Here is a 72,089-nt window from a genome sequence, read left to right as displayed (position 1 = left end):
TCAGGCTGTCATTGATTGGCCCGTTCTCAACTCTTGTGTCGCGCTTCAGCGATTTCTCAGTTTCGCTAATTTTTATCGCCGTTTTTATATGCAACTTTAGTCAGGTGGCCGCCCCTCTCACCGCCTTGACCTCAGTCAAGTCTAGATTTGTGTGGTCAGTTCCTGCTCTGCGCGCTTTCGATCTTCTTAAGTCACTTTTTACTACCGCCCCCATTCTGCTCACTCCTGAAGTCACGAGCAGTTTATCGTCGAGGTCGACGCTTCTGAAGTGGGGGTCGGGGCGATTCTTTCTAGGGCTGCAGCTATCGATTCTTTTTGTAATCGATTAATCTAGCACTGCATCGATCGATTAATCGAGTAATCGGATATTTTTTGTGTGTGTGTTTTATTAACAGAATAGTTATATTAAACTTGTGTCTATTTCAGTTAAAGCTGTTATAAGTTACATACTATAAGTTATATAGTATGCAAGTTATAAAGCTATCTCATATGTGAATTTTCCTTTAAGATGTTATAATATAACCACTCTAAGCATCTAAGCATATTTGTGTATTCTGGTAGTTTAACGCTGAAGAAGAGCTGTAACGTGACTTGTTGAACACGCAGTTAAAGCTCACGCACTTTTTGTTCCGTGCGTTTTAACTGAAAAATGAGTACTTTGTACTTTATGTAGTAATGAGGACTTTAATTTTTTGTTGTTGTCTGTATTTGGCAGACGTGAAATACAAACAAGGTCTCGCAAAGACTGCAATACAATATTTTTTCCTCCATCACGGTGTGTACAGTGAATGCATGCTGAAATTATTGTTGCGTGGCTACATAAAAGTTTAAGCATACGCTGCATTGCTGCAATTGGTCTGACTGGCGTGTGTGTATGTGTGTGTGTGTGTGTGTGAAGGGGTTCTTTTTTTAGGCTTTACTCTTGCAATTGAACGTGATAGTTACGTTTACTACTTAAAATTTGTCATCAAAGCTAAAAATCATATCTAGTCAAACCGCATCACGACAAATACAGTATGGGATTAAAATCAGCGAACATCAATAGGCTTAGACTACGTTACCTTGTTTCAGCGAGTTAAGTGTATTAAGTGAATTAAGTGTGTAATGATCCCACACTTTAGACAATTTCTGCCGTTTATTTAAATATTTATTCTCCGCCATCGCGCTAACTAAATTGAAAATATATGCTTCCTGAACAGGTCCGTGTGAATAAACGGTCCGTGTGAAACAATCAAATCCCTGCGCCGCGCGTATAGTGCGAGTCATAGGAATTTAACGAGGCTTCGAGGCAGAGTTTTTGCCTCGAGGAATTTTTGTAATCGAGTAACTCGAGTAACTCGAGGAATCGTTTCATGAGAAGGTGCACCCCTGTGCCTTCTTTCACATCGTCTCTCTCCCGCGGAACGCAAGTATGACGTCGGGAACCGTGAATTACTCGCCATACGTTTGGCATTGGGAGAGTGGCGTCAATGGTTAGAGGGAGCTCCGGTTCCTTTCATTGTTTGAACGGACCACAGAAAACTAGAGTATATTTGTTCCGCCAAGAAGTTAAATGCTCGCCAGGCCCGCCGGGATCTGTTTTTCACGTGTTTCGATTTCTCCATCTCTTATCGTCCCAGGTCAATGAACGTAAAACCAGATGCACTTTCCCGTCTCTTCGACTCCTCGACTTCCACCACTACACAGGAGGAGATTATTCCCCCCAACTGTGTAGTGGGCGCGGCAGTCTGGGGAGTCGAGAGGTTGGTAAAGCGCAATCGTTCTGCGTGGCTGTCCTAAGCACCTTCTGTTTGTTCCCGTCTCTGCGCGCTTGGCAACCCTTCAGTGGGGCCAGTCTTCTAAATTGTCTGCCCATCCCGGCGTGCAGGGCACTCTCGCCTCCATCCGTCAACGTTTTTGGTGGCCAAGGTTGGAACGTGACGCGCGTCATTTTGTGACCTCCTGTCCTGTTTGTGCCCAGACCAAAGCCGGTAATTCCCCCTCAGCCGGTCTGCTTCGCCCCTTACCGGTCCCTTCGCGCCCTTGGTCCCACATTGGACTCGATTTTATCACCGCTCTTCCCCCGTCTGCAGGGAACACGGTCATTTTAACAGTCGTAGACCGCCTCTCTAAATCCGCGCACTTCATTCGCTCGTCAAGCTTCCCTCTACCAAGGAGACGGCCCAGATCATGGTCGATCATGTTTTTAAGTTTCACGGTCTGCCCAGCGATGTGGTTTCAGATAGAGGACCACAGTTCGCCTCTCAATTTTGGAGAGAGTTCTGTCGTCTGATCGGAGCTTACGCTAGCCTTTCGTCCGGCTTTCATCCCCAAACTAACGTTCAGGCCGAACGAGCCAATCAGATTGTCGCCCGCATTATCCGCAGTCTTGCCCACCGTAATCCCTTGTCTTGGTCAGAGCAACTCGCCTTGGCAGAATACGCTCACAACTCGCTCCCCATTTCTGCCACGGGTCTCTCGCCGTTCCATCGCTGCCTGGGTTATCAGCCCCCATTGTTCTCCTCGCAGAATTCAGAATCTAACGTTCCGTCTGTAGAGGCTTTTATCGACCGCTGCAAGCACACTTGGAGAGGGGTGAGATCAGCACATTGTTGTTCGAGTGGACACATGAGCAACACTGCTAACAAGCGAGGAGCAAGCTTACGAGACTCCGACTGGAGCGGTAAATTGGACGTGGATAGCCATACCATTTGGCCACAAATATAGTGAGGAATCCTTCCGCCGGAAGTTGTTTTGAACGCTGTGTCGGAACGCTGTGCGCATCTAGCTGCCTCTCCACGCTTCGTTGTCTATTGTTTATGTTTGGTGTGCCCACTTCTTGGACAGTTGGTGTTTCCCTTTCTGCATCCTTCTACAAACTGGACTTAATTTTTGTTGCTGTTACCATTGGGAACTCTTTGCTATCAGCCTGCTACGAGCCCTCTCACCCCTCTCTCCTCCATCTGTTGAACTGACTGTGAGGTGAGTTAACACTCTTCTTACCAGTAGTTCGATTAGCTTGCTGTCAGGTTGGGTAGCTTTCCTCTCCGTAAGCTTTTACAGATGTTGTGATGGTTGTGGTCCTGGCTAACGTAACTTTGCTTATAGCTGACTTTCTCATGGCGATTACAAACACACCAAAGGCTTTAGCACTCGTGCTGTCTCTGGTCTCCCTTATTTTTTCTGGATTACCTTCCAACATGGATTTTGGATACCTGTCACGTGAACTCAGGGTGCTTAATCGGCACCCACGCCTCGACTCTGAAACGTACGAGCACTGCCGCTTGCTCGGGATCACCCGGCGCCCGCGCTACGTGCACCGTTCAGTCCGAAGCATCATTAACTGTCAGCAATCAAAACCGATTAAAAACTGTCAAAAACCTCTCGGTTACGTATGTAACCCTAGTTCCCTGATACACCTGATACACGGCTGTAATAGCCTGACTCCACACTGGGAGGAGGAACCCGTTCTATAGCCTCCTTTTGAAGGAGTGCTTTCACCTCTTGTTCCATAACCAGAGCCTGCTCGGGGCCCACCACTGTAGGCAGAACCCCTCTGAATCTTGGTGGACGACACCTAAATTGGATAGCATAATCCCTTTCTATTGTCTGCAGGACCCAATGAGATATTTTTGGAAGGCTTTTCCACTCTGCCAGAAATTCTACTAAGGGTACCAGTCTCTCGAGACTGGCTTCTGGTGTAACTTGAGCAGCAAACGCAGCGCCCTGTAAAAAGCACACCGGCAGGGAACAACTGGTCTAACCGCTCTGAAACCCTCCTCAGAGGGAGCGAGCGTCCCACGGGAAATCGCTCGCTGGGACCGTCTGCGCCCCGGCATAAAGGCGGGGTTGGCAGAACGGGCCCCTGAGGGCACCGAGGAAGAATGGGCACCGTAGAAAGAGGTGAACAATTTTCCGCCTCGGTGGGGACCACCCTCAGTGTCCTGCGCGCCGTGGCGCCAGGACTTCTTCATAGCCGAAGCCTTCTTAGCTAATATAACTGTCCTCAGATCAGTTCTATTACTGGGAGATTTCGGCTGAGAGTGCCGCGGCTGAGCCCACTGTCCAGCAGGGCGAGCACGAGACGCGACACTCTGCTTCAGCGCCCTATATGATGAGCTCGCAGACGGCCGGGGCTGCTCCCGCCCAGCAGCCCCAGGGACATGAATTTTTAAAGGGAGAAATTTCTTAAAAGCTGTTGTTTGCTTTTCCTTCTCCTGGAATTTATCGATGACAGAATTTACAGCATCGCCAAATAAACCCAGGGGGGAGAGAGGAGTGTCTAAAAGGAAAGCTTTTTCTTTTTCTTTTATATTTGTCTGATCTAACCACAGATGTCTTTCTGCGGCCAGCAGAGCTGCCATAGATCGACCCACTAGCTTGGCCGACTCTCTGGTTGCGCGCAGGGATAAATCAGCAGCCTGACGCAGTTCGCGAACCACGTCAGCACTGACCTCCTCACTCTCACTCACGTCCCTCAGCAGGTCAGCCTGGTATGCTTGCATAATAGATATAGTATGCAGACATGACGCAGCCTGACCCGCCGCCAAATACGCTTTACCCACAAAAAGCGAAATATTTCTAAGAGGCTTGGTGGGTAATGCCGGTGCCTTAACAGATTATGCAGCCTCGAGGGAGAGAAAACTCGCAAGCGTCTCTTCCACGCGAGGCATAGCCGAATAACCATATGATTTTGCCCCCACAATATTAGAATATGTTGAAGTCTGGGGACTAAACACTCTATATGACACCGTTTTTTTCCACGATTTCAACACCTCAGTGTGGAGATCGGGAAAAAACGGCAAGCACCGGCGTGGAGGTTGCACTCTGGACGTCAAAAATCTCTCATCTAATTTTGATTTAGAAACAGACTCCTGTCTAGTCACTGGCCATACAATGCTGAGTTTTTCTACAGCTCTTGTTAATACCTCCACTAGCTCATCACTTTCGGGAGTGTAAGGTGGCGAATCCTCCACATCTCCCTCATTTATAACTGGTGCCTCAGCCCGAGCGGAAGAAACCGCAGCGCGTGCTTCCGAACACGGGACTGAGGCACTGGATGTCGTTGAGGCAAGATGGCGCACGTGTACCTGTCGGCAAGCCGTCGCCTGGCGTTTGTGTTTGTCCTTTTTATACTCTTCTGTCTATCTGTACAAGGAATCGCCACAGTCCATATATATGATCGCAAATATTTGCTTAGCATTCGGAATATTTTCACGGATGTGCATGGTTGGAATTCATGTGGACAAAAGCCATTGGAGTCTGCACTCCTAGCCCGTTTACCGGCAAACATCTGTTGCATACCGGATTGCTCACTTCATCGGAAGAAACGACATAGGAAACAGGGGAGGCGAGGTGGTGTCCTGGTGAGATTAAAAAAATCTACCGGAGTCTTTGTCAGATGTTCCGAGTTGTCAGCAGTGGATGACATCAGTCGCTGTTTATCATCAAGCAGACGCTATACTTCGTCCTCCCTTGCAGCAAGGTACTCTTCTCTTCACTATGTTTCCCCGGAGCATCCAGAATCAACGCTCTATCACAGAACAGTGCGCACGAGATTTCGTGGAGGTGGAGTAAACTTCTATAATCTTAGAGCGCTGGAGTTTGTCTCAAATCAGAGATTGTCTATCAACAACCTCCCAATTGTATCTACAGCCAACAATCTGAAGATGGGTTTAATAAACGCCAGGTCCATCTCAAATAAGACCTTTATATTAAATGATTTTATTTCATCTCGGAAGCTTGACTTTATGTTTGTGACTGAGACTTGGCTAAATACTGGTGATCGTGACTATTTATCTGAAACCTCTCCAAGTGATTTTAACTTTTTAAGTACTCCACGGACATCTGGTAGGGGGGGGGGGGGGGGTTTCTACTATATTTAATAATAGTTTCAAATGTCGCTTGTTAACAGTATAGGATTATTCTAGTTTTGAGCTACAGCTGGTTAATGTAGATTCAAATTGTCCAGTAGTTTGTGCCCTTATATATAGACCTCCGAAATATAACAAATTGTTTATTCAAGAATTTTCTGAGTTTTTAACCACAGTTGTGCCAAGTTTTGAGAGGATCCTAATACTTGGTGATTTCAACTTGCATATCTGTTGCCCTAATCAGCCCATGGTAAAAGAGTTTCTAGATCTTATTGAGTCATTTAATTTGAATCAATTAGTCTCAAGCCCTACCCATAAACTTGGTCATACGTTGGATTTGATTTTAACTCTGGGTGTTCCTGTCTTGAATATAGATGTTGAGGATGCCTGTTTCTCTGATCATAATCCAGTTATTTTTAATATTTCAGTTTCTTCTTCCTCTTTAAATTGTAAGCTTCTAGGCCAGTACGTACGTCCTATAAAACCTTCAACAGCCAGTGAGTTTTCGAATGCCTATACATTATCTTCTGTACTGCGCACTACAGGGTCCCTATCTTTTGGTCTGGATTTAAATGATACAGTGCCAATGTTTAATTCCATCTGCAATGAAATTATGGACACGTGTGCTCCTTTTAAATTCATAAGTGCAAAACCCAAACCACAGCCATGGCTCAATAATGATACCCGTTGCCTCCGACAAGTGTGGAGGAAAGCAGAGAGGCAATGGAAGAAAGATAAGTTGCATGTGTCCTATGACATATTGAAGGATGCCATGATTAAATATCAGAAGGCCATTAAAACTACAAAGATAAAATATTTCTCTGATCTTATAAAGAAGATTCCTAATAATCCTAAAACATTATTTAAGACAATAGACTCAGTTTTAAATCCTGACATAAAAACAGGCCTTGAGATTAATCAGATAACATGTGAAAGCTTTTTAGACTATTTTATTAACAAAATTGATGCTCTTACAGCTAGTATTATACCTTCAAGCATCATCCTTGATTATGTCATTCCACCCTCATTAGTACAACATTTAAGTGAGTTTAAACAAATTTCATTCCCTGATCTGGTGGACATAGTCTGCAAAATGAAGCCCACTCAGTGTTCTTTAGATATTGTTCCCCCGCGCCTCCTTGTTCAGGTATTAGATGTGGTTGGTTTAGATCTTTTGTCGATTGTGAACTCCAGCTTATTGAGTGGTGTTGTGCCGTCCTGCTTCAAGCATGCAGTGGTGCAACCCCTTTTAAAAAAGCCCAACTTGGACCCATCTGATTTAAAGAACTATCGTCCAATCTCAAAGTTGTCTTTCCTCTCAAAAATTCTAGAGAAGGCTGTCTTTCAACAGCTTTCTATTTATTTAAATGAAAATGGTATTTTTGATAAGTTCCAATCGGGATTTAGGGTTAAACACAGTACAGAGTCAGCCCTTCTCAAAGTGTCAAACGACTTGTTTTTAGCAGTCGATTCAGGAAAGTGTGCAATCTTAGTTTTAATTGATCTGACTGCTGCATTTGATACTATAGTACATGCTATACTACTGGAGCGTCTAAGAGAGTGGGCAGGGATTCAGGGAAAAGCTCTTAATTGGTTTAACTCATATCTTTCTGGGAGAACGTTTTCTGTTGAATTAGGTAATTTTTCGTCTACGTCTGCTCTTATGAAGTGTGGGGTTCCACAAGGATCAATATTGGGTCCGGTCCTATTCTCTATTTACATACTTCCATTGGCGGATATTTGTAAAAAACATAATATATATTATCATCTTTATGCCGACGATACTCAGCTTTATCTACCTATAAAAATGGGGGATAATTCAGCCCTGCAGTCTCTTTTTGATTGTTTTAGTGATATTAAGGAGTGGATGTCTGCCAATTTCCTCCACTTAAACGATTCAAAAACTGAAGTGATAGTGTTTGGCCCTCCTAGTTCTACTAAACATATAATTAATCAATTAGGCCTTTTTAAACCGAAGGTTCATAATCAAGCTAGGAGTCTTGGAGTTATTTTTGATGCAGAGTTAAAATTTGATAAGCATATTAATTCTGTGGTTAGAGGTGGCTTCTTCCAATTAAGGAATATAGCGAAACTGAAACCTTTTCTGTCTTTTCATGATTTGGAAGTTGTTATGCATGCTTTTATTACGTCCAGACTGGACTATTGTAATTCATTGTACTATGGTATTTCTCATGCATCACTTTCACGTCTGCAGTTAGTGCAAAATGCTTGCGCAAGGCTTTTAACCGGGACAAGAAAGTATGAGAGTATAACACCTGTACTAGCATCCCTTCATTGGCTTCCAGTCAAATTTAGGATTAGGTATAAGATTTTATTATTTGCTTTTAAGGGCTTACATGGGATGGCACCAAGTTACATTAGTGAACTTCTTCAGCAACATACATCCTCTAGGCCTTTAAGATCTGTACATAGGTTTCAGTTAACCACTCCAAAGTCTCGACTTAAATCAAAAGGAGACAGGGCCTTCTCTGTTGCAGTTCCCTGTTTATGGAACAGTCTACCCCTCCATGTAAGATCTTGTGCCACCCTTGATGCATTTAAATCTCTTTTAAAGACTTATCTCTTCTCTCTTGCTTTTGACTGTAATTAAATTCTTGCAATTGTTTTATACTTTGTTTTATAATCTTAGATAATATGTGTTGGGCTACATGTAAAGCACTTTGGCCAACGTGTGTTGTTTTTAAACGTGCTATATAAATAAATGTGATTTGATTTGATTTGATTTGATCTGGATCTCACAGGTGAAGGGAGAGATAAGGCAGAGCCCGTCTCTAACCCCGCTGAGAGATCCATCTGCGATCCCCACGGTACGTGTCGTCGCTCTGCCTCGGCAAGAGCGGGACCCGAACCGCGGGGAGCGCGCACCGAACCGCTCTCCTCGAAGAGCGCCCGGCGGGAGCGGAGCGTCCTTAATGGCAGACGCTCGCAATGCTCACAATCAGCTCCCTCGAGAGCTGACTGGGCATGCTGCACTCCCAAACAAACAACACAAAGAACGTGTGTATCCCCACTCGTAAAATAACGCGAGCAGGGAGGGACACACTTCCTAAACTGCTGTTCGTTCGCCATATCTCTCTTAATATATATATATATATATATAAATTGTTTGTGTGGTGCAGAGTATGTAAAGACAGACAATATTCACACAGGGACAGATTCACATATAGCGCGACTGAAGGCACAAAAAGCTGTTGCGCTTGTGTTTATGGGGTGCTTTATAGTTTCCTGGTCGATGACGTCACCCGCCTATGACGTTCCATCTCTCCATTGGGCTGATTCCATACGTGCTTCATGACGCACAACGCAGGGGCGTTCCCACAGCGTTTGACGCAGAGTCTCGTTCCCTTGAAAGGGAACTATCAGCAATCAAAATCAAAAACTGTGATCCCGTGCATCTGGTCAAATAATAGAACTAATAGGTCAAACCGAAACGCCTAATAAGCGGCTGTCGTCCACCGCGATCGCTTGTCTGCGTAAAAAAGTCAGATTTCAATGTCAATTTAGCTGATAACTCAGATGTGCTGCAAAACCACCTTGCTCTGCTGAAATGTCGCTCGATCTCGGACAAAGGCCCCAGTCAAGTCAAGTCAAGTCATCCTCATTTGTTTAGCGCTTTTAACAATGTAGATTGTTTCAAAGCAGCTTTACAGAGATAAACATATAATTTAAGGTAACAGAGATTGGTTTAGTTTTATAGTGGTTCTTGAAAAATGTTTTTTCCAGCTAAAGTTAGTTTTGATTGATTCACTTCCGTCTAAATGATTGTTTGTTATTAAATTAGGGACCGCTAAGACGACACCGTTCTCTCTAAACAGACTTTAAACGCGAACCTGTGATAGACGCTGAACTACTAACGCTAGCCTGTGATTCATCATCCAAGGTCATCTTGCTTGGTGACTTTAACATTCACGTTGATACTCCCTGTTCAAATAGGACTCAATTAATGACTGTTCTGGACTGCTTTGAACTTTATCAAAATGTTAACTTCCCAACTCATACTCATGGCCACACACTTGACTTGATTTGTACATCTGGCTTGAATGATATCTCCATCAATGGCCTGGTTACTCCTATCTCTGATCACAAGCTTATTACCCTTGATCTTACATTAACTTGTGTAACTAAATGTACTGACAATATTAATATCGCTTATCGTAAGATCAATGTTATTAATGCTAGTATGTTTGCTGCATCTATTACTTCTGCTATTTCTGATGTTTTTGATTTCACCTGTCCATCCAAAATATTTGATTTGTACCATTCTGCCATTGCTGACGTTTTAGATGAGCATGCTCCAATTAGGACTAGGTCTGTTCCCTTGTCCCACTGTTCGCCGTGGTTTAATGCTGAGCTACGTGCTATGAAAGCAAGAGGCAGACAGCTGGAACATCTCTTTCGGAAAACCAATCTGACTGTACACTATCAAGAATTTTCGGACAATATTAAGCTTTACAAAACCGCCTTAAATACAGCTCACTCTTCCTATATCGCTAAAATCATCACTAACGCAAACAACAGGGAAAAAACACTATTTAGCATTGTAAATAAGCTTGTTCAGGCACCTGCGCACAATGCCTGTCTACAAGAATCTGACGACTTGTGCTGTTCTTTTCTGCAACACTTTTAGATAAAAGCTGGAGGCTTTACGTGGGACTTTTAGTGATGAGCCGACCACTTCTAGTTGTGAGCATGCTCAGATACAAACACTTAATAACTTTATGTTGACCAACCCCATCTTGATTAGTGAAATGAAACAGAAATCCAATTCTTCTACTTGCCGGCTGGATCCTGCACCTACAACCCTTCTGAAACACTGTACCTCTGTCATTTCTGCTCCTATCTCACATCTTGTAAACATGTCTCTTCTCTCTGCCTCTGTTCCAGTCTCACTAAAGACGGCTGCAGTTACTCCAATTCTTAAAAAAACATATCTGGACCCAACTGACTACAGTAACTATCACCCAATGTCCAATCTACCGTATGTCTCAAAAATCATGGAAAAGGTTGTCGCCACTCAATTGCAGTCATATCTGTCTCTCAACAATAGTTTCGATTTATTTCAGTCTGCTTTTCGCCAAAACCACAGTACTGAAACTGCATTAGCAAGGGTTATCAATGACCTTTTACTCTTTGGTGACTCGGGAAACCTTTCCTTACTTTTACTACTCGACCTCAGCTCAGCTTTCAATACTGTCTGCCATAAAGTCCTACTCATGCGCCTCTCAGAGATTGGTATCTCAGGAGCCGCGTTATCCTGGTTTTCCTCCTATCTGACGAATAGGAAATACTACATCACTATGCACAATCACAAATCTCCCACTCTCACTATCAAACAAGGTGTTCCACAGGGATCAGTTCTCGGCCCGTTACTATTTATTATTTACATTTTGCCTCTCGGACAAATTATTCGCCGCCACGGTTTTCAATACCACTGCTACGCTGACGATATCCAAATATATACTGCTTCCCAGATAGCAAAAAATTACGGCACGGCTTCTTTTTGCCGCCGGCCCCAAACTGTCGGCTATAGGTGCGCCCCGCTGGCGGAGATGAAACGTTTGCCGCCGAATACGTCACTCCCATTTCTTGCGAGATGCCGCCGGCGAACAGCCGCCGGGCCGCCGACTTCATTCTCTCTGGCGGTTGCCGCCGTCTAAATGAACCGCGGCCGGCTGGCGGCAAGCCGCTTTGAAATCGACCAGCCATGTCATTGGCATGAGTGGAACTGACAGCATTTTAACTTTCACATTTAAAGCGATTATAATTATTATGTGAATTATATCAAATGTTGTTGTTGTTGTTGCTCCAAAGTCATTAGGGTTTATAACATATTTGACTCAGTCTGATTCCATGATAAGGATTAGGAAAATACATTTAAATTACGTTGAAACTCTGAAGCGATTCAGTGATATGCCTATGTAAAATATATAGAATTATTTTAGTCACTTAAGGTGACAATTCTTTACATTTCTTTGATTTATGCACAATTGAGATGCACAAATAGTCCAAAAAGAATTCCTTTTGTAAAACTTACTTGGCAATAAATATCTTTCTGATTAGGTTTTAAAATAAATATTTCATTCATGGTATGAACAATTTAGCAGAATAAATGGATGAAGTTAGACTTTTCACCAATGCCTGAAATCAGTGAACAGTGAAAGACATCTGCAACTTGGCCAAAAGCTTGGGTATGCTTTAGATTTTTTTTATTAATTTGCAACCATGATGGTAATATATATAATAAACATGAAAATCCCTGTTTTGACCTGAAAGATAAAGTGAAATATTTAGAAATATTTTGTCTCTCTGTCACCCCAGGAAATTTCGTTTATGTCTTTCATTTTTTTACAAGCTCGATTTTTTTATTTATTTGACCTTTTACAGGTATAAGGGATTAATTTGCAATCTGTACAAATGTTTAAGAAAGTATTAAAGCACAAACAGAGAAGTACCTCCACCGGCCGAGAGGGGCAGTACCTAAAAAACGGAAGCAGATTTACCAACACAACAGTGGCCACTCGTCACACGATTTCAGTATTTGGAGAGGATATCCTATCTAGTCATTGACTACGATCTTTAAAGTAAGTACATTTTTCCTTTTTGTGTAACGCAATATTATGTTCATTTTTTACATTTTTAGTTCATCTTTTTCAAATATGTTCTTGCCTTACTAGTCAAGCTAGTAAGTTAGCCTTGTTTACAAAGTTTCCGTCATGTTTCTGACATAGCTAACGTTAGTTAGGCTAACGTTACTTAGTTTCTTCCTGGCGTTACTTTTTTCTTTTCTTCTTTTAACTATATTTACGTATGTTTATGCCAGTGTGAGTACTACAGTATGTGGTTTAAGATAGTATTGGTCAGTCGAATAATTAACTAACTTACGTAACCAAATCCTGAAGGACAATTCTCCCGCCCACGTGGGAATGGTAACGTTAGCAAAATCTTTACGACAAGAAAGACTGATCAGTATAACTTGTGTTGTTTTCTAACTAAACATAATGATGTTTTGTTTGATTCGACAACCATGCTGCTAGTCTAGTTTAACTTACAGTGTTAGCTAACACATGCTGCTTCGCCTTTTTTACTCACTGAATTCAAGCATGTTCGACATGTTGAAATGTATCTAGCTACAGTAAATCGCCAATGCTTTACATCTAGAAAGAAAGCTTTACATCTAGAAAGTTTAACTTTTGGTGTTTATATATATATATGTGTATATATATATATATGTATATGTATGTATATATATATATATATGTGTGTGTGTGTATGTATATATATATATATATATATATATATATATATATATATATATATATATATATAATGTGTATATATGTGTTTATATGTATATATGTGTGTGTATATGTATATGATTGTGTTTGTCTGAACATGGTTTTCTGTTGATCCACTTGTGAAAATGACTCGTTTTGTTGAAGGGGTGAGCATTTTAATGTTATTGATTTTGCCTGGAAATTAATCAAAAAGTATACTTTATGCAAAATGTTCTTCTATTTTAGATGGTTCACATTGTTCAGTTTATCAACGAGGAGGATCTGCCATTTGCAGTGGTTCCGCAAGAGTGGCTCAGCGAGAGCATGTGCCATTGGCCCCCATTTAACCTCAGCAAAAAGACGAAGGCAACAATTTAGCCATCCTCTGCACACCTCCACACAGCACCTGGGAGAAACATCATTTTAAGTTCATGAAGGGAGCAGGTAAATGGGTCTGACTTGTGTATTTGATTTTCCTGTATTTCATCTGTGTAATTGTTTTTTCTGTTTATTGTGGATAACTGACTCTTTCATTCATTATTCCCTACTCTAGAATCTTGGAAGTCTCAAGAAAAAAAAAACTCTAGAAAGATGCATCGATTCCAGAAAACCAGAAAAATGCTGAACTGGTATGTAAAATCTATTGCTGTGATGCTGGATTTGTGATCCTGCCACTAAACTATACCATTTGTTAGATTTTCAAATTTCTGTTTCCTCTTTCTCGCAACCAGGTTTCTCCCCAGTAATCCAGACTCCACTTCACAGAGCCAAGAGTTTGAGTACAAGTAAGTGATGTTATTTGTGAAGTTTTTTTGTCTTGGAAACTATTGCTTCTATTTGATGTCGGCATGAACCGGAAGTTACAAACGACTTTTCTCCAGTGTTGTGAGGTATTTAAAAGTGAAACGGTATATTGAACGGAGGGCAGGGTTTTACTCTAGCGCTCCTCTTCTCCATCTCTGCTCATAGCACGGTTTGAGGGGAGTTGCCACGCCCTCGCACCATAGCACATGACCGGAAGAGAAGATAAGTCGTTTTGAGGGGGGAGGGAAGGGTAACGTATTTGATTAAAGATTATAAGGCTACATGAATTTTAAAAGAATAATGAAGTGCACAGATAAATCATTTATAATAAACACTACAATATTACATATAAAAATACGAATTGTAAAATCTTACTTCAAGAGCAGGTGAAACAAGTTCAACAAACAATGTTGAAGACGTTTGCTTGCACTGAGCAATTAGGCACAACTTGCAAACAGCACCTGTGGTTGTCGGTTTAATTCCCACTGGGGCTACCTGTACATGTAGTAGACCTAGATATAAAGTAAAATTTAAGATTGTATACTGCATATATTACAGTCTGAATCCTTAGCCTTTCACATTTTTTATTTATTTATGAGAAGCTTCAGAGAAATGTAATTTGTAACACTTTTTTGGATTTTCAGCTTGGTGTAGGGGATAAAGCATGTTTTAGAGACATGTTCCTGAAGACCATTGTTCAAAGTAAGTTGGATATTTTTTTTAGATTTAAGTAGATGTTTATGTCCTATTGTCCTCATGCAATTCAAATTAAATGACAGATCTGTATTTTCTATATTAGCCATCCGGAAGGACCCGGCGACCCAGGATGCACTGATGAGGCGGTCCAGGTTAACGTTACGCGTTACCTGAAAGGAGCATCTGACCGTGAAGGCAGAAAAAGGCGCCGCACAGCTGAGAGGGACCCACAGCCGACCACTTAAAACTAGACTGACTACTGACACCCCAGAATCACTGACAACTGGAATCCTTTCTTTCTCTTGCAGTCAGTAGAATCAAGACCCCTAAAGAAGTCAGACTACACTCACTCACTGTGGATGTTACTTTCTTTTTTTCTTTTTCAAATAAAGCTTGTAAATCCTTGTGCCACAGGTCAGCATTGCCGTTATAATGGCCTATTCTACTCCAGAGCTTTACTATAAATTACTACCACTTATCATATTGTTAGAAATGGCTTGTAAATGTAGTTATACTTTTATTTATTTGGTATCTTGCACATTATTTGGTATCAAATATCCTCTTTACTTGTCATAATGTTTACTGGTAATTTTTTACCCTAGAGCTGTCCTTTTTATATGAACACTTATTGTAAGTGTTGTAATTTGCTTGTAAGGCTGTTTAACCAAAATTGAATTGGAAACCTGCATGTTAGTATATTGATTTATTTATTTTTCTTTTATGTTTCAGTGATCTGAAATATCTTGTTTAAATGACAGTTACTGTACTTTGAAATGTGGAATAAAAATGCCAATTGTAAATTTGTCTGGTTTGAGCAATCATTATTCTTGCTAAACTGCATGCTATAAATAAAAATATATATATATAGCCAGAATAAGCGGCGGCAGAGCGCTCGAAAATAGCGTTTGCCTCCGGCGGGCCGCGGAAGGACGGCCTTCAATATAAAGGCGGCGGAACGGCGGTTGGCCCGCGGGCCAGCCGCTTAACGAAGGCGGTATGAAGGCGGCTGCCGCTTTTAAAAAGCGGCTGCCGCCGGCGTTGCGCCGTCCAACGTGTTTGCGATGTCGCCATTCTGACGCTTCTACTGCCGCCGGAGAACCGACGGTGGTCCGCCGACTCATTGCTATCTGGGTTGTCAACCGGATTATATTCTCCAGACCACATTACTATCATCATGTATTAATGAATTAAAGACCTGGCTCAACTCCAATTTTCTCAGTCTGAATCTGGCTAAAACAGAAATATTAATCACTGGCCCTCCATCTCTAACAAAAAATTTAAGTAATATTCCCAGACTTGACCTTGAAGCTACATCAATAATTCCATCTGCCACTGTCAAAAACTTGGGTATCATTCTTGACCCTGCACTGATTACCAACACACTCTATCTCACGTTTACAATATATTCAAAACTCTGCCGCAAGACTATTCAATTCAATTCAATTCAATTCAAATTTATTTGTATAGCGCTTTTCACAATACACATTGTCTCAAAGCAGCTTTACAGAAATTGCATTTCGGAAATGTACATAGAAAAATACAGTTAGTTAATCAAGTATTAATTTATGGCATAACATATCGCCGGCTTTGAGTCGTCTCTTCACAGGCGTCGAGTCGTCTCTTCACAGGCGTTGGGGCATCTGAAGTCTCCGTGAGAGGCTGGATACAAACTGGAGCTGACGAACGCTATTTACCTCGGGACTAGCGTCCCGAGATAACAGCAGAAAGGCAGATGGGAAATAATTAGCATAGCTGATGTTCATAATGTTAATGAATTCGAACTGATTCAGCAGTAGTATCAAAGGTTAAGCATTAAGTGAATGCTTGGTTAAAGAGATGCGTCTTTAATCTAGTTTTAAACTGGGACAGCGAGTCTGAGTCTCGTACAATATCAGGAAGGCTATTCCAGAGTTTAGGAGCTAAATGCGAGAACGCCCTCCCTCCTTTAGTGGACTTAGATATCCTAGGAATGACCAGAAGCCTCGAATTTAGTGATCTTAAAGAGCGCGATGGATTGTATGGCGATAGAAGGTCTGTTAAATACACAGGAGCTAAACCATTTAGGGCTTTATAGGTCAGTAGGAATACTTTGTAATTGATACGTAACTTAATAGGTAACCAGTGTAGAGATGATAAAATAGGTGTTATATGATCATATTTCCTTGATCTAGTAAGAACTCTAGCAGCTGCATTTTGCACTAACTGTAGCTTGTTGATTGAGGATGAAGGACAGCCAGCTAATAAAGCATTACAGTAATCTAGTCTCGAGGTCATGAATGCATGAACTAACTTTTCTGCATCAGAAACAGATAGCATGTTGCGTAGCTTAGCAATGTTTCTAAGGTGGAAAAAGGCTGTTCTTGTAATATATGAAATATGATTTTCGAAAGTCAAGTTGCGGTCTAGTATAACACCCAGGTCTTTTACTGTAGTGGATAAAGTAACAGGACATCCTTCTAAATTAAAGTTGTATTGTAAGGGATTTTGTGGGTAGTTTTTTGGACCAATAAGTAATACCTCCGTTTTATCTGAATTTAATAGCAGGAAATTACACGTCATCCAGCATTTTATATCATTTAGACACTCTGTCAATTTAGATAAGTTAGTGTTTTCATCTGGTCGTGATGAGATATATAATTGAGTGTCATCAGCATAACAGTGGAAATTAATTCCATGTTTTCTTATAATATTACCAAGTGGCAGCATGTATATTGAGAATAGCAGAGGGCCTAACACCGATCCTTGCGGCACTCCATAGTCTACTGACGTTATCTTTGATTTTTCCCCATTTAAACAGACAAAATGGTAACGGTCTGATAAGTACGATCTAAACCAGCTTAATGCCTGTCCCTGAACACCAGTGTAGTTTTGTAGTCGATCCAGGAGTATTTTATGATCGATAGTATCGAACGCAGCACTAAGATCGAGTAGAACTAGTATTGAGATACAGCCTTGGTCAGAAGCTAAAAGTAAATCATTTGTAATTTTAACTAGCGCAGTTTCTGTGCTATGATGCGGTCTGAATCCCGACTGGAATTTTTCATAGATCTCATTTTCTTGTAAGAAAGAGCACAATTGAGCGGACACAATTTTTTCTAGTATTTTAGACATAAATGGAAGATTTGAGATGGGTCTGTAATTTGCTAAGTTATTTGGATCTAATTGCGGTTTCTTAATGAGAGGTTTTATTACTGCCAGCTTGAATATTTTTGGAACATGACCTAAAAATAAAGACGAGTTAATAATATTAAGAAGAGGCTCTTCGACTACAGGTAACACTTCTTTCAGTAGTTTAGTGGGTATTGGATCTAATAAACATGTTGTTGGTTTAGATGCAATGATAAGTTTATTTAGCTCTTCCTGTCCTATAGTTGTAAAACGGTGTAGTTGTTCTAGAGGGGCCATAATTGAGGCTGAATCATAAGACATCATAGAGGATTGTATATTTACAATTGTGTTTCGGATGCTTTCTATTTTCTCATTGAAGTAATTCATAAAATCATTACTACTATATTGTAATGGAATATTTTGCTCTGGTGATGTTTGTTTATTTGTTAGTCTAGCCACGGTGTTGAATAAAAACCTTGGATTATTTTGGTTATTTTCTATTAGTTTGCGGAGATGCTCAGCCCTGGCTGCTTTTAGAACCTTTTTATAACGTGACATACTGTCTTTCCACGCGATTCTAAAGACCTCTAAATTAGTTTGTTTCCATTTACGCTCTAAGTTACGAGTTTCTCTCTTGATTGCATGCGTAGCACTGTTGTACCATGGTGCTTTAGTTTTCTCTCTAACCTTTTTTAATCTAATTGGTGCAACAATATCTAATGTACTAGAGAACATGGTGCTCAAACTGCTAGTCATTTCCTCTAGTTCATCTGTTTGTTTGGGTGCACTGCGCAGCTGAGATAGATCAGGTAAGCTATTTGAGAATCTATCTATAGTGGTTGGAAGGATTGTTCTGCCTGGTCGATAACGTGGCGCAACATGACAAATTTCAGCAGTACGTATTATACAAGTTACCATGTAATGATCAGTGAGATCATCACTTTGCGGTATAATATTTATATCAGTTGGATTGGTTCCATATGATATAATTAAATCTAGTGTATGATTTAGACGATGAGTGGGACCACTGACGTTTTGCGTGACCCCAAAGGAGTTTAACAAATCTGTAAACGCAGTCCCTAACGCATCATTTGTATTATCTACGTGTATGTTAAAGTCTCCAACAATTATTGCTTTATCGACATTGACCAATAGATCTGAGAGAAAGTATGCAAACTCTTTTAGGAAGTCAGCATAGGGCCCTGGAGGTCTATATAGGGTAGCCAAGGCTAGAGATAATATGGATTTGTTTCTTGCATCTAAGAGCGTAACATTTAGCACAAGTACTTCAAACGAATTAAACCTGTGACCTGTTTTCTGAGTAACATTAAGAATATCTCTATAGATTGTTGCAACACCGCCGCCACGACCGATCAGACGGGGCTCATGCTTATAACAGTATCCTGGTGGAGTAGACTCATTTAGACCGAAATAATCATTTGGTTTAAGCCAGGTTTCAGTAAGGCAAAGTACATCGAAACTATTATCTGTGACCATTTCATTTACAATAACCGCCTTAGGTGTGAGCGATCTAATGTTTAGAAGACCTAGCTTTAGAAATTGTTTTTGTTCACTGATATTTAGATTTTCTGGTTTAATTACAATAAGATTTTTGCTAGATCCTACACTAGATTTATTGTTTGGCCTCACTAAGCGAGGAATAGACACAGTTTCTATATAATGTTCTACACTACTTATATCAATTAAGTTGGGACAGCAAAGACTGTGATTTGGACTTTGACTTACTAGTCATATGGTGTGTAACGTCTTGGAGATGTTGTCCGACAGAACAGCCGCTCCGGTTCTGCTGGGGTGCAGGCCATCAGCACGGTAGAGCCTAGGTCGCTCCCAGAACAGATTCCAATTATTTACAAAGAGCAGTTTCTGTTCATTACACCATGACATTAACCATTCATTTAGAGCAAATAATCTACTGAACCTTTCTTGTCCTAGTCGGTACGTGGGAAGCGGTCCAGACACGATGATCGTTGCTTCAGGCGATGTGCTGCGAACCGTCTCGATCAGGCTTCTGTAGTCCTTCTTCAGAACCTCCGTCTGCCGCAGCCTGATGTCGTTCGTCCCCGCGTGTAGGACCACAGCTCCGACGCGCTCGTCACCGTTCAGGATCTCGGGAATCTGTGCAGCGACATCAAGAACACGAGCACCAGGAAAGCAGTGAGTGCGCACCTTACGCTTACCTGAGGTAGCACGGACATGACGGACCATGGAAGTGCCGATGATCACGGCGGTGTCACGTTCCGGCTCGCGAAGAGGGGAGAAGCGGTTCCGGGTGGAGATCTCGAAGACCGGGAGGGGCGGGGAAGTCCTTGGTCTGGTCCTGCCTCGTGTCTTCCGCTGTGGGATCACCCAGGGTCCATGGTGTTGCCTCGGTGCCGGAGTGAATGAAGGCAGAGATGATCGCGTCCTTCTGGGCAGAGAAATGCACGGAGTAGACGAAGTCGGAGTCAAAAAGTTACTAACCACTGACTTGTGAGCATCGGCGCGTGATGTTTCAAGCGTTGATCGCCGATCTCGCAGCTCGGCTTGCTTCACCAGCAGAACGCGGATCTGTTTCTCCACCGACTCCAGCTCCAATCGTACCGAAACCAGCTCGAATGTGTCCTCACCTGCACTCAGAGGTAACGTTAGACACACATCCGATATGTTCGCCATTATAACAGATGAACAATAAATTAGTAGTGATACTACCAATATCACTACTAATTTAGGACTGAAATGATGGATATAACCCGTATCCTTTCAGTCAAACGGGTGTAAAATGAGAGGGTCGATAGGCGCGAGGCCACGCGTGAAATGCTAGCGGGCTAAAGGCTAGTAGCCGAGATTCGGAAAGGCGGATCTAAGTAGCGATATCAAAGCAATCCGATTGTTTTTTATAAGGAATAGTGTCGAGGATAAGTTCACATGATATAAAAATAGAAAGTGCTTGTTTATAAATGAGTGGTAAAGAAGAAAATCAGGGATTAATGAATCAATTCGACGGAGCTCCAAACACAAACACAGATCGCAAGACTACTAACTTACACTAAAAAAACTGCCCATATCACTCCAATTCTGTTTAAACTGCACTGGCTACCCGTGTCATCCCGTATCACTTACAAAATTCTTCTGCTTACTTTTAAGTCACTCAGTGGTCTTGCTCCAGCCTATCTCTCTGACTTACTTTCTCCTTATATTCCCCTTCGAACTCTCCGATCTTCTGGCTGTGATCTCCTATGTGAGCGGAGATTTCGTCTATCGTCTATGGGTGGCAGGTCTTTCTCTGTTATAGCCCCTAAGCTATGGAACTCTCTTCCGTTGGCTCTCAGGACAACAACCACGTTGCACGAATTTAAGTATAAACTCAAAACACATTTGTTTAACCAGTATTTCAGTCATGAAAATGTTAATTTGACATAACATAGTCACAATGTTAACTTAGGCTCCAATAATTTTGCATCTTTACTCTAACTGCTGTAGTGTTACAAATGTATTAAATGTTTTTAGGTTCCAATACAATAGTTTATACACTGAGAAAGTTTAGTAGACTGAATTTAGCATTTGAAGTATAAATGATGATATCAGAATTATCAGTAAGAGATTCATTGCCAGTCCTGATCTCTCTATTGTAAGTCAAGCAATTCAGGTGTCGGACATTAGCTTTTGTCTGTATGCACTTCCTGGCCATTAAGATGGGTGATACAGTCGGGCAGATTACTGAAACTCTCACCTTTTGTTCTAATGGCTCTCGAGCCACTGTCCCAGTCGGTGAAGAGTCTGGCTGATTGGATTAGGATATTTACATTTGAATCACCCTGTTATGCTGACGAGATCAGAGCTGTGGAACTTCCGGTAAAGTGCTGATTCCTGTACTTCACATTTACATGCGTTATTCAGATTGCCTCCCCCCTTTTATGTAAATCCCTCCCACTTTGGAAGGATAAAACAATGTGTTTTTAGATATTGAGTTAGACTTGATTGAGATAACTACAGCGACGCAATAAAGAACTTCTGCTCGAAAGATACCTCTTAAAGTCTCCTGGTCTGCACTTCTAAGTTTTCTACACTTAAGAAGAACAAGGTCTACAACAGATGGTCCCGTGACCCGGATGGAGAAACTGAAACTCAACAAAGAATGAACTTTTCCAGACTGATTTGAAACTTCAAAACTCAAAGATCTCAACAAAGCTAACTGAGTTCCAGAACTGAAGCTCAACAAAGATCTCAACAAAGATCTCAACATCTGACTTTCCAGTTCCAGACTGAATCTTTTGAATCCAGATTGAGCTCAACAAAGATCTGACTTTCCAGTTCAAGACTGAATCTTGAAACTTCAAGCTCAACAAAGAAAGAACTTCCTGACTGAGTTTCCAGACGGAACCTTTCCGTACAGCGAACGATTTGGTGAGTTTCAATCTATTCAAAGAACCACTGAAGACCAGTACAAATTTGTCATTCCTCTGCGCCGCCAGAGAAGAAGTTATCAGACAGCTGTAGGGTTTGTTAACTAAAGTTATCCTCTAAAGTTGCTTTTAGAGATGAAATGTATCCTCTGTTTTTCAGGCAGGGAAGATTAACGTACATGTTAATATTGCTTATCCTCTAAAGTTTCTGTTAGAGATGAAAGTGATCCTCTGTTGTCAGGCAGAATTTAGCATTACGTGTTAATATTTGGTGATCCTCTGTCCACAGAGTAGGATTAGCATTACGTGCCAGTTATTTGTTTTTTTTTGTTGTTCATCCTCTTTCACAGAGAAGGTTAGCATTACTTGCTAATATTTGCTATCCTCTCTTTTCAGCAGAGAAGAATTGTTTTTATCCTCTGTAAGGTTAGGGAAGACTTATCCTTTGCTTTACCAGGGAAGGTGATACATCCTCTGTGTAGTCATAGAAGATTAATCCTCTGTTCAACAAGGGACGTTTAACAACAGTTAACCGTTTAAACTGTTAACAGTAGTTTGTCCTCTACTTTGCTTAAAGGTGCCATCTGGAATGTCTGCCAAAAAATAAATTCATACTCCACATTCCATACCAGATGGGGGCAGTATACCTCCAGAAAGTGAGTTGGTCTACTCTAACGTAACAAACGAGAAACGGCATAGTCTCTATGCTCCGCCCTTACAGTCTATGGCTCCGCCCCTACCTTCACGCCGTAGCAGAACCCGAGCCTACTCGAGGACGATTTGACTCCAGACTCCAGAGGAACGTTGATGTCAAGTGATTTTTAAATGACATCTTCAAGCTTCTCCCCTTCACCTTTACCAGTGAATATGTTCATATTAGTTTTGTTTATATTACATATTTATTGTTAGTTTGAATTACATTTATTTGACAGACAGCATTCGCTGATTTAGACCAAGCTTGCGCCATTCAGATCTACTAACTCGCAATTGACACTTTTCACACGCTCTCACGCCACACATAAATTTTCTGACGGACAGAAAAATCGCAAAGCAAAGAGGACACGTAGACCGACAGATTAGACAGAGCAGGTTAGTTATGATATATAAAAAACTAAGCTCTCGGATTCTGTCAATTTTATTACGCAATTCAAACAATATGTTTTTTGGCGCTTGAAGAAGTTAAATGAGAGATCCCTAGCGCACGTGAACCGATCATCTCTACTAACGTTAGCTAATAGTAAAAAAACACGAAGACCGTTAAAAATACAGTAGCCTATGCTACAACTTACCAAAATGTATTCCTCATACATAATATCTATCCAATCCTTTTTGTAATCAGTGTACAGAAGGCAACAACATAGCTGGAGAACAAATATGTCAGATTTACCTCAGGAAATACATTTAATAAAGATAATATAAGCCACGTAGTTAGCAAGAAAAAAAGAGTTATAGTGTATTTTGCTATATATGTGTAGGCCTACTACATATTTATTATAATTTTACTTATATCATTAAATAAAGTTGTTATAATAAAAATAATGCATTAGATTTAATTTCAACAGCTGATAGGGCTCTCTGTATGTTTACAGCATTAGGTCAGTTGTTTTTTTTGTTTTTTTAGAAAAAATAAGGCCTACCTCGATTACCAAATATTTATCCAAATGAGTCAATATTAAATAAAATCACAATAATTGAAATTATTTTAAATAATAAAAAATCATAGCTTACCAGAAATTGTACCATGTAAACATTGTAACATTGTCACTAAACCTAATAAAATTCAGTTTAGTTAATAAAATGTTAGTGAAAATCACAATACAATTATTGTGATTACAATTTTTTTTTAAATAGTTTTTGTCTGTTATGGCAGAGTGATGATGATGATTACACCCCAGTGTCCAGCCATACACAGCCTAGTCAGAGCAGACTGACCAGAAAGAAAAGGGGAGATTCTGTACAAAGAGGTAGAGGTAGAGGCAGAGGCACACGAGCAAATAGGGCAGTAGAAGCCAGGGCTGAAGAGGACAGAAGAGTCGAGGAACGTCGCCGTGAGAGAATGTCCGCAACTCAGGTTAGGCTACTTGGACGTGGTGTCTCTGAAACTAAACTTTATTTATGTCCACCCAGTTTATAGTATTTCAAGTGGATTTCACTGGCCACACATGACATCCTGGACAGTTAGCTTATTTGAGGAGATAACCATTGAATGTTATGAGTAGTAAATGTTCCACATTATGCGGTGATGATTTGCACATAATTAACCTACACCTTATGGCCTTGCAGAACCTCCTGCAAGATTTGAGCTTTGAGGATCTGAGGTCCTTCACAATTGATATTCTACAGTGGCAACCAGGCTTGGTGTTTGACGTCCTAGCATTACGGCAGAATAATGCCCCCCCTCCATCAGCTGGTTTACCAGGGGTGCCATGGTGCACCTGTCAGAACTGCAGGGACATGCCCACCGACAGGGAGAGAAAATGCTGCCGCCAGACACCAAACAACTGCATTAGCAACCTACCACTCTTTAGGGATTACTGCCTGGATGGAGGCTTCCTGCGTATTCACCGCCAGTATAGGGAAGACGTTACAGCGCTCGCCCGTGCCAGAGAACCAGGGTCAGAGAGCCGAGAGTTTCGTTATGCCGCCTATAGACATTACATTTACTGGCAGCATGGGTCCCAGGGAGCTGGGAAAAGACTGGTAATCCCGAGTTGTTGTGTCTGTAAAATCAGGGACACATTTCCAGATCCTCAGGGCCAATACACAGGTTTTATTCCTGGCTTTTAGTTTACCTTTTTGTTCATAATTTTTAGTCTACATAACTATTTAAATTTCACTTTCATAACTTTTAGTTTACATAACTATTTAAATTACATTTTCATAAGGTTTACTGTAAATTGTGTTGTTACATTACTTTCCTTTGAGTTAACCAATTTGTTCAAACTGGAAAAACTGACTAAATTCAGTGTGTAAAATGTTCTTTTTACCACATGTTAGTATAACCGTAACACGTACAACTGCAAAATTTGGTGACAGCATTTAATTTTTTTTGTGGAGTTTATAATGTATACGTAATAAACCTTTATGTCCGTCGTTGACAATCAAACTGAGGCCACCTCTTACCATTTGTGTACAAGAAAGAAAGAAGTAGAATAATTGTTGCCAGTCTGGAACAAATTACTCTATAACGATCAGGACAAACAATATGTTGCAGGGTTTCAGTCTGTGTTATAGACTGAAACAACTGTGGTAAATCATGAAACGATAGTGATAATAGGTTGGTTCCGATGTTTTATTTACAAAACATGCAAACAATCACACATTTTTAGTCACCCTGTAAAAAACATTACAGGAATTCAAATTAAATCGTAGACAAAGTAATAAGGTGAACTACAAATTCAAATGAACTCATATTTGAATGGACAGTGTGAATGTTGGCAGGTGTGCCATTGGTCCCAATCCTTCTCTCTGCCGGAGGCTTGTCCTGCGAAATGAACAGTTGTAAGAAGTTGCAAAAGGCAATGACAATATGATTGAAATACATTTTACATGTCAGACAAAAATGTAGCAAACTGACAGAGTGCATTTCACTAACCTATGCGTACACTGGATGCTGCAATTCTGGCTCCACTGGGGAGAACTCGACTGCAAATCAGTTCCTAAAACATACAAAACATTTCCTTGAAATTATGCTTTATTGATTGGTCAAACAGGAAAACCTGACACTACTTATCTTCCTCAGACCAAAATCAGGTTATACTCAGTGTCAGGATCCACAAGATCCGACAATTTTGCATTCATTTACTACACATGTCATTGAGGTACATATGTTATGTCAGTTTTAACATTGCTATCTTAAAGAGAAGGACATTCATTCACCAAAGCCATTAACCAGTGGTATGTTTGCTTGTACACACCCAAACACTAAACAGGAGCTAATTTTTGCATACCTAGTCCTCTCCTGACTTGTCTTTGTACAAGCTCTGCCGTTGGTGGGGGTGGTACAGGTGGAAGTAAACCAAGCCTTCGTGGGTCATCTGGCCTTAAGGTTCTTGTCCTTGGGATTCCAGAGACACTCTCCAGCCTACATCTCACCACCAGCGTCTGTAGTTTCCCAATGTAGCTGTAGCTTTTGGGAGTCTTGCGCGCATAGACACTGTACTGTTTGGCATTCTTCTTGTACACTCGTCTGTACCTGAAAATAGGGGGACAATATTGTTGATAAAGGAAAAAATGGAGACAAGTAAAAAGAAAGATTTCAGTAGTTCGCGTGATAATTACATCTCTGTACCATCTGCCCTCTTCTGAGTTGGTCGATTCAGATGGTAGTTGTAGTCCAGGGCTGCCAGGAGGACTCGGGCTTCGTACACCGGTGGACTGAAGGCAAAGCGCTTGCTGGCATACATTAATATTTGGTTTTGAAAGGATTCGAGGTCTGCCGTTGATCTGCATTGAAATTAAAACATAACAAATTGTGACAGCTAAGCAGAACTGAGCAGTTGTAGGTCAAATTAACAGTTTCACCAAAATTCCCACACATACCTAAAGCGCAGGTATTTGTGCACATCCTTCAACCATCGTTTCTTGAGGATTATCTCCACAAGAGCCTTGTGTGCTTTAGAGTCTCTTTGAATCCATTGTTTCTCCGAGTCTGCCAGCTGCCCATGTTTACAGCTGCCCATAGCCCACTGATGCTCATTGCAGACATGATGTAAAAGGCCGGCCCACAGTGTCTACAATTTTAATACACAACATAAAAAGAAACAACAGTGGGTACCACTTGGAATTGTCCGGTTTCACGCATGATTCTCACGGGACCTCACACGTCTTTTATTTAGCTTTCCCCAGTGAAGCTGCATTGACCCAAACAACCACAAATAATATGTTGTAAGTAGTATCTTATACGTTGTAATACGTTATTAATTTTAATAAATTTGCCACACCTGCGTAAATCACGGAAAGCGTGAATGAAGTGGGCACTTCACAATGGAACCCACTGTATCAGTGGGCAGTTCACAAGCGCAATTGCTTATTTATAAGGTTAAATTAAAATAAGATTTGGGAAATTAAAAGGGAGAAATAACAAAACTTACCAGGAACTCATCATAGGAGTCGGACGTTTTGCAACACCACCAGAAGTGATTTACGATATCTTTCAGCCAAAGTAGTAAGACAGACAGTTCTTTTACCTGGGCTGCCTGGGTATAAGGATTTAAACCATTATTAATAGCATTGCACAACAATGACAACATTATAATGGACAGGAGTGCAATTAAACTACTACTATGGACACTCACAGCCGCAATCTTCTTTGCCAAATTCTTTGCACCATGCCACATATCTAAACTATGATGAATCCTATGGTCCTTGTACCTCCCCTTTACAGGATCTAAAAAACATGTACATGCAGAGATGGAAATAAGTCAAATGTTGATTACATGTCAAGTAACAGCTAGGATGTGCGGATATGAACTCACCCATCAGGGCACCAATCTGTGAGTGGGCATCTGTGCAGATCTCGACAAGTTTAAGTTCAGTGACTAGTTGATCCATAGTCAAGATGAAGGCCTCCTTCTCCATCATTGCAGACCGTCTGTCAGTTTTTCTTTTGTCTACTGTGACTACACTGATGATCTCCAATGTGTCATTTTCCATTGTAGTGTAACTACAGTACTGCGCACAGTGACCCGGAGTATCGTTTCTGCCATCAGCTAGATGTGTAGGACAAGAGATTTTGTGTTAGATAAAAATACTGCAACATAATTTTTTTTTAAATAAACTGTATATGTATCACTAACCAAGGACAACAACATCTTTGTCCTGAAGTCTTGCAATCACATCTGCCCTTTTTTCCATCCAGTACTTTTTAATTGAGTCAACACAGTACGTGTCTTGGATGGAGAAAAAAGTGTTTGGGTCAACAATGCCCATGTTCATAAATCTAAATAGCAGTGCAATTTTAGCGGAGTTGTTTCCTGATAGCAAGATGTTGGTGCTCAGCATAAAGTCTCCAGACTGGAGTCCGTACTTCATCAAAGGCTGTGAAACCCATCGCCACACAATGTGTCCATCAGCCAGCTCTAATGATAAGAAAACATAGACTTATATAACAGCTCTAACGTTTTTTGTGCCAGTTAACTTTTTTTTCTCTCAAAAACATTTATAGGTAAGGGTACATGTTTGTGATCATTTGAAGTGTACATTCACATAGTTATTGTCATAACAAAAGTGTCACATACCCATTCTAACACGCTTGCAGTGCCTTTCCCTTTGATTTTCACAAGGAATGGTGGATGGCGTTGACATGTTGCACCGGTCACATTTTTTGCTGTGCAATGTTTCACCGGTGGTGTAACAAAGGCCGCAAGGTACTTCAAGCAATCATCATACACAATCGATGCCTTGCCACCAACAATGTCCTCTGCCTTCTGTACAGGTGGCATATTTGAATCAGCTGGTGAGGCAGTGGAGCTGTCAGGATCTGTAGAAGGTTCAGACTCAAAATCTTCAGTGAGGTCGTGTACTGTCTCTTCCAAACCAATGATAGGCAGCGCATCAAAATTTGGAACATTAGGTAAAGCTCCACCAAACCTGTTTCAGTCAAAAAGTACAAACATAGATATGAAACAAAAAACATGTGAACAAACATTTTCATTGCAAGGCAGTGTCTGAAGGAGCTACTCTGTCTAGCAAAGTTGTGCAGAGAAAAACTGGCATGTGAGTCCTTGTGTTAACAGCATAGCTAACGCATGAAAAATTTCACCAAATCACCTTATTCCACATGCAAACATGGGGGCTGACATGACACTTGTCTCGGAATATCAAATTGGGTAATGCACTGGAATGAATTAGTGATGGTAGTCGCTTCAACTGTCTAATTTAAATTGTCTTTTAATAAAGTTGTGCCTCCATTATCAAACAGGTTTGTAGAGTAGGTCGCCAGAACAACCATGCTGTTTTCAGCAGTAAAACCATTGTTTCAATGATTAGTGTGAAGAGTTTTGCCATCACATTTCATTAAAATAGAATGGATGTGTATGAGAGCAAATGTCAGAACGGAAGTTTATACACATTCACTGAAGAAAAAAAAAAATGCTTGTCAGAATACGGTGAACAGAATATCAGAGTGTAGCTGAGATGGAGAGCCAAGATTTGTGGAGTTATACATTTGTGACTTGATGGTAGTATTAAGTTGCAGTAAAAGAGACATTAGGAAACTTACCTAGGAGAAAGTGGAGGGATGTATTCTTCATCAGAGCTGTCCTGATCCTCATCATCTCTATCTGTTGCCTTTACTGGTGGAGGGTTAACTGCCCAGTCAATACTGATGAGACAAAACAGTCAATAACATAATATACACTGAGATAACATTCTTGAGTGACAACATCACCTCCGCTGATCAAAATACACACGTGCTTTTCCTCAAGTCATTGATGGCTTGTTCATCCAGATGTTCCTCCTCATCAATGCTCATTTCACCAAGGCTTAGGAAAAGCATTAGATAAGATAGATTATTAAAATAACACAATTTCAGAAAGAAGTAACACTGAAAAACTCTTAGAAGAACCTGCAATCACAGTGCACATTATGACCTACCTGCACTCAAGCCTGGCCAATTCTTCCACACCTGCTGAGCCCTTGCTGGCTTTTTCTGAGGTATGCTTGTCTCTGTAACAGGTTGAACACAAAAAACAATGAGTGGAACTAAGAATAAAAATGTAATGTGACATTACAGTCTGTGGCAGAAATGTGAATTTTACAATTAGTCATGATAATTACTTCTAGTTCACAGTAAAACATGCTTGTGAGGAAACATGAGCAAAGTAGGACCTGAAACAAGACAGGCACACTCACTTATCAGAGTCACTTGACCCGATGTTCGTTTCAGTGAGATCTGTCAGTACTGGCCGTTTTTTCATGGGAGTGGATGACAGTGGTCCTTCATATAAAAAAAAAATTACACAGTTCAACACAGCAGGTAAATGTTATGCCTTTCAGATCCCAAAATCAGTCAAATTATGAATTAATCTTAGCTGCACATATACAAGCGAAACTAGGGACAACATCTATTTAACGTTAGAGTGTTACATATGCTGCCCGCGGTTGATGCTAATTTAGCAGCATATATCAAGTTTGATTTCATTATCAACACCTCTTCTTCTAGTGTTATTATTAGTCCCCAGAAAACATTTGGTCTCATTAAGTTACGTTTCGTTGCGTCCATTTGGGGTTCATTATCACCGAAGACATTTCAAGCTTCTTAGCTAATGGTACATTTTATCATCAGTTTGGTAGAGACGGCTGGTAGATAACAGGTGAAAACCGGATCGGATCTGTGGATAACGTTAGAGCTAACTATCAAACGCTAATAGATAACAGTTAACGTTACGGTTAAGTTAGCCATAACATTAGCACTTTAATCAAACATCCTTCGATACAATTCTATAACTTCCCGAAAAAATTACACAAACATATAAAACAAACTTCTAGTGAAATACTAACAGCATCTTACTTACCGATCCAAAAGAAATGTTGCAAGTTCAGAGTCGAACTTCATTTCTTTCTTGTCCATTAAAAGTCTCCAGCGATGGAAAGCAGTGCCTATATTGACTCTGGTTCTGCTCCTTTTTTTGTCCGATTTTTTTTGAGCATCTGTGCGAGGTTTTTTCCCTGCTAAGGCTCTCTTGCCAAGGGCTTCAGCCATTTTCCCGCTCTCGTCTCTTCCCTGAACTGAAAGTAATGGGCTTTACTTTTCACATGATTGACAACAGGTTCAAGTACGCCCACAAACCGTGCGAGTTATTCGTGTGTTACAGTTTGAATGGTGGTTATGTTCCCCGCATACCACCTCCCATGGCCGAAACTGGTATTACGACACCAGTCGGGCCGGCGCTAGTAATTTAGCATGCTAATTTAGGTTTATATCTCGGCAGCACTATAACTTGTCAATTTTTTAATGACATCATTGCACTTATTTCTTCTCATTCTTTTGATGCGTTTAGCTAATTTTTTGGATAATGTTACCTCAATTTCTACATAGGGCACCTTTAAGAAGGTTCGTCCTCTGTTTAATCAGGAAAATTTAACAACTGTTAAAAGTGTGTTAGCAAAGTGGTTTCTCCTCTGTGTGCCAGGTAAGGTTGAATACATTATGATGAGTATTCATAACTAGTTATTCGTTGCTTTGTCAGAGAAGTAATGGGTTTATCCTCTGTTTTCAGCAGAGAAGCATTGTTTTATCTTCTGTTCTTGTAAGCAGGAAAGATTAGCATAAAGTGCTAGTAATTTGAAGGAATGTTAACGATAGTTGATCTGTGTTAACAAGTGTACCCTCTGTTGATCAGAGAAGTTTTAGTGTTTGTTTGTGTTGGCAACAAAGAAAACTCACAACCATGTTTAGAAGGAATGCTAGACTAATTCCCACAACAGAAAAAGGTGGTCTTGGTACTCCTTTATGGACAGACAGTGAGTTCATGTCATTGTTAGGGGAGCAGATGGACTCCATAGTGACTGAGTCAGTCAGATTGGATTTGAGAAAGAAATTTGGTATTCACCCAGAAAAAGTATGGTCTATTGAAGAATGCAAGAAGGTGTTGGGTGCATGTATCAGGAAGAGAAACATAAAAGGCATTATTTTCTGTCACATGGAATTTAGCTTATCCATTGCACAAGAACAATCTAGGTGTATAGCTAAATTAAAAGAACAGAACAAACAATTGCACACTAAGGTGGGCCATAACAAGGCCTTGTAAGGGGTGTACAGTTAAAGACCCAGAACCAGATATGAAGAATGAAGACCCAGAGTCAGAATTATACAAAATTAAAGAAAATATTTACTGAAGATAGTTTGCAGTTTCATCAGCAGAAGTCAGCTTCAATACTTGCACAGGAGTTCGTAGGCCGCCCCGCTTACAGTTACAAAGATCACAGCAGTTATACGATTTCCAAGGTCTAAGCTACGTCATTGCTTACAGGATGAATGATTCTCATTGGCTATGAAATAGATAAACACAGTAATTTTCCACACATATACAGATAGACTGAAGCATATCTCCATCGATTATGCAGCTGAAGTTAGGCACGTCATGACCTTCCAGGTCGCAGATTTGGGTTGCTGGGCGCCAGCATGTCCAGAACAACAACTCAGTCAATCTCCAATAATGCCAGTGGTTTCTTTATCTGTAACCAAGAAGACTAACACACACACACACCGACACACAGCTTTTCCAAGGTTGGATTTGGCCAGGCTCTCACTATAAACAGGAGAGTCCTCTCAAAACATCAAGATAATGCGTTCTTTCTCTCAAGGATAGCTAAACTTTAGTCTAACTGGAAAGAAAGGCTTTAACAAAGAAATGGCCCCTTAAACGATTGGCTTCAATGACCCCTATATGTTTAAACACATTGAAGACCTTTCTCAAACACAAAACAAGTCCCTATTTCATTTCTGGAAGCTGTGTTAAATAAGCAAGCACTGCATTCAGATATCAAATACAGACATTAAAGAATACATGAAAAGAACATTTCAGTAATCACACTGGTAACTTATATAAATAAAGTAAAATCTCCAGAGAAGTCATTCAATTCATTTGATATTTAGAAGGAAAAATATTGATTAATACCTTAATTATAATCAATCATTACATATACATTGAAGCAGCAGTGGATTCCAATCCACCCCCTTCAGTCCCCCGTTTTAGACCAATGTGGAGTCCTAAACACCACATCAGGTCTATCCATAAAGAGGCTGCTTCAAAATGTTAGGTTTCTGACCCATGCTCCTCTGTCAGGTTAATTTTTATAAAACAAACAATATCTTTTTCCATCAATGACTTAATATCAATTAAATATCCCACATACTACAATATTGATCTCCAGAACCTTTGGACATAGCTGTCTTTACATGTCTTACACAGCTATTATTCATCTTGGCTAATTTGGTTTCCTCATCAAATTAACTGATACAATACAAGTACATATTTAATCATAAATACCAGGATATATGCACTAGTTTTTATAATTTCCAATTCATTTTATAATAAACTAAGAAGAAGAGTTAATCCATTCTTTTCACTACTCCCCTTTATAGACCCAAAAGGTTCAAAACACTGGTTGAAAACACAATGGTTGTCTAACTAAAAATAAACAACAAACAAATAAAATATTAATAATTAAGGCCCATAATAATCGATGTAAGCACTTTAAGTCTTTACTGAAATCATCCTTCAGTTTACAGTCACATAGCATGTACCATTTTAATTGTATAACATCTTATACCCTTTTTTGTTTGTTTCAAAAATAGAAATAAAATAAAACAAATTCACATCATCATTTCAGTCATTATTTTACCACTAAAATATAGGATCGTTCCCCATTCTGCTTAATAAAGCTTTTGTTCATTCCTTATCCTTATATCACTTGAATCCCTGTCAATCATACAATGTCTTATTATTTTTATTTTGAAACTCACTTTTCCATATCATTTAAACTTAATTTGACTTCCATAAATTCTATCAGAAATTGTATTTTCATAACATACATTTTTTTTTCTACTATATTTCTTCCATCTTGCCCTACATGCCAGTTCCTTCTGCATCCGAGTCTCTCACCACTGTCAGCCTAGTGACACTTAAAGTTCCCTCGTTAGGGAAATCATGGTATTTTATTAATTCTTCAATACTCTTGTTTTCTTATCATTAACTTCAACTTTATTTTTCATTATAACTACTTCTCACAGTATTTGTCTCAGTTCCACTTATCTTTACAGTTTTACAGAAACCAAAATATTATGTTACTCAGATCCCAGCCCACAGCCATATAGCTCCTTTCTCTTTTTACCTTTATTAAATTGTAGTTTTCTTAGACATCTAATGTCATACATACATTTAATGGATTGAGAAATAAAACCTTTTCTTTTTAGAAGTTATATTCACTCCTCCTTTGTTCGCCCTCCGGCCTTTCAATAAAAATGAGGGAGCTCACTCTGGATAATTTGGATTGTGACTTAGCCAATGTGTCACTTTGTCTCTCTGCCGTCAAGTCTATATATATATATATATATATTTTTTTTTTTTTTCCTACGTTTATCCTTATGATCCCAACTAGTTGTCTATTTAAATTTAGACCCTCAGTTGAATTTAGACAAGAGTTTTACCCCAGAATGGACGGCAATCTTCTTTACAATTCCAATTTATATAAAATACTAATCCAGAGAGTAATTCAGTTCAATATCATAAATGACAAAAGCATTCATAATTACCAAAATAGCAGACAGAGCTGGAGAACCACTCCAATTAAAGCTCGTCCCATGTTCTGCATTGTCTTTTCATCAGATTGACTTAGAATTATCAACTTTTTTAAAGTTGGTCATTTCACTTAACCCATCTGTAATGATAAAACACTAATTCCAGAGGTTAATGACACAATATCCTCAAAATCAGGAAATAATAGTACCCCAAACTAATACATACAAGACATAAAGTGCTGTCACCATCACACGCACTCATACTAGACACACATATGTTAACTGTTCATTTTCAATGTTCATTTTTCTTTATATTATTGCTAAAAGATTTAAATTTTAAATAAGATTTTAAACTTCCCATTTTCCTGTAGCTTCTACCTAATTTTACATGGTCTCTTAACCAGTTTCAAAGCATGCCTGTTCATTATTCATTAGAATTTAACGAGGTCAGCTGGGTTGTTTTGTTTCATTATCATTATTTTGCTTCAGCTTGCTCTAGCAGGCCGATAACAGAAAGACAGACACAGTTACCATCCCTTCCTCCACTCAAGCAGTCTCTCTCACTATAAACAAATAATCTTTTCAACAGCCTCCTAAGACTGTAATTTAGACAAAATGTAATATTAAAGTCATTACATTAACCTTTTACCATTCAGCTTTATTATCCAGACTTTTCTCAAATCTACAAAGCTGTCTTCATCTTTAGCCACCACCATGCCTAACGACCTTCAGGAGTTAAAACTATGTTATAGACATATTAGCTCAACATTAACTCTTCTATACATTTTACTTGCCCATATGGCAACCAACATCATGTCCCTCATATAATTCAGTTTTGTTACTGTCTCCGCAGCAAATAATGGCAATCACCTCATGGAATCAGCTGGCTCCTGAAAGCCCTCTCCCGTTATCTCTTTATCTCTAATTTTCTTCTCTTCAGGGTGTCGTCCCCTGGCATAGTTGCAGACACTTGTCACAATGAAAAACAAGCCATACAATCAATGCGGTTTCTGGTGAGTGGTATAGAGGAACTCACATTTCTCGGTCAGACTGCCGTAACATTAATTTTCACCTCACAGCCCATCTCACCTCTCAATGCTCTGCTGACCCCGGTGGCCTCCAGTAATCAGCGCTCAACTCTCATACCTTTCTCATAAATAACACCTCCATCCGGAGTTGCCCAATGTTCGTGACCCCCTGCGTTGGGCTGTCCCCTGGCCAGGAAGATCATCCCGTCATTGAGTAGCCACTCGTACACACGTACACACTGGTGACCGCTCTTTCCCAATACAATCAGTTTTCTTCAACAGAACTCAGCTGTTTTCTGGAGCTTAGGAAAGGCACGTTCAAGAGTCACCAGAGCCATTCCGATTGCCTAATAGTGTTCACAGGGAGACAGGTTAATAACAACAGTATTTAATCACTTAAATCCATTAACTATCTTAAAAGCAGCAACTTAGCTACTTAGACTATACTCAGTGAATTTAGATCACAACCGTACATTCAGTGTACTTCATCTGTAGCCGGAGCCATCGGTCCTGAATGGTGGAGACTAAAATGAGACAAAGTTGTTACTGGTCCTAAAATACGCTAATCAAAATGTCACCTCTATCGTTTAAGGTCTGTATTATTATTTTAAAGACTTCTTTAAAGTCATTCAGTTTTACATTTAAAACATTTTTAACATTTAAATACAAATTGCCCTCTGAATGGTAATTATTTCTTTTAACATCTCTGTGTCTATGGTTTTCAACTGAAACACTGTGCTTTACTATCAATAACTTATTTTCACTTATGACACAGGCTCAGATAACAGCTTTTAGCTGACATTGAATGAGAGAGAGACTCTGAGGCATTCAGGACTGGTACACTGCATTGTCATAAAACTTTTAACATTAGACTTTATCTACCATCTTTTAACTCTAGCCCAGCTTAAGGCATCTTTGCCAGAAATTACATGTGTTTTCAAATAAACATAGTTTTACAGTTGTCTTTTGCCCACGTCAGGGAATCTAGACATTACAAATTTCCACTCAGATTGAGTCTCTGTCGCACTGGCTGTTTCAGCCACAGCACACATCAGATTTAGATAAGCGAACTGTTTCATTACAGCCAATAGCAGACTTATCTTTTGAAAGCAAAACATCAGCTTCTAGCTCTTTCATGGTCAACTTTTCAAGCTGTTTGTTTAATCAAATGCCTTTCAACACATTTTACATTTAGCAACTGTTAATTCAGTAGCCTACTACTTCTGCTTATTTGTTCTTACATAAAAATAATTATTCTAGTTCTCAATAACATTTCATATTTCTCAATCTCAATTTTAATTGTCAAGTTCTCAACCATAGTTTAATATTTGACTTTAGTTTTCTCTTGGAGTTTATCAATCTCCAATTAGGATTCACACTATAAGTTTGACGAGGCAAGCACTCTCTGCTTGTGATACTTTTGCAGTTATTGTAAATCATCTGTGAGATTAGTCTCTCTATATCATCTAAAACCTTTTTAAAATGTTTAATTACAACACAATCATCCTTTTAGTTACTTTGATATATTTTGCAACTCACATCTGTTGGAGTCATTAATTTTACATCAACCTGTATTCATCAATTCACTTATAAAAATTACTATTATAGAAATTACTATTATAGATATTTTCTTCAAAAGGATTCACTTTAAGACTTCAATCTTTTGACCTTTTTATCTCTTATTTCTCAGACGAAAAATGTCACTGTCGTCATTTAAACACTGATCTACTTTCAAACCAATATTATTACCAAAAATGTGTTGTCATTTTATCACATTTTAAACACCTTCTCGGTGGGCATTTACAGTTACGTATTAAATGGTCCTGATGATCACCATTAAAACACTCTCGGCTCCAACTTACTGCACATCCTTGAAGCAGTGTGTCCCAAACAGGAATGCAAACCGAGCTGATAAGCAGTTCTCTGTATTCTTTTACAGTCCACCAGTGGCGGGTTCAATCACAATAGCCGAATCATAATCTTCATCATTATTATTGGTAGAACATTAATTTTCATAAGCTGCAAAATATTCTAAGTTGTTTTCACAAAGTGTCTGTTTAACTTTAGTCACACTTGTCCAAGGAAATGATCTTCGACCCATAATTTAATATACTTGCTTTTTGTAATCATCGTAAGCAATACAAGGCTAAAATCTTTAATTTGTCAGTTTCTTTGTCTGTTTGTAGCCAGTCAAGTTGTTGTTTAAATTTACAAACAGAAGCAAAACTTATCAAGACAACCATTTACTTAATAATTTCTGCAAATTTCTCTGAAGTGAGGGCTTCAGAGCACAGCTGCTTACAGTGTTCGCTCTTTTCTGTCTCACTATTAGTTTCAGGACTGTTCAGGTTACTGATCAAGTTACTCAGTTTGTCTGCCATATCTTAATAACAGTTCAAACTCACCTGAAGTCATTGCAGAAATGGAGGCGGCGATCTTTGAACAACACAGCTTGGCTTCTCCGTGATGAAACTGCAGAGTATACTCCAAAATCACAGTTACATATACTGGTCCATGCCAATTTGGGTCACAACTTTTTTTTTCTTTTTTTTTTCTCTCTCGGGATCGTTCCTGATGCATCCCTGGCAAACAACCCTATTTTTGTTAGTATCCCTAACTGCCTGATTCACTAAATTCGGGGATCCCCTATCTGAGATGGAAGAGATTGAGCAGGTTTACGGTGCCACTGGACCTCCCGTCCAGGGACGTACTCTGCTGGGGTGGTGCTACACCATTAATGCCCAGCGGGGCCCACACAGAGCACGCTTCGCTTGCGCTGTCTGCTGCCGTTACCCTTAACGACGCTCTCAGCGACTTCTTATCCTCTCAGCAGTAGGCCTACAACTTACTCCTTCACTCGCCTCATCGGAGTGAAGGCTACTTACTCCTTCACTCGCCTCATCGGAGTGAAGGCTCTCCCGCTCTCCTTCAAAATCTCTTCCAGTCAGACAGCCCTAACAATTAATAAAAGCTTACTACCTTGTGTGTTGATTTGCCAGAGATGTCACCACGGAATGATTGCCCGCATCCTCCACCAAACTGTAAGGGGTGTACAGTTAAAGACCCAGAACCAGATATGAAGAATGAAGACCCAGAGTCAGAATTATAAAAAATTAAAGAAAATATTTACTGAAGATAGTTTGCAGTTTCATCAGCAGAAGTCAGCTTCAATACTCGCACAGGAGTTCGTAGGCCGCCCCCCTTACAGTTACAAAGATCACAGCAGTTATACGATTTCCAAGGTCTAAGCTACGTCATTGCTTACAGGATGAATGATTCTCATTGGCTATGAAATAGATAAACACAGTAATTTTCCACACATATACAGATAGACTGAAGCATATCTCCATCGATTATGCAGCTGAAGTTAGGCACGTCATGACCTTCCAGGTCGCAGATTTGGGTTGCTGGGCGCCAGCATGTCCAGAACAACAACTCAGTCAATCTCCAATAATGCCAGTGGTTCCTTAATCTGTAACCAAGAAGACTAACACACACACACCGACACACAGCTTTTCCAGGGTTGGATTTGGCCAGGCTCTCACTATAAACAGGAGAGTCCTCTCAAAACATCAAGATAATGCGTTCTTTCTCTCAAGGATAGCTAAACTTTAGTCTAACTGGAAAGAAAGGCTTTAACAAAGAAATGGCCCCTTAAACGATTGGCTTCAATGACCCCTATATGTTTAAACACATTGAAGACCTGTCCGATTTTTTTTGAGCATCTGTGCGAGGTTTTTTCCCTGCTAAGGCTCTCTTGCCAAGGGCTTCAGCCATTTTTCCGCTCTCGTCTCTTCCCTGAACTGAAAGTAATGGGCTATACTTTTCACATGATTGACATCAGGTTCAAGTACGCCCACAAACCGTGCGAGTTATTCGTGTGTTACAGTTTGAATGGTGGTTATGTTCCCCGCATACCGCCTCCCATGGCCGAAACTGGTATTACGACACCAGTCGGGCCGGCGCTAGTAATTTAGCATGCTAATTTAGGTTTATATCTCGGCAGCACTATAACTTGTCAATTTTTTAATGACATCATTGCACTTATTTCTTCTCATTCTTTTGATGCGTTTAGCTAATTTTTTGGATAATGTTACCTCAATTTCTACATAGGGCACCTTTAAGAAGGTTCGTCCTCTGTTTAATCAGGAAAATTTAACAACTGTTAAAGGTGTGTTAGCAAAGTGGTTTCTCCTCTGTTTGCCAGGTAAGGTTGAATACATTATGATGAGTATTCATAACTAGTTATTCGTTGCTTTGTCAGAGAAGTAATGGGTTTATCCTCTGTTTTCAGCAGAGAAGAATTGTTTTATCTTCTGTTCTTGTAAGCAGGAAAGATTAGCATAAAGTGCTAGTAATTTGAAGGAATGTTAACGATAGTTGATCTGTGTTAACAAGTGTACCCTCTGTTGATCAGAGAAGTTTTAGTGTTTGTTTGTGTTGGCAACAAAGAAAACTCACAACCATGTTTAGAAGGAATGCTAGACTAATCCCCACAACAGAAAAAGGTGGTCTTGGTACTCCTTTATGGACAGACAGTGAGTTCATGTCATTGTTAGGGGAGCAGATGGACTCCATAGTGACTGAGTCAGTCAGATTGGATTTGAGAAAGAAATTTGGTATTCACCCAGAAAAAGTATGGTCTATTGAAGAATGCAAGAAGGTGTTGGGTGCATGTATCAGGAAGAGAAACATAAAAGGCATTATTTTCTGTCACATGGAATTTAGCTTATCCATTGCACAAGAACAATCTAGGTGTATAGATAAATTAAAAGAACAGAACAAACAATTGCACCCTAAGGTGGGCCATAACAAGGCCTTGTAAGGGGTGTACAGTTAAAGACCCAGAACCAGATATGAAGAATGAAGACCCAGAGTCAGAATTATAAAAAATTAAAGAAAATATTTACTGAAGATAGTTTGCAGTTTCATCAGCAGAAGTCAGCTTCAATACTCGCACAGGAGTTCGTAGGCCGCCCCGCTTACAGTTACAAAGATCACAGCAGTTATACGATTTCCAAGGTCTAAGCTACGTCATTGCTTACAGGATGAATGATTCTCATTGGCTATGAAATAGATAAACACAGTAATTTTCCACACATATACAGATAGACTGAAGCATATCTCCATCGATTATGCAGCTGAAGTTAGGCACGTCATGACCTTCCAGGTCGCAGATTTGGGTTGCTGGGCGCCAGCATGTCCAGAACAACAACTCAGTCAATCTCCAATAATGCCAGTGGTTTCTTAATCTGTAACCAAGAAGACTAACACACACACACCGACACACAGCTTTTCCAAGGTTGGATTTGGCCAGGCTCTCACTATAAACAGGAGAGTCCTCTCAAAACATCAAGATAATACGTTCTTTCTCTCAAGGATAGCTAAACTTTAGTCTAACTGGAAAGAAAGGCTTTAACAAAGAAATGGCCCCTTAAACGATTGGCTTCAATGACCCCTATATGTTTAAACACATTGAAGACCTTTCTCAAACACAAAACAAGTCCCTATTTCATTTCTGGAAGCTGTGTTAAATAAGCAAGCACTGCATTCAGATATCAAATACAGACATTAAAGAATACATGAAAAGAACATTTCAGTAATCACACTGGTAACTTATATAAATAAAGTAAAATCTCCAGAGAAGTCATTCAATTCATTTGATATTTAGAAGGAAAAATATTGATTAATACCTTAATTATAATCAATCATTACATATACATTGAAGCAGCAGTGGATTCCAATCCACCCCCTTCAGCCTCAACCAAATGTGACTCAGAAGACCAACAATCAGATGAGATTTATCCTGACTTACAAGCATTCTTTGAAACAGATGTAGACATCCCATGAGTAACTGATAAGCCTGTAGATTCAGTAAAGGTATGTGTCACAAGAAGATCTCAGGGAATTGAGGGAACTGAAAGTGTTCCTAACAACTCTTCTGTTGTCCAAAACCAAACTGTTGCCAAAGCACTCGGACCTAGAGACATAGAAAGACTATCCCAAAGCTCTACAATTGTAACATTTAGTGTTACAATTGTAACACTAAATGTAGTGTTACAAATTTATTCAATGTTTTTAGGTTCCAATACAATAGTATATACACTGAGAAAGTTTAGTAGACTGAATTTAGCATTTGAAGTATAAATGATGATATCAGAATTATCGGTAAGAGATTCATTGCCAGTCCTGATCTCTCTATTGTAAGTCAAGCAATTCAGGTGCCGGACATTAGCTTGTGTCTGTATGCACTTCCTGGCCATTAAGATGGGTGATACAGTCGGGCAGATTACTGAAACTCTCACCTTTTGTTCTAATGGCTCTCGAGCCACTGTCCCAGTCGGTGAAGAGTCTGGCTGATTGGATTAGGATATTTAGATTTGAATCACCCTGTTATACTGACGAGATCAGAGCTGTGGCACTTCCGGTAAAGTGCTGATTCCTGTACCTCACATTTACATGCGTTGTTCAGATTGCCTCCCCCCTTTTATGTAAATCCCTCCCACTTTGGAAGGATAAAACAATGTGTTTTTAGATATTGAGTTAGACTTGATTGAGATAACTACAGCGACGCAATAAAGAACTTCTGCTCGAAAGATACCTCTTAAAGTCTCCTGGTCTGCACTTCTAAGTTTTCTACACTTAAGAAGAACATGGTTTACAACACTGCCCACTAGGCTGTCTGTAATTAATGTTTGTTGTCTCTGTTTTTATGTTTGTATTGCAAATGTAATGCGACTTGCAACTGCAATCGCTCATTACTTGGACTGGGCAAATGTCCATTGTCCGTTTATTTGTAAACTGTGAAGCGCCCTTGAGCTTGGGAAAGGCGCTATATAAATTAAACGTATTATTAACCTCTCGTTCCTGTCTTATCTTGTGCTGTCCTGTGCTTCTCTGGAGATTATTTAACCTCTCTGCATTTGTGACTAGGCTGTGCTTGTTACAAAGTACCTATCCAGTACCTGCCCATCACCATCTGCTGAGATCTGACCTCCTGTGAGTTCTTGGGATGTCTGTCACCGCATCAGTGTTTGCTATCACCGAGATCGCTCTGCTGTCTGAACGGAGGATCTTTATTACATTCTGTCAAGCCTTTTCCTCTGGAGAACATTTGTTTACATTTATACTGAAGATTTCTGTTCGTATCCTCTGGACAGTATTTTTCTGTTAATTAAAGATTGTATTGCTGCATCTCGCTCTTGTGTCATCCTTCTCTCCACATCACAGTCTGCTCATGAACATTGCTCCAGTGATTGTTAGCAACAGTGCAAGTGTCCATGAAGTAGGGCTGGGCGATATGGCCTAAAAAAAAATCTGATTTACGATTTAAATAGATTTTTTTCTCTCCCTACTTAAAATCAATCTGCAGATGACAAAGAAATTGTTCAAAACAAGTTTTAACTTTATTTTGTTTTAATATTCCCTTCTGGGATTTGATCTCCATTAAAGTGCAATCAGAAACAACAAGCCAAAAAGACAAGAGGACAGGCCCTGTCTTTGAAAACAATGAAAATGTAACAAAATAAAATGGGTGGATTGGGATTGGGGGGATTCAAATTATTTGGTAACTAAACATAATTAAGTTTACTGGTATCCTACTGTTTTTCTTATTGCTTAACACAAATTTCACAATTTCAACTTCAATTTGATTCTGATCTTGATTCAATATAATATGATTCAATGATGGAGGGGATTCAATATAATACGATTCAATATATTCCTTTGGATAAATAGGTACAGTAGATATGTTAATGTGTTAATTGTTCTCCAAATTTTTTTTTTTTAAAAATCACCTAATGCTGTAAACATACAGAGTTGAGATGCGCGGTTGGCGGTTATAGCCGCGGACTCCACGGATAAACCGCGGATCGGGCGGATGACGTGACGCAAAAAAATATTTTAGTTAAATTCGGGCGGGTGGCGGGCGGTATCTAGTCTGGTGGCTGTCATCAGCAGTGCCTTGTATCAGCGGATGGCGGGCGGGTGCGGTTTTGAAAATTGGTCAAAAACGTTGGTGCAGATGGATGGTGGACGGATGATGAGTTTTGTGATGCGGTTGCAGATGAAATAATAGCCCATCCGCGCATCTCTAATACAGAGAGCCCTGTCAGTTGGTATTATTAAAGGTTAAAACTAACTCAAATTAAATATAATGCATTTTTTATATTTATTATCATATTTAGCAAAATACTCCTCTCTATAGCAATCATTTTAAGTCCAACTAACATGCGTGCTATGGGTCATTAAAAGCCATCCTGAGGTAAATGTAACGTTACGTGACGTTGTTCTCCAACTGTTTTATCCGCCAGGCGCGGATTTATGGGTGGGCCAGATTGACAGGTGGCCCACCCAATCAGATTTAAAATTTTAGATTTCAGATTCAATTTTTTTTTTAAATTTTTAATAATAATTAATTAATTACTTATTTATTTAATTATAATAGTTTCTTGAGGACATTTAAATTTTAAAATATGTACAGTTGCTATGAAAAATAGCTACAAAAGTTGATATGTCGGCATATCATGTGTCAGTCCAGTTACGCTATCATGCAACGTTAGCACCGACAGTTGGCAGTTACGTGCACCTTTAGAAAGTAGCGGGAACCTACCTAAGCTATGGCTAACAGCTATCATTGACACTCTTTTAAAAAAAAAACACGTCTAGATGATGACATACTTTTGGACCATGTCATACCTGTAGAGGAGGATTGTCGTGAGACACTTAATGGCTCTGGGAATGCCGGTGAAACTGACGCATTTTTATAAAGTCATGTTAGCGTTAATGTTAACATGAAGGCTGACGCTGCACTCCACCGACACAGACCGCCACCAGCGTCCAAAGAGACAGCCGCGATGCCATCGGATCTATCTGCATTGGAGGAACCTGCGACTCAGCCAAAGCTGTCAACATTTCCAGCTACTGTTATAAGTGGAAAACCACACTCATTCAACAGCAACTGGTATGAGAAATTCTAATGGATTGAATACAGCAAAGAACGGGATGCAGTGTTTTGCAAGGCTTGTAAACATTTTCCGGAGATGCACACAGAGTTTACTTTTATTAAAGATGACTACAAGAACTAGAAACGTCTCAGAGAAGCCTGCGACAAACATGAAGCAAGCAAGCCCCATGCTATGGCGCTAACTAAGAAAAAATCGTACATGGTCAGTCATGCACCGCAAAGCCGCGGGACAGTTTTGAACCAGCTGCACGGTGACGCCCCGACATTTGTGGAGCGAAACAGGGAGCATGTTAAAGTTCTGTTGGACATTGCCATGTTATGTGCCAAGCTGGAAATCCCACTCCGAGGCCACAGAGAAACCGAGGATGCACTTAATAAAGGTAACTTCTTAGAGCTCTTCAAGTTCATGTCAAAATATGCTCCAGAAATTGAAAATAGACTGAACAAGCGGCCCAGAAATGCCACCTTCATGAGCCACCACATCCAGGATGAGTTGCTTGAAGCTGCAGCATCGATCCTACTCCGTAAAATAAAGACTGAACTGCATGGGCAATATTTTGCCATACTTGCGGATGAGTGTAAGGATTAAGCTAAACGTGAGCTGGTTGCAGTGTGTGTGCGATTCATACATGGGGGGATCATCAAAGAGCGGGCGGTGGGCTTTGTTGAGGCCGCAGATCTGTCAGCGCAAGGGATATCAAAGAAAATCCTGGAGGTCCTTCAACCACTCCAACTGGACCCTGCTCTCTGCGTCGGGTTCTGTTTCGATGGAGCATCGGTCATGTCGGGGCACAAGGGAGGGGTACAGTTTATTTTGAAAGAAACATTTCCTAAAGCCATCTATGTGCATTGCAACTCTCATCGGCTAAACTTGGTGCTTTGCACCGCCGCTAAAGCGTCCAGACATGTAAGTACTTTCTTTGACACTGTGAATCAAATACACAGCTACAGCAACCGCCAGGTTCATAGAGCTGGAGCGTTTGTGTGATACCAGATGGAGCTCAAAATCAGGGTCAGTGCATAAGATTTTGCAGTTGCTCGATGTACTACTGGAGACTCTGGCTGGATTTTCCGAAACTAGTGGACAAAGTAAAATCGAAGCAGACCAGCTGTTCCAGCAGGTGCAAACGAAAAAGTTTGTTTTCATGCTTTTAACGTTTTGCAAATTGTTTGAAAACAGCGATTTTGCCACCAAGGGGCTGCAGAGCTCAACGCTATGTGTGACGGACTGTATTTCACTTATTGAAACACTTAAAGCTACATATGCAACTTTCCGAGAGTATTCGAAGGGTGACTTTGTTGAGGTGCTCAGGCTGACAGAGCAGCTGATGGAAAAGCACGAGATAGTTAACTGGGACGCGGTTGCTTCTCGTGAACACAAGCTGCCCTCAAAGTTTCATGACTCTGTTGTTACCACAACACTGGGAAAGACCTCGGCTGTCAGAAGCAATGAGGATTTAAGGGCCCTGTGGAACTGCATCATTGACCGACAGATAACAGAGTTAAACTGCAGGTTTAAAGACGACACCTACGGTGTAATGAGAGCCTCGGCCTCTTTCACACCTGGATCTGCCACTTTTGGAGTGAAAAACATTTTAAATGATCCGTGTGCTTTGTATGGCATTGACATTGCTGAGGCTGAACATGCGGTATTCATATAACACATCAGACGGAAAATGGATAAGGAGAACTTCCCCACATTAATGGAAGTAGCTGCCCTGCCGACATTTTCCCCAACATCAATCGTTTGTTGAGTGCCATCATAACACTGCCTTTAACATCCTGCAGCGTAGAGAGACTTTTCTCCCGACAACAGGATCCAAACGCGCCTGAGATCATCAATGCTGACAGGACGCCAGAACAACTTGGCACTTCTGTCGTTTGAAAGAGAACTTATTGACAGTTCGGATTATGATGACAATCAACGTTCAACTCAAAGCCCAGGAGACTCCGCCTGGTTTAGAGCTCAGGTAGGCTGCTGTACAGCACTGTGTTTTTTTTACGCTGGCCCGCCGTGGCATTACTGCTTTTTCTGAAAGGATGATCTGATTCTGATACTAGGCTATTAAAACAAAGCCTATTCACGTTTAGTTTGGGTGTAGCAACTCTTTTAACGAGTTTTATGCAATGTTAGATCTGTTGCTGTTTATTATTTTATGTGGGGCATCATCTGCCATGCAGTTATCTGTGTTATTTTGCGGGGGCGGCCCACTTTTTGTGTTGTAATGTTCACCGTCGTCTCCTGCTTTGGCATTTGTTACGTTTGGTGAATGCACTTCTGGCTCTGTTTCTCGAAATAAAGCTGAGTATATTTCCATAGCATACCTGTTTTTTCTGTCATGATTCCTTTTAAATACTGAGTCAGTTCGTTCTCCTGTGAATTTTTTCCTGCACGAGTGAGCCACAGCACGCTCTCCGTGCGCGCACTGACTATCACCGTTGTGATAGTCTAAATGCGCCATGCGAGTTGCGTGTAATGACAGATAGATGACCTTATGGTTTAAAGCAGGCGGGAGGGCTGACAGACATGAGTACAAGGAATAGGCCCATTTAAATTCACTACCGATCTGCTATAGCTGACATATTTATCAGGCGTGAATAAGCTTAAAAAACGAGGCCCCTCCATATATTCACCAAGCCCACCTATTAATGACAGTCTGTATCCGCCACTGCTTCACATTTACGTCACACTTCACGTCACATTTACAAGTGCCAAAACGGTGTTTATTGTTTGAATTTCGTAATAAAATTGACAGAATCTGAGAGTTGAGAATCGATAGTAACCTGCTCTGTCTTGTCTGTCGGTGTCAGTATCCTCTTTGCTTCGCGATTTTCTCTGCGTGAGAAAATGGATGTGTGGCGTGAGAGCGTGTAAAAAGTGAGTCTATCACAGTGAACTCGTGAGAGTTGGGAGCCCTGCAGATTCAGCTTGTAAATGTTTTCGGCGGGTGTGCTTCTGCTGCCGCGATCTTGCTCATTTGCCATGTTGTTTGTGCATCTCTATCATGGCAAGCGTTGAGCCCGGTCGGAACTACGGGAGCCCAGATGGGTGCGTCTGCGGTTGTTAAAGAGAAAACCGATTTTCATTTAAAAAAATCGGCGTAAACTACAAATTCGAGTTAATCGATAAAATCGATGTATCGCCTAGCCCTACCATGAATCACCAATTATAACAAGCATTGATCTATGGCTCACAATCATATTGTCACGGTTTGGGTTTTGTTTCTTGTCCCTGGTTCTTGTCTGTCATGTGATCCCCTGTTCTAGTCATGTGATCTTGCCTTGTGTTCCCCTGTCTGTTGTGTCATTGGTTGATTGTTTAAGTCTTCCCAGGTGTTTCCCGTTAACCACGCCCCCTTGTTATCCTGTTTAGATCGTTTGCCCCTGTATTTAGCCCTGTGTTTCAGTCCAGTCTTTGTGAGTTCTTGTATTGTTGTAATGCTGTATGCACGCTGTCCTGTTCCTGAGTCTGGTTACCAAGTCTGTTTAGTTTTGAGTTTATTTAAATAAAACACTGCTGCACGTGGATCCTGCTTTTGCCTCTGCTTCAGCTGCATGTAACAGAAGAACTCACCTCACCGAGATCCAGCAGCAGCCATGCCAACCCTGAGCCCAGTTCCGTCCAGCCCAGCGCCCTCTCGCTCTCGGAGACGGAGGAGGAAGAGGACTTCCCGCGTCCCACAATGCCTGGAAGTCCTCCCTGTACTTTCTGTCAGCCCAGAGTCCTCGCCGCTGGTCCCGTCCGATCCAGAGACTGTTCAAGTCACGTCTGCCGATCCAGAGACTGTTCAAGTCACGTCTGCCGATCCAGAAACTGTTCAAGTCACGTCTGCCGATCCAGAGACTGTTCAAGTCACGTCTGCCGATCCAGAGACTGTTCAAGTCACGTCTGCCGATCCAGAGACTGTTCAAGTCACGCCTGAACCTGATCGCTCTATGTTTGTTTCTGTGTTTACGTCTGTCCTTGTGGCTGTTTCTGTTCTGGTGTCTGTTCCAGAACCGGAGCCAGTGTCTGTCCCCGAGCCAGTGTGTGTGTGGTCTGTTCCCGAGCACAAGTGTGTGTTGTCTGTTCCCGAGCCCGAGCCAGTGTGTGTGTTGTCTGTTCCCGAGCCAGTGTGTGTGTTGTCTGTTCCCGAGCCAGTGCGTGTGTTGTCTGTTCCCGAGCCAGTGCGTGTGTTGTCTGTTCCCGAGCCAGTGCGTGTGTTGTCTGTTCCTGAGCCCGAGCCAGTGCGTGTGTTGTCTGTTCCTGAGCCCGAGCCAGTGTGTGTGTTGTCTGTTCCCGAGCCAGTGTGTGTGTGGTCTGTTCCCGAGCCCGAGTGTGTTTTGTATGTTCCCGAGCCAGTGTGTGTGTTGTCTGTTCCCGAGCCAGAGCCAGTGTTTGTGTTATTTGTTCTCGAGCCAGTGTGTGTGTTGTCTATTTAAATAAAACACTGCTGCACGTGGATCCTGCTTTTGCCTCTGCTTCAGCTGCATGTAACACATATGATACCTCAAGTGGTAAACAAATAGCTACTAATCTGCCATACGAGAGAACAGCGAGAGTTAGTGCCTGCACTGTAAAAAATAAAATATTAGAGAACATATTGGACATGAATAATGCATACGAAATCAACTAATTCGCAAACAAAAATGTGTCCGTATCTGAGGGATTACAGCGTGGTCCCACAAATGTCTGTCAGTGATAAATTAAAGACAGAAAAATATTTAGGAGTGGGTAAGATTACCCATTGAGCCCATACCCTTTGAGCCCACTTTCAACTCTGAAGTCAAATTTAAAAAAAAGAGAGAGAATAATAATATTTTATGCTGCTCGTTATTTTAACCATTTCAGTGATTTGTTACTTCCCTGGCACATTTTATTGCATACCAATCACATTTGGCAATGTTGAGTTAGCCCCACCCATGTCCATGCTGTCTCAGGGGACTTCACACAAAGTCATCCCAAAACTTTGGTGTTTCGGTACCCTTCAGAAATCAACACATTTCTACAATTTTCAGCCATTTCTTTGGTAACTACATTGATATTATGTCAAATAAGAGATAAATGTATTGTGTTTTGTGTATGCACAAATAGTACTTTATTATTTTATATCATTTTCCTTTAAATGGAAAGATGAGTTTTATATTCTAAAATGTACATCAACTAATTAATACCGTTTCAAATGAGAGATAAATCTTGCATTTTAACAAATGATTTTTCTTATAAACTATGTCAATATCTATGAAAAAACTTATACTTAGATTTTGGTGGGCTTAATGGGAACCACTGATGTAGAAATAAGATGGGATAGAAATATTCCTGTTTTCAGAAAAATCTTGGTTCATGGTCAGTTCACTTAGGGATCCTATATTCATCCTGTCTGGGCAAAAACAAGTGTGTTTATTCATTGTGATAAAAAAAACAGCATTTGAAATGACATGACATTACTGTTCAACAAATATTTCAAGGCAAGTTACAGATATATTGACATAGACAGAAAATGTTCTAATGGTTTTCATAAAAAGCAATTATGATCATTAAGGTTAACACACATCTTTAAAAACGTTCACTCACAGAAAGGTGAAGAGCAGCTCTGGTGTAGACATGCTGACAGTGCTGTAAAAAAGACTTTCAGTCTTCCTTCAGTCCAAATGCCAGGCATGACTGGACTTGTCAGCTGGCGAAGCACAAATCTGGAGAAACTTTTATACTGCCAGTCATTTGCTGCTCCATAATGACTATAGGATTACATCTTCTAAATTTCTAAAAAAAAATAATAATTTAAGAGAACATGAGGTGATGTTGGTCACTTTGTTGTTGATATATTCATCATTTAGTGGCCTGACCCACTGATAGCACCTAGAGTCCAGTCTCTGTATATATTAGCTTTTAATTTCACATTATTAATCATAGTATCATTATGCAGAAAATGTTTAGAGCTACTGTATCATTTAGACACACAGACATAATTTATAATACAGCATGCTTTTTATGGCAAGGTGAGCCAAGAGAAATTGTGATCAGGTGATGTTGGTTAACTGTTGATGACAATCATCATGTAGTTTTCCAAATCATTGATCTCATCTAGAGTCTAATCACTTATTATATTAGTTATTAATTTTACATTATTGTGTATTGTAGATCTAGTAGCTACAACCACATGAGATCCTGCAATGTTGTGACGTTTTGAAACAATTTTTAACTCATTATGCAGTTTTGACTTAGAATCAGTGTATAAATCTTAACAATGCTGACAGTCAACAAATAATTCAGATAAACAGATGAACCTTGAACATCAGAAAACAGGCTAAATTCACAAAAAAGCTTTTTTTAAGCTGAGATTAACACGCTAAGTCTAAATGTAGTAGCTCTAAACATTTTCTGCATTATGATGTTATAAAATCTTTCACAATATCTGATTGTCATAACACTCATGAAACAATATCACAGGGCTACTATAATTAATAATTGTAAAATTAACAGGTATATTCAGACTCAGAGATTTGACTCTGGATTTTATGAATCAGGCATGATAATTGTTATCAACAAGTGACCAACATCACCCAATTCACCCGAAAACACTAATCACCATAATGGTGACTTCAAACGTAACTATATTTTTCAATAAGGCATCAACATCTAAACCTCTGTTTATTCGTTGTTAAATAACTTTTGTACATGTATGAAATAAATAAAGTCAAACTGGTTTGTAATAAGTGAAGCTGGCAATGCAGAATCATCCTGACTATATGCCATATACCACATTATAGCTGAGATTCTCCCATTTTCAGTGGCAATGCAGAATCATCCTGACTATATGCCATATACCACATTATAGCTGAGATTCTCCCATTTTCAGTGATATATGATACATTTATGAGAACATCTATAAAGTTTTGTAAAACAAGTTTTTATTTATGAGATTTAGTTTATAAGTATTTATTATGATGTACATGTCCAAAAAGCCTGAAACATTGAAACATATGGGGGGGGGGGGGGGTACCATATAACAGCTTGATTTACCAAGTCAGTTCACTGTAATGATTTGTATAACGTTAGTGGTATAATGAAATATCGGTAGAAAATGTCATTAATATGTAAATTAATGCTTATATAAACATCAATAGAAAATCTCTTTAATCTTTTTCTGGGCTATTTTCAAACATTTGGAGTAAATCTGGGACTACACTGGAAAAAAAAATGCCCTTCTCATTCATGCATGTTCTTTTCTTACAAACTGAAACACCAGACGCAAGTGCTTTGCTTTTGAAGGACATACACAACTTTTTTATTAATATATAATGCGCTTTCTTTATTTAGCCTACAAAAAATGGTATATTCATATGTATGATAGGCCTATAATTTTGTTTTTGTGCATCGTTGCAAAATCGTTTATGTGAGCATGCATCGAGATGCATCGAAAAATCGATTATTTTTACAGCTCTAGCCATCACCATCACCCTCCAGAAAATAATCGTCTATAAGACCGATTATGTCATATTTTGGGGCAATTCCACCGAAATGTATAAGCCTAGCATACAAGCTGTTTAAACAGTCAGCTATCTTCTTTTCCTCGCGGTTTATGTGTCACAAAGTCAGATAGGGAATTTATCAACAGATATCACCAAACCCATAAATAGTTTGTTAGTGGTTTAAAATTTTGTTTTGGGTTTATGAGGTCATGATACCTGTTATCTGACTTTTTTTAACCTGTGATATTATAGAAGCATAAATTATTCTAAAAATCCATAGAAAAAAAAACAATAAAAACCACAAAAGCGTCTAATAATGTAATTACAATGTGGGACAGCAGGTTTATTTTGGAGATGGAAATATGATTCTCTGTTTAAGAAGCCTCTTCATAGACACCATGAACTCCTCCGTCTTGATTGTGTAGATTATAGGGTTAAGCATTGGAGGAAGTGCAGAGGTCAGAGAGAGATTAATGATCCTCGTGTTAGTGTCTATAATGTCCGAAAGTGCATATGTAAACGTGATGGGAGCATAAAATATAGCCACTAATATTAAATGAGCAGTACATGTCTTTGTAGCTCTTTGACGGTCTTGTGGGGTTGTAATTCTAAACAATGCTACAGCTATGCATGTATATGAAAAGATGATAAAAAATACTGGAAACCCGAGAATCATTATCGGGTACAAATAGCTTATAACAGAACTTGGGAAATTATTGCTACAGGCAGAACCAAATATTGGCCCATGATCACAGTAGAAACTGTTTATGATGACAATAACTCTGCAGAAAGAAAGTCTACTGATGAAAATTAATGCAACAGTTACCATAAGCAGTGCCATAACCCATGTGACACCAATTATAATAAGCATTGATCTATGAGTCACAATCATATGATACCTCAGTGGTAAACAAATGGCTATGAATCTGTCAAAAGACAGAACAGCAAGAGTTAGTGACTGTGTTGTCATAGATACAAAGACAGAGAACATATTGCACAAACACAATCCATACGGGATCAACTGATTACCAAACAAAAATGTGGCCAGTAGCTGAGGGATTACAGCGGTACTCTCACAAATGTCTGATAGTGATAAATTAAAGACAGCGATATATTTAGGAGTGTGAAGAGTTCGGTCTATAATGATAACAAACATGAGGCAGGAATTTCCAAGCAAAGTAATAATGTAAACAAAAAACAAGAACATGCAATAGTATCTTATGTGAGGTATACCAGAAAAACCACTGATATAGAAATAAGATGGAATAGAAATATTCCCGTTTTTAGCAAAATCTTCATTCATTGTCAGTTCACTCACTGATCCTGTATTCATCCTGTCTGTGGGAAGACAAAAAGTACATTATTCAGAGTTGTAAGAAATTATTTAGCTAACAAATACTGCAATATGGGAATCTAAGATAGCTATTTTTACTCCAATTTGACTTTAAGTAATTATAATACATTATTTTTCCCATTATACTTAAGACTTGTAACTTGATCCCTGCGAAACAAGACCAAAAATATAAGCATATAACATATTTCAAGCAACCATTTATATTTTAACATGCATTTTTAAACTTCAATTGCCTAATTGGACTAACATTTTGTGTATAATATACAATATTTCAAGATCAGTAGCTATGGTATACTCACAGAAAGGTGAAGAGCAGCACAAAACAGTAAAGCTAACAGGCACACATATACTGTAAAAAGACTTCCCCTGACCTCATACATATTGAACTATATAACCCTCAGATACAAACGGCAGGCCACTCCAGACTTATCAGTTGACCAATCATAGCGCAGAACTGGCATGATTAGTTACATCAGAAACAGTGACTAATCCGTAGAGATGCTGCATGTAATTGCGAAGGGAGCCCTTCACCTCAAAAAATATACAGTAGAAGATACAGGCACCTAGAAAAAAAGTATGGACTTTACAAGCACCTGCAAAAATCACTGAACGAATGGGGTTTTGCTTAGAAAGCCTATCACCTTCGAGTATTACAAAACGAGCCAATGGCAAGGAAATACCATGGGTCTGCAGAATTTGCATAGCGTAACTATGGGTATATAAGTCATGGGTATATAAGGAAGTACGCTGGCAATATGCAGTTATGTTACCTGCTGAGGAGCCGAGACTGAACTCAGGCGTTTCCAGCGGTATAGCGGAAGTGGCAGGGAGACGTAACGTCTCCATTCCCTCCTCAGGGAACGAGGTTTACATACGTAACCGAGACGTTCCCTTTCGTTCAGTCACTTCGAGTTACTTAAGTGACTGATGAATGGGGTTCCCAGTCTTTTCACGCCATCTCGGCTGTCTTCCAGTGCCCTGCGTAAGTCTGAGCTCCCTGTCGTGAGACAAGCACTGATAAAGGACTCCTACTTAACACAAAGCACACTGGGTAGCATATCTCATTGGAAATATGCAACACAATGCCTGCCCGTACAGAGGACTTACATAATACACATATGACCTGCAAGCGGGTAACATTTGGAGTAGGGCTGGGCGATATGGCCTAAAAAAAAATCCCAGATTTTTTCACAAAAAATCCGATTTAGGATTTAAATCGATTTTTTTCTCTCCCTACTTAAAATCAATCTGCAGATGACAAAGAAATTGTTCAAAACAAGTTTTAACTTTATTTTGTTTTAATATTCCCTTCTGGGATTTGATCTCCATTAAAGTGCAATCAGAAACAACAAGCCAAAAAGACAAGAGGACAGGCCCTGTCTTTGAAAACAATGGAAATGTAACATAAAATAAAATGGGTGGATTGGGATTGGGGGGATGCTTAACACAAATTTCACAATTTCAATTTAATTCTTGTGATTTGTTTCTGGTCTTGATTCAATATAAATTCCTTTGGATAAATAGGTACAGTAGATACGTTAATGTGTTAATTGTTCTACCAAAAAAAAAAAAATCACCTAATGCTGTAAACATACAGAGAGCCCTGTCAGCTGGTAAAACTAACTCAAATTAAGCATAATGCGTTTTTTATTTTATAATGCGTCTAGCTATCATGCGTGCTATGGGTCATTAAAAGCCATCCTGAGGTAAATGTGACGTTACGTGACATATGTTGTTCTCCAGCTGTTTTATGGACATCTTTCCGCGGTTGAAAAACACTGATCGATCGATTTTATTACATTTCGGTAAGTTGTTAGTAAAGAGTAACAGATGTTCGGTTCACGTGCCGCTTGAACTGACATCTGCCAGCGTTCTTTCACGTCACATTTACAAGCGCCAAAACGGTGTTTATTGTATATCTTATAATTTTATATTACAATTTTATTTGTAATAAAATTGACAGAATCTGAGAGCTGAGAATCTGTTTCATATCGATAGTAACCTGCTCTGTCTTGTCTGTCGGTGTCAGTGTCCTCTTTGCTTTGCGATTTTTCTCTGCGTGAGAAAATGGATGTGTGGCATGAGAGCGTGTAAAAAGTGACAGAATTGCGTCTCTCACAGTGAACTCGTGAGAGTTGGCGGCCCTGCAGATTCAGCTTGTTAATGTTTTCGGCGGGTGTGCTTCTGCTGCCGCGGCCTTGCTCATTTGCCATGTTGTTTGTGTATCTCTATCATGGCAAGCGCTGAGCCCGGTCGGAACTACGGGAGCCCAGATGGGAGCGTCGGCGATTTTCATACAAAAAAATCAGCGTAAACTACACATTCGAGTTAATCGATAAAATCGATTTATCGCCCAGCCCTAATGTGGAGAAAACTGGGCTTGCCAAGGGAAAGACACACACTCGGAGAGGCTTACAATGGAAATACACACGTGGGGATCGCCCAACGGGAACACGAAAGCTGAAAGCAACATGAAAGCTGCCGCAGGCATAACTCTGGCATTGACGTCAACAGTGCTGGACGGGGCATGGTTTACCTTGCAGCTGCTATGCCAAAGCAATGGCGTCCACTATCCAGTGAGACAACCTTTGCTTGGAGCGAGCCTTTCCCTTCAGCTTCCTACCATAACAGACAAAGAGCTGGTCTGCGTTCTGTCTACATTAAGCATGGAGGGCACGTACTGGACAGAGCAGTGCCAAGGCTGGATCTGCCTCCTCCGAGGGCAGTGCTTGCAGGTTCACCACCTGATCTCTGAAAGGAGTGGTGGGAACCTTGGGCACATATCCAGGCCGGGGTCTCAGGATTAAGTGAGAGTTTGCCGGCCCGAATTACAGGCACGCTTTGTCAACCGAAAATGTCTGCAGATCCCCTACCCTCTTGATGGAGGCCAAAGCGGCCAGGAGCCCTGTCTTCATAGACAGGAGCTCCACTGATCGCAATGGCTCAAAGGTCCCAAGAAGGTACAAGAGGAGAGCGGGGAAGATTTAGTCTCTAAGCCCAAACACGCAAGACAGCGCTCGTGCCCATCAGATATCAAGAAGGAACGACCGCACCCAGAAGTGCACGAGCGAGACATCTTTAAAAAGACGTGCCACGTGCCAAGCTCTTTTGTGAGAGGAAACTCAGCTTTGCTGAAGCGCCCAGGGAGAAACACACATGCTGTTGCAGACCACTGCACAGATCAGCAGGCAGGAATGTGAAACTCGCTGGAAAACACCGTCACACCAACACCGACTGGAGAGCTGCTTGTCTCGTCGAAATTCGAAGTAGACACTCAGAGAAACAAGCTTGCAGGAGTGAAGAGGACCTCTTGGCCTCAAAGCAGAAACATAACTGCATATTGCTAGCGTACGTACTTATATACCCATTAAGTAGGGCAGAGTTATGCTATGAAAATTCCGCAGACCCATGGCATTTCCTCGCCATTGCCTCATTTTGTAATACTCGAAGGTGATAGGCTTTCTAAGCAATACCCCATTCGTCAGTCACTGACGTAACTCGAAGTGACTGAACAAAAGGGAACTCTGATGACGTCATCCAATCTTACTCCCTTGACATGACAGTCCTATTTTAAAGTAGCCTACTTCACATAAGTGAAAGCTTTAGCATTAGTACTGCCAGGAAGACTTAATTACTACGTCACTTATTACCTGCACATCTACCCAATCATGTCCTCATACTCGCTATAAAAAATATTGGTACTTACACATGTTTGAGTTTGCAGATGCTGACGTGACAACTACCTCCACCCTCCCCATCACCACCAGGATGGTCCTGTCCTTACCTTCCAGGGGGTCGGCTGCGCCCATGCCTTCGTCTTTAGGCATGAAATGCAGATTCGCTACCCTCGGAATTATGAACTACGGACGGGGCCTACGCCAAAGAGCTTTATACATATTTGCATCATTACATTTCCAGAGTGTTTCTGGTAGAATTTTTTCCAGCACTTAAAAACTCAAAAGTCTAAAGTTTTGCGATGTAGGATAACTAACACTTGAAAAAAAATCATTTTTATTTTAAAATTTAAAAAGAGATTAAATTAGCACTATAGCCAGCAGAATAGTGAACAGCAATTACTATTATAATTATATATTTTTTTCAGAATTGTTTTTACTGAAGTATGTAGGAAAAGTCACAAAGTCTCTTGAAAAACTAAAACTTTTCTTCAAATTGCGAATGAAATTAGCGAGTAATCACTGAAGCTGTCAGTCATTTTAGCGCAAACTCAGAGTGTGAAAATCTGGACGTACTACATTCGCCATGTTGTCATTATCATGTGACCTACCAGCATCAGTTATGTCACTTCACTGCCATTCATAAATCCTCTCCCGTGGCCTCATGGGATAGTAAAGTGTCCATCGTATGCACACTTCAGAATCTCACCGGAAGAATTAAGTCATCATGGCACTTTGAGTTTGGACATACTTCTTTTATCACGTACTGTTTTTTGCCTACTATATAGTAGGGAAGTATGCGATTTCGGATGCAGCCATTGGCAGCGCCATTGAACTCACATGATACACAACTAGATTGCTATAATTTACCTTCTTTTTAAATATTAGATAACACTGGGAAAGCGTGCCTTTTCCAAGTGGAAAAAAACGTTACAGAGACCACATCCTGCCTGTAGAGAGGTATCATGTGAGAATTACACATATGGACTGGCCAACGGGGCAGTGCTACATATGTAAGGTCTCTGGGATAGATCCAGCCTGGCTGACGTTGGATGTCAATTCTACCAGAGATAGCAGAGCGGGCTCTGCCAAGGGAAAGACACGGGCTCGCCAACAGGGGAGCCGTACCATGGAAGAATACACATATCGCATCACCGTATGGAACACAACATATGGGCAGCTTAGTACAGGGGCTAACCTTCTGGGCATACTCATAACTGCTAGACCTAGCGTCTGACCCCTCCACCTCCCCCGAATGCGTTTCTAGATTAGCTGGACTGTCTGGGGATGGAGTCACCATTCTCCCGGGAGAGTCGGCTGTCGTGAGAGCTTGTCGGCTACACAATTGAGCTTGCATGGGATGTGAACGGCACAAAGCGACCAAACCGGCACTGAGGCGGGCTCAGCAGAACCCTCAGCAAAACCTAAGCAGACTTCTACCCGACAGTCAAAGCGGCATTATGCCACAAATGACAGAGGGCTTAGGATTCCATTTGGGACAGAGCCTATCTCTTTACTGATTCCTATCCTCTTGGTCTCCAAGAAGTAGCCGTTTGTATTCCTGTTTGAAAAAGTATCACACTATTGCATATTATTAAGTTAATATATTTACACTATTAAGTTATATTTTTGTAATTTTTATTACATAAGACAGTTAAGGACAAATAGCAAACCCATGGAAGGGCAGAGAGGGAAACAGGATCAGGAGGATAAGGATCTCAAGTCAGGGGGTAAAGTCTATTCATCTGATGTGTGACAATTTAAAAGACATTAATTGTCATATTTACATTGTTGAGGTGACATGAAGCAATTTTGTAGAATTTCTAATCAAGATTTCCATTAAAAGTTCTTTAAGTCAATTAAATCAATGTGGGGTCCAAGAGCGATAGGATTCTGCTGGAGAATATTCCATCATGAGGTGACGGATTTTAAGCAGAGACACAGCAATGCAAAAATATGAGATGATGATTAGTATTATTGGAGTACCAATCCATATAAATAGGATGGACAAAAGTGAAGATGAAGCTGACATTGTGATACCTGATACTGAATTGTTGAAATGTATTCTAAAAAAAAAAAAAAAAAAAAACTTGTTTAACAATTATTGTAAACTTCATGGAGAAATCTACATTGGGAAAAAAAACAATTATTATTACTATTAATATTATTAATATTATTAAAATAGGAAAAAAATAGGTTTATTTCCGAAATGGGAAAATGAATCTTCCTTTAAGAAGTCTTTTCACAGACACCATGAACTCCTCTGTCATGAATGTGTAGATTATAGGGTTAAGCACTGGAGGAAGCACAGAGGTCAGAGAAAGATTAATGATCCTCGTGTTAGTTTTTATAAAGGACCAAAATGCATGTAAAAGTGATAGGTACATAGAATATAGCCACTAATATTAAATGAGCAGTACATGTCTTTGTGGCTCTTTGACGGTCTTGTGGGGTTGTGATTCTGAACAACGTCGCAGCTATGCATGTAAATGAAAAGATAATAAAAAACACTTGGAACCCAATGATTATTGCCGGAAACAAATTGGCAATCACAGTACTTGGGAAATTATTGTTACAGGTTTGTGCATAGCTCACTGTAAATTACAGTCTATTCAGTACTGTCCAACAGTAATTTCACTGCCTCAAACCATTTAAGTTCAAAAACTAATATTTATACTGTGTTAGTAATGTGAGTATATTGTTTCTGTGAACTTACTTCATTTAAGTCTTCTAAACAGAAAATGTGTTAATACAAGTTAAACGAATCACTGCTCAAATACTTTGTGCATCTAAAACTAAATCTAAAAATAATTAAACCTAAATACATCAACTTAACTCAAATCTTTTAGAGTTAACATTAGCTAGAGATAGCACACGTGCATGAGCTAATGTAACTACAGTATAGACATCACTGCATTGGCAACAACAGTTATTGCCTTTAAATAAAGCAACATGAAGCATATCATCGCCATGTTTGGGTCAGTTCATATGGTGACTTCAAATGAAACATTTTCAACATCTAAACCTCTACTAATCCTCAATAATAACTTTTGCAGATGTGTGAAATTAATGAAGTCAATCTGGTTTTTAATTAGTGAAGCTGCAATGTTATCTTTTATATCTTCAGTTTATTTCATCTAAGGCTGTGGCTGGAAGTCAGTTGTAATTGTTGTTTCTCTTTCCTTATACTTGTTAACAGCAGGTGTAAGCCAATAATGGCACTCAGTGTCTGAATTTGGTCACATTTTTCATTCACTCGTCGAGTAGGCTGTATAGTAAACTAATGTAGAGAACAGTGGATGAGGGTAAAGGGTTTAACAGTTTTCTTTTGTAAAGAAAAAACTATTTTTGGTTATTCACAGTTACAGGTTTTTCATGAAATGAAGTAATTTCACAGTCTATTTTGGTAATATAGTACCATTTTAGCAAGCATTTATATATCTAGTAATCCTAATGAGATTCATTGGTGACATTCGATCTCACTCCCAAAGTGTCCAATAGTTCTGTAAGTCCAAGAGAAATCAATATCAGGCTAAAAGCATCTTTACAGCAATGTAGATAATAACCCATTTCTGTCAATAAGAAACGTTGACGTCAATATACAGACAGGAAGGGCTAGGTGATTTTATCATCATGAAATTATATAGTGGTGCTGGTGCATAAAGTATGGGAGGTATATTCAATTTCAACAGCCACAAGGTCTGTAGTTAAACACTGTTAAATAGATTTGTTGAGATTTTTTGAAAATTGATTCAAAATCTATTCCTTTATCCTCATTGAACCATGTTTCGGCTATTGCTATAATGCTGAATTAATATATAAACTGTTGTAAATAATCTTTGATGGTATTGAAGTTTGTATACATGCTTCTGCTGTTGAAGTGTATGATTGACAATTTCCCTTCTGTGTTGATACTGTTGTTATAATCATCTTCAATAAAATAGTTACAATTAATATTGATAGATGACAAAAACCTGTTGTCATGGTCTATTTCATCTTCCAAGTCTTGTGCATTATGCTCAGTGTAGTCAAATGATTTTAGTTCCAATAGTCCAGAATCCTTTGTCGTTAAAGTCTTTTGAAATAAATTAAATGTCTCATAGCCTCATTGATCCAGTAGCTTTCTCAGTCATATTTATCCAGCTCCTCCATCTAATCATTAAAATATTGGCCTCGCATGGTGTTCCGTTAAGTTAGATTAATATTTTGCTCTCCGCTCCAGGCCTGCTATCTGCTAAATTCTACGGTTATGATCACAGTAGAAACTGTTAACGGTGACAATAAGTTTGCATAAAGAAAGTCTGCTCATGAACATTGCTCCAGTTTTTGTTAGCAACACTGCAAGTGTCCATGAAGCATCAATCAGGGGCGTAGCACAAGATCCCGGGCCCTATGTATAGGCAGTCCTGATGGGCCCCCATGTTCCAAATAAAATATATTCCAGACTTTTCAAGGGCCCTCTCTCCCCTTGGGGCCCTGGTAATCAGTACTGGTTTTACTACCAGTCCGACGCCCCTGGCATCAATTATAACAAGCATTGATCTATGGCTCACAATCATATGATACCTCAAGTGGTACACAAATAGCTAATCTGCCATACGAGAGAACAGCGAGAGTTAGTGCCTGCACTGTAAAAAATTAAATATTAGAGAACATAATGGACATGCTTAATGCATACGTAATCAACTGATTCGCAAACAAAAATGTGTCCTGTATCTGAGGGATTACAGGGTGGTCCCACAAGTGTCTGTCAGTGATAAATTAAAGACAGCAAAATATTTAGGAGTGGGTAAGTGTACCCATTAAGCCCATGTACCCTTTGATCCCACTTTCAACTCTGAAGTCAAATTAAAAAGAGAGAGAATAATATTTTATGCTGCTCATTATTTTAACCAATTCAGTGATTTGTTACTTCCCTGGCACATTTTATTGCATACCAATCACATTTGGCAATGTTGAGTTAGCCCCACCCATGTCCATGCTGTCTCAGGGGACTTCACACAAAGTCATCCCAAAACTTTGGTGTTTCGGTACCCTTCAGAAATCAACACATTTCTACAGTTTTCAGCCATTTCTTTGGTAACTACATTGATATTATGTCAAATAAGAGATACATCTATTGTTTTTTGTGTATGCATAAATAGTACTTTATTATTTTATATCATTTTCCTTTAAATGGAAAGATGAGTTTTATATTCTAAAATGTACATCAACTAATTAATATATTTTCAAATGAGAGATACATCTTGCATTAGACTTAGATTTTGTAGGGCTTAATGGGAACAACTGAGGTAGAAATAAGATGGGATAGAAATATTCCTGTTTTCAGATAAATCTTGATTCATGGTCAGTTCACTTAGGGATCCTATATTCATCCTGTCTGGGCAAAAACAAGTGTGTTTATTCATTGTGATAAAAACAACACCATTTGAAACGACATATGACGTTGCTGTTTAGCAAATATTTCAAGGCAAGGAACACATATATTGACAGACACAGAACATGTTCTAATGATTTTCATAAAAAGCAATTACATCTTTAAAAACTTTCTCTCACAGAAAGGTGAAGAGCAGCTCTGGTGTAGACATGCTGACAGTGCTGTAAAAAAGACTTTCAGTCTTCCTTCAGTCCAAATGCCAGGCATGACTGGACTTGTCAGCTGGCCAAGCACAGATCTGGAGAAACTTTTATACTGCCAATCATGTGCTGCTCCATAATGACTATAGGATTAAATCTTATCTATATTCATCATTTAGTGGCCTGATCCACTGATAGCACATAGAGTCCAGTCTCTGTATATATTAGCATTTAATTTCACATTATTAATCATAGTATCATTATGCAGAAAATGTTTAGAGCTACTGTATCATTTAGACACACAGACATCATTTATAATACAGCATGCTTTTCATGGCAAGATGAGCCAAGAGAAAATGTGATCAGGTGATATTGGTTAACTGTTTATGACATAATCATCATAGTGGTCCGATTCACTGATCTCATCTAGAGTGTAATCACTTATTGTATTAGTTATTAATTTTACATTATTGTGTATTGTAGCTCTAGTACAACCACATGAGATCCTGCAATGTTGTGATGTTTTGAAAAAAATGTAACCTCATTATGCAGTTTTGACTTAGAATCAGTGTATAAATCTTAACAATGCTGACAGTCAACAAATAATTCAGATAAACAGATGAACTTTGAACATCAGAAAACAGGCTAAAGTCACAAAAAAAGCTGATTGTCATAACACTCATGAAACAATATCACAGGGCTACTATAATTAATAATGTAAAATTAACAGGTATATTCAGACTCAGCGATTTGACTCTGGATTTTATGAATCAGGCATGATAATTGTTATCAACAAGTGACCAACATCACCCAGTTCACCCGAAAACACTAATCACCATAATGGTGACTTCAAACGTAACTATATTTTTCAATAAGGCATCAACATCTAAACCTCTGTTAATTAGTTGTTAAATAACTTTTGTACATGTATGAAATAAATAAAGTCAAACTGGTTTGTAATAAGTGAAGCTGGCAATGCTGTTTTTGAAGTAATCATCCTCTGCTGAGGTCTAGAGATATCTGTTAGTGTTTGATGTTCTGTTATGTTGGGATTTAATGGGTTTTATGAGGTTACCACATTGCTTGTGCTTTAGTTGAAGATGGGCCAAAAAACATTGATTTTGTGCTGCATGTAGCTTTGTGTAAAAGGCACTAACTGTGTAGTTGCCAATGCAGTGATTTCTATGGTTATGTTAGTTCATGAACGTGTTTTTGAAAGCTAATGGTTAAATACGTTAGATTTACATTTTACAGTGAAGGTGTTTGATCATAATATTTCAGGAAAAGTCTGTAAAATAACTTTTTTAGCTTAAGTTATTTTTTAAAACGCAATTTTAAACAGAATCATCCTGACTATATGCCATATACCACATTATAGCTGAGATTCTCCCATTTTCAGTGATATATGCTACATTTATGGGAACATCTTTAAAGTTTTGTAAAAACAAATGTTTTTATTTATGAGGTTTAGTTTACAAGTATTTATTATGATGTACATATAACAGCTTGATTTACCAAGTCAGTTCACTGTAATGATTTGTATAACGTTAGTGGTATAATGAAATATCAGTAGAAAAGGTCATTAATATATAAATTAATGCTTATATAAAACATAAATAGAACATCTCTTTAATTTTTTTCTGGGCTATTTTGTAACATTTGGAGTAAATGTGGGACTACACAGGGGAAAAAATGTCTAGAACATGCATGTTCTTTTCTTACAAACTGAAACACCAGACGCAAGTGCTTTGCTTTTGAAGGACATACACAACTTTTTTAGTAATTTATAATGCGCTTTCTTTATTTAGCCTACAAAAAATGGTATGCATATGTATGGTAGGCCTATTCTTTTGTTTTTGTGCATCGTTGCAAAATCGTTTATGTGAGCATGCATCGAGATGCATCGAAAAAACGATTATTTTCACAGCTCTAGCCATCACCATCACCCTCCAGAAAATAATCGTCTATAAGACCGATTATGTCATATTTTGGGGCAATTCCACCGAAATGTTTAGGCCTAGTATACAAGCTGTTTAAACAATCAGCTATCTTCTTTTCCTTGCGTTTCGTGTGTCGCCAAGTCAGATAGGGAATTTATCAACAGATATCAACAAACCCATCAATAGTTTGTTAGTGGTTTAAAATTTTGTTTTGGGTTTATGAGGTCATGATACCTGTTGTCTGATTTTTTATAACCTGTGATATTATAGAAGCATAAATTATTCTAAACATCCATAGAAAAAAAAACAATAAAAACCACAAAAGCGTCTAATAATGTATTTACAATGTGGGACAGCAGGTTTATTTTGGAGATGGAAATATGATTCTCTGTTTAAGAAGCCTCTTCATAGACACCATGAACTCCTCCGTCTTGATTGTGTAGATTATAGGGTTAAGCATTGGAGGAAGTGCAGAGGTCAGAGAGAGATTAATGATCCTCGTGTTAGTGTCTATAATGCCCGAAAGTGCATATGTAAACGTGATGGGAACATAAAATATAGCCACTAATATTAAATGAGCAGTACATGTCTTTGTGGCTCTTTGACGGTCTTGTGGGGTTGTGATTCTGAACAACGTCGCAGCTATGCATGTATATGAAAAGATAATGAAAAACACTGGGAACCCAATGATTATTGCCGGAAACAAATTGGCAATCACAGTACTTGGAAAATTATTGCTACAGGCAGAGCGATATATTGGCCCATGATCACAGTAGAAACTGTTTATGATGACAATAACTCTGCAGAAAGAAAGTCTACTGATAAAAATTGTAGCAACAGTTACCATAAGCAGTGCCACTACCCATGTGGCACTAATTATAATAAGCATTGATCTATGAGTCACAATCATATGATACCTCAGTGGTAAACAAATGGCTATGAATCTGTCAAAAGACAGAACAGCAAGAGTTAGTGACTGTGTTGTCATAGATACAAAGACAGAGAACATATTGCACAAACACAATCCATACGGGATCAACTGATTACCAAACAAAAATGTGGCCAGTAGCTGAGGGATTACAGCGGTACTCTCACAAATGTCTGAAAGTGATAAATTAAAGACAGCGATATATTTAGGAGTGTGAAGAGTTCGGTCTATAATGATAACAAACATGAGGCAGGAATTTCCAAGCAAAGTAATAATGTAAACAAAAAACAAGAACATGTAATAGTATCTTATGTGAGGTATACCAGAAAAACCACTGATATAGAAATAGGATGGAATTGAAATATTCCCGTTTTTAGCAAAATCTTCATTCATTGTCAGTTCACTCACTGATCCTGTATTCCTCCTGTCTGGGGGAAGAAAAAAAGTACATTATTCAGAGTTGTAAGAAATTATTAAGCTAACAAATACTGCAATATGGGAATCTAAAATAGATATTTTTACTCCAATTTGGCCTTAAGCAATTATAATACATTATTTGTTTCCCATTATATTTAAGACTCTTAACTTGATCCCTGCGAAACAAGACCAAACATATTAGCATATAAGATATTTCAAGCAACCAATTATATTTTAACATGCATCTTTAAACTTCAATTGCCTAATTAGTCTAACATTTTGTGTATAATATGCAATATTTCAGGATCAGTAGCTATGGTATACTCACAGAAAGGTGAAGAGCAGCACAATACAGTAAAGCTAACAGGCACACATATACTGTAAAAAGACTTCCCCTGACCTCATACATATTGAACTATATAACCCTCAGATACAAACGGCAGGCCTCTCCAGACTTATCAGCTGACCAATCATAGCGCAGAACTGGCATGATTACTTACATCAGAAACAGTGACTAATCCATAGAACTCAGAGATGTATAGTAACTAAGTAGAACTACTTCACTACTGTACTTAAGTACTAAAAGGCTGTATCTGTACTCTACTAGAGTATTATTTTTTTCTCCTACTTCCACTTTTACTTCAGTACATATTTTCGATGAGTTTAATACTTTTACTCCGATAAATTTTTTATGTGCTGCATAGTTACTCGTTACAATTATAAAAATGTTACGAATCATTCAAAACCCAAATAATCACTGCCAGAACGATAGATGGCTCTGTCAACAGGTTTGATGAGGCTGGCTCATCATTGAGCGAATCAAGCAATCAAGAAGACCGCGCGTGCTCCCGCTCTGCCTTTCGCTCTGCCTTTCGCTCTGCTGCCTCCCTCCATTGAGAACACTTGAGATTTGTTAGTTTGTTTTGAGATGCAAGAACCAGAAACACCACCTTCAACTTCGAGTGATCGTGGCGGTGAGGAAGGAGACCCCTGGCCCTACTTAGAGTCCATGTTTTCATTTGTCGGAGTGAAAGATATTTCATGTAGAATGTGCGAGGACACCGACGCACTGAATCTTTCTTTGTTTTTTATAGTTCAAAAGTTACTACTAGATTTAATGTTATTACCTTGACAAACTATACATCATTAAAAAGATATAAGACTCAAGTTAAGTGTCAGTATTTGACCACTATTTTATTCTGAGAAACTTATAGTGACAGTTATTTCTTAATTTGTGTCAGGAGTAATGGAAAAAATTAGTCGGTACCTTTAATATGAATTATGCGCGTCAGCCGCTCCCATTAAAAAAAAAAACTCCTGTGTATTTGCCATGAAAGCGCTTGACCAAACAACGTCCCTCAGGCTTTTAGCTTGTGCAGTTTTTGACAAATATTATATTGACAAATTATACCCAAAATGGGCCGATGTAATCATTATGAGCTTTGGATACTCTAATATACTGTAATTTCAATCCATACTGGCAGCCTGGGGGCGCCATATGCACATTTAGTCCATATATGGAACACATGAAGAAGAGCCATATGTGACATTCCAGGAACTCCCTGACATAAACAACTAGCTTTCAGATATCGCTGTAACATGCAGATAAATAACCAATAAGCTGTGGAGAAAAATGGCACAAGCAGGGAAGAGAAGGGTGAGATGCTTTACTACATAAATACAATACTTGTACTTTTACTTTCAGTACTTGAGTAGTAAATGTTTTTTTAAAGTACTTGCAATACGTAAGTACAATTTATTTTGAATACTTTAGAACTTCCACTTAAGTATGGTGCTTAAAGAGCACTTCAACTTTCACTCAAGTCACTTTTTTGATAGAGCACTTCTACTTTTACTCAAGTCACTTTTTTGATAGAGCACTTCTACTTTTACTCAAGTCTGTGTCTCTAGTACTTTATACATCTCTGATAGAAAAGCTGCATGTAATTGCGAATTTCACCTCAAAAAATGAACTACGGACGGGGCCTACGCCAAAGAACTTTATACATATTTGCTTGCTGGGCTATCAATAAATTAATGATTGTTACATCATTACATCTCCCGAGTCTTTCTGGTAGAACGTTTTCCAGCATTTCAAAACTCAAAAGTCTAAAGTTTTGTATCTGTCTTTTGTATTCTGTATTTTGTATTTATAGGACCCTCTTGAAAATGAGATGATGCATCTTAAGAGGCTATCCTTTAATACATTTTTTTTTTAAATCAGCGTGATTAAAACTGCATAAAATAACAGAAACCATCCTTGGGAAAACAAATATTTGAAGTGTAATTTCATTGTTTAGTTTGTCTCGCATCAATTACATTAAATGGAGGCTTTTGACCAATACTGCATCCAATCACCTGGGGGCGATCGAGACTTTTCAGGACTCGTGTGCCACATCTCATGTTGGAAGCAATTTGGTTATATCCCATTTTTTAAGCTGTCTGTCTGTTAAAGGCAAATGGTCCAGTATCTGCAGGTCGGAGTAGCGGGAGTGCCTAAAGGTCTCGCAAAAGTTGCCTTTTAGGGTATGGGGTAGGGTTAGAGGTTAGTTTCTGTTGTAGAATTGTGTACAATTACGAACTGCAGCTATATACTGTTAACAAACATCCCGACACGGTCCACACTAAGGGCGACGTTTAGATATATAAATATGGGCTGCATGCTCTCCTCTCAATAACAAAATATTTAACAAAATAAATCCACCACCACCAGAATAGTCCCTTCCCGTACCTCCCGGGGGGGTCGGCTGCGCCCTCGCCTTCGTCTTCGGGCAGGAAATGCAGATCCGCTACCTTCGGATTGCGCGCTACGGACGGGGTCTACGCCAAAAAACTTTAGAAATAATTGCTTGCTGGGCTGTTAATAAATAAATGCTTTTGTTTCATCATTTTACCTCCCGAGTCTTTCTGGTAGAACTTTATTTTTTTATTAATCCCTTTTCTTTGCATGACAAATTGACATTACACTACAGAATAGCTCTTTCTGCATTATATAAGCATTCATTTCATGTGTCATTGAGCGGAAGAGATGTTCTCGGTAGCATGGATAAACGACACATCTTACAGAATCTATAAACTCTGTTAAATTAGATATTTATTAAATGATCACAGCTGATGAAACTAGTCAAATATTTCTTGTCAACGTACAAGTAAATCTTTCTTTCAGGAAGGTAATGAAAGTCAACTAACACCAATATTGTGGAAAATAATATATATTTCGCCCTCTATAAAATCACTTTCCCTCTATACGCCCTCTATAAAATCACTTTCCCTAAAACAGTAAAGCGATTGTGTGCTAATATATATATATATATATATATAGATCAGGCCTTTCCTAACTGAGCATGCAACACAACTTCTTGTCTTCTTGTCTATTTCTAGGCTTGATTACTGCAATGCTCTTCTAGCTGGACATCCATCATGTGCAACTAAACCCTTACAAATGATCCAGAATGCTGCTGCTCGTCTTGTCTTCAACTAGCCCAAAAGAGCCCACGTCACTCCGCTGTTCATCTCCCTGCATTGGCTACCACTCACTGCTCGAATCAAGTTCAAGGCGCTGACACTTGCTTACAGATTGTCCATAAGCAATCTCAGCTCCCTCCTACTTTCACTCACTCCTACGGGTCTACATCCCTACCAGAAGCCTACGATCGGCCAAGGAGCGACGGCTCGTGGTGCCTTCACAGCGAGGCACAAAATCACTGTCCAGAACATTCTCGTTCACGGTTCCATGATGGTGGAATGACCTACCCACCCTCGTCCGGAATGCAGAATCCGTGACAGCATTCAAAAGACAACTGAAAACTCATCTCTTCCGTGAGCACTTCACATAGAAAAAAAAAAAAACCTTTTCTTGAAATCTTCGCTTGTCTGGTTTATGCTACTCTGAGCAATGTTTGAACTTTGTATTCTGAGCACTTCTTGCGTTGTTTTTGCCTCTCCATGATGACTCGCTTGGTTTAATCCTCAAATGTAAGTCGCTTTGGATAAAAGCGTCTGCTAAATGACTAAATGTAAATGTAAATGTAAATAAATGCTTTTGTTTCATCATTTTACCTCCCGAGTCTTTCTGGTAGAACTTTAGTTTTTTATTAATCCCTTTTCTTTGCATGACACATTGACATTACACTACAGAATAGCTCTTTCTGCATTATATAAGCATTCATTTCATGTGTCATTGAACGGAAGAGAGGTTCCCTTTCAGTCGATAACGTCAGACGTAGTCGACGGTCGACTGAATGGGGATCTCGCTAGAGAGCCTGTCTTCTTCGATTACTATTGAACGAGCCAATGTAATTGGCGTGCGTGATTCGCATCACACACTCCGCCCCCGCGGCGCGGGTATAAATACGGAAGTGGATGCACGCACTAGTTGCCTTTCGCTTCGGAGCCGATCGTTTGATGTCTCTGAGAGTGCTGTTGTCTACAACGAGCGAGTGTGTCGGTGTTCTTCAGGAAGACTCTCCCAGTGCTGGTGTTCTACAGCGCGAGTGCAGCGGTGATCGCGAGCTTTGAGCTCTCAACTGCTGTTTTAACAGCAACAAATTTCTAAATGTTTGTGTGTGTTGATGGCTGGTTAGAGGGCGGAGAAGTGAGTGCTTCACTGTTTCAGTTCTCTGTTCAGTGTTGCCGCGGTCATTCCCCTGTGTGCTCCGGCACTGGTGACGGTCCTATTTTCTGAAAGAGCAACACGGGTGCGTTTGCGTCTTTTTCAAGATGTCATTCCGCCCGTGCGTTTCTGGGTGCGGTCGTTCCCTGTCTCTCTCTGATGGTCACAACTGTTGTGTCACGTGTTTGGGCTTACAGCACGCTGAGACAGCTTTTGTGGACAGCTCGTGTTTTCACTGTGGGAACATGACTGTCGCAGTGTTGAGGGCGAGACTCGCCTTCGTTCGCGGAGAGCGAGTCCCCATTACCATGCCCCACCCTCGGGTGCTGTGTGGGATGGGTGACCGGAGGATAGTGTTGGATGTCCCGCCCGGTAACCATTCCCTGTGGGCTCCTCACTCCTCCCTTCCACTGCAACCACTGGAGCCTCCTGTGTTGTCTGCTGGTCCATCTGTAATGGGTGGGCCAGCGGTTTCACTCGGGGCTCCCCTGGAGGACAGGACGCCGATTGCAGCATCGGAGGGTGAGCTGACTTCTAGAGATGATGACTCGGCTGCATTGTCTCCCTCCGGGAGTTCAATGTTGCCCGAGCCGGATCCAGAATTATCAGCTATGCTGAAACGGGCCGCCGAGGCTGCCGGGCTCGAGTGGAACCTCCACCGTGTCCCGTTCAGTCTCGGTTGGAATCTGGAGTTTGGTATCTTGGGGCGGGCCGCGCTGGTTCTCAGCTCGCCACCCCAGTGCCTTTCTTTCTCGAAATGCATGGAGAGCTTATCAGGTGGTGAACAGCATCTTTCTCTGCCAGAAACTGCCTGAATAGCTTTTCCCCCTCATTTCCCTTGATGGAGGAACGGTGAAGGGTTGCGAGGTGTCCCTCCATTGGAGCGGTCTGTCGACACAGGTGCACCTGTGTCCGGCGGCCGCTACCTTTTGGGGGGATCCTCGTCTCCCCCCTAAGGCCTGTGAGGTTTTGTCCGTTCCGACGGGCAGAGCTTACAAAGCCTGTGGGCAAGCCGCTTCCTCTTGCGTGCCATGGCGTTGCTGCAGGCTAGGGCACCCATGGCATGCACGAGGGTAATCCAGACCGTGCGTTCATAGGTGAGCACCGCACTGCATCCGACCTCGCCCTCCGGGGTAAGGTGTCGTAGCGTGCGTGATCGGTCTGGCGATGTCCACCTTGGTGGTCCAGTAGCGCCTTCGTTGGCTCAGCCTGGTTGGTATGGCGGATGCGGACAAGGATCGGTTCCTGGTCTCCCCAATTTCCCAGGTTGGGCTGGTCGGCGACGCGGTGGAGAACTGCATCCAACAGTTCTCTGCCGCTCAAGCGCAGACGGAGGTCATCCGGCACATCCTGCCCCGGTGGCCAGCTGCTGCCTCCACCCGCCGCCGGTGGCAGCTCCTCCTCCTGCTCGTCGCCGTGGGCGTTCCCCGGCCGCCGCTCCTGCTGGCCCTCCGCAGCAGCCTCCACCAGGCCTCAGCAGGGAGCCGGCCGCAGTAGGGACGCCCAGCCCGCTCCAGGTGCTGCCAAGCCAGGTGGCAAGTGACAGCGAAAGCATTCCGGAGCGGGCCGCCCAGGAATGGATGAGATGCTCTTGGAGTGGCACGATCACTCCCTCCCCCCGGGTGAGGGCCGGGTGGAGCCTTTGTTTGTGTGTGTGTCTGTTCTTCCGCTGGCTCCCTAAAAAAAAAAAAGAAAAAAAGCGGAGCAAGCGGTACCCACACTTCAAGGAGAGAGCAATTT

At 40.1% G+C, this 72,089-nt stretch overlaps 4 protein-coding genes and 1 pseudogene across 5 annotated transcripts; all 5 read right to left on the bottom strand.

The window, feature by feature from the left end:
• Positions 1–25,492: 25,492 nt before the first annotated feature.
• Positions 25,493–28,227, bottom strand: LOC143749725 (uncharacterized). Of its 2 annotated transcripts, none has more exons than XM_077242190.1 (9): positions 27,957–28,227; positions 27,636–27,869; positions 27,456–27,547; positions 27,252–27,356; positions 26,701–26,891; positions 26,440–26,604; positions 26,109–26,353; positions 25,732–25,817; positions 25,493–25,642 (listed from the first exon to the last, which is right to left on the bottom strand). In XM_077242190.1, the coding sequence occupies exons 1-9, from the start codon at positions 28,189–28,191 to the stop codon at positions 25,520–25,522; spliced, it is 1,476 nt and encodes a 491-aa protein (XP_077098305.1). In that variant the 5' UTR covers positions 28,192–28,227; the 3' UTR covers positions 25,493–25,519. The 2 variants fall into 2 exon arrangements, with proteins under 2 accessions (XP_077098305.1, XP_077098306.1); XM_077242191.1 differs by having other exon boundaries at positions 25,493–25,636; positions 25,754–25,817.
• A 134-nt stretch (positions 28,228–28,361) lies between these two features.
• On the bottom strand, positions 28,362–30,862 carry LOC143750673 (uncharacterized). The gene is made up of 5 exons (XM_077243869.1): positions 30,675–30,862; positions 29,755–29,826; positions 29,571–29,642; positions 29,381–29,482; positions 28,362–28,749 (listed from the first exon to the last, which is right to left on the bottom strand). The coding sequence occupies exons 1-5, from the start codon at positions 30,860–30,862 to the stop codon at positions 28,362–28,364; spliced, it is 822 nt and encodes a 273-aa protein (XP_077099984.1).
• A 15,061-nt stretch (positions 30,863–45,923) lies between these two features.
• On the bottom strand, positions 45,924–53,018 carry LOC143750672 (olfactory receptor 13C2-like). The gene is made up of 3 exons (XM_077243868.1): positions 52,219–53,018; positions 48,762–48,793; positions 45,924–46,033 (listed from the first exon to the last, which is right to left on the bottom strand). The coding sequence occupies exons 1-3, from the start codon at positions 53,001–53,003 to the stop codon at positions 45,924–45,926; spliced, it is 927 nt and encodes a 308-aa protein (XP_077099983.1). The 5' UTR covers positions 53,004–53,018.
• A 6,055-nt stretch (positions 53,019–59,073) lies between these two features.
• LOC143750671 (olfactory receptor 1082-like) lies at positions 59,074–61,668 on the bottom strand (annotated as a pseudogene).
• Positions 61,669–64,753: 3,085 nt separating this feature from the next.
• On the bottom strand, positions 64,754–65,713 carry LOC143749508 (olfactory receptor 13C2-like). Its single transcript, XM_077241977.1, has one exon. The coding sequence runs from the start codon at positions 65,711–65,713 to the stop codon at positions 64,754–64,756; it is 960 nt and encodes a 319-aa protein (XP_077098092.1).
• Between the last annotated feature and the right edge of the window lie 6,376 nt (positions 65,714–72,089).

This window comes from Siphateles boraxobius, unplaced genomic scaffold, assembly GCF_051911475.1.
Source record: "Siphateles boraxobius isolate OS27281-9 unplaced genomic scaffold, OSU_SipBor_1 25, whole genome shotgun sequence".
NCBI lineage: Eukaryota > Metazoa > Chordata > Actinopteri > Cypriniformes > Leuciscidae > Siphateles > Siphateles boraxobius.
Note: the sequence above shows the minus strand (reverse complement) of the source record. Positions and strands in the feature narration are given on the sequence as shown.

Excerpts from the sequence above, each read along its gene's own strand:
- LOC143749725 (XM_077242190.1), bottom strand. The coding sequence starts at position 28,191 with ATGAAGTACGGACTCCAGTCTGGAGACTTTATGCTGAGCACCAACATC. Across the intron at positions 27,357-27,455 it reads TGGCAAAGAAGATTGCGGCT|GCAGCCCAGGTAAAAGAACT; the intron begins GTGAGTGTCCAT and ends CCTTATACCCAG. Across the intron at positions 26,354-26,439 it reads AGGGCAGATGGTACAGAGAT|GTACAGACGAGTGTACAAGA; the intron begins GTAATTATCACG and ends CCCTATTTTCAG.
- LOC143750673 (XM_077243869.1), bottom strand. The coding sequence starts at position 30,862 with ATGGCTGAAGCCCTTGGCAAGAGAGCCTTAGCAGGGAAAAAACCTCGC. Across the intron at positions 29,483-29,570 it reads AATGACTTGAGGAAAAGCAC|TATTGACTGGGCAGTTAACC; the intron begins GTGTGTATTTTG and ends TTGTCTCATCAG. Across the intron at positions 28,750-29,380 it reads ATCCCTCCACTTTCTCCTAG|GTTTGGTGGAGCTTTACCTA; the intron begins GTAAGTTTCCTA and ends TGACTGAAACAG.
- LOC143750672 (XM_077243868.1), bottom strand. The coding sequence starts at position 53,003 with ATGTTTGTTATCATTATAGACCGAACTCTTCACACTCCTAAATATATC. Across the intron at positions 48,794-52,218 it reads ATGAAGAGGCTTCTTAAACA|CTCGAGAACAAATAACACAA; the intron begins GAGAATCATATT and ends CACACACACTGG. Across the intron at positions 46,034-48,761 it reads TAACACAAACACTGGCTCTG|CCTCAGCAATGTCAATGCCA; the intron begins GCTCGGGAACAG and ends CCGCATGTTCAG.
- LOC143749508 (XM_077241977.1), bottom strand. The coding sequence starts at position 65,713 with ATGAATGAAGATTTTGCTAAAAACGGGAATATTTCAATTCCATCCTAT.